We start from the raw sequence: 70222 nt of genomic DNA, 5'->3' as shown, positions 1-70222 counted from the left end.
GAGACCAGTAGCAATAGCAGTGAAATGAAGTCTGATGTCAATGCCCGGACCAGCCGAAGCTGAGGGCAGGTTTGGATTCCCCTCACAACGAACATAGAAGGACTGTTCAGGTAAGTCAACGGTCTTTCTCCTATGTGCTGCTTGGAGAATCCAAGCATGGGACATGCCAAAGCAATGAGAGTCAAGGGCGGGAGCTAGGCTGGTCAGGGGCCCAGGTGGCGAGAGCACCCTCTGTAAGACTCGCCGTCCGAAGGAGGCCTTAGCCGAGGCATACATGTCCATTTTGTAGTGTCTGATAAAGGGTGACGGCGATGACCAGGTTGCTGCCCTGCAAATGTCCTCCACTAATGCCTGCGTTGCCCAGGCTGCTGTGGTAGCCGCACTCCTGGTGGAATGGGGAATGATGCATCTGGGAACCGGCTGGGATTGATTGTCATAGGCAAAGGTGATGCACCCTTTCAACCAGCACCTTCTGTCCCATGGATGATGGCTGAAAGGACACAAACAGTGCCTCCGATCTTCTGAATGCTACAGTGCGTTTTACATTCCGGCGAAGCGCCCTGCGAATGTCAAGGTGATGCCACAGACGTTCCTGTGGATGTGATGGGCGCGAGCAGAAGTCTGGGAGAATGAGCTCCTGTGGCCTGTGAAACCAAGTGTTAATCTTTGGAAGGAACACCGGGTCCAACCGCAAGGATGAAAGATACAGAGGTCCGCGCAGATCGACAGTGCCGCCAATTCCAACACCCTCGTGGCCGATGTATGGCCACCAAGAAAACAGTTTTGAGGGTCAGCAACATGAGACTGATCGTGTGAATGGGCTCAAATGGCACAGCTGTGAGGGCTCTGAGTACCAGGGACAAGTCCCAGGTAGGGTAGCAATGCACTACCGGTGGCCTGAGGTTCGTTGCGCCCTTCAGGAATGAGCGGACCCTTAGGTGCTGTGTCAAAGAACGGCCCTGCCTGGCACCAATCACCGTTGATAAGGTTGCGACTTGGGGGTGGAGAGTGCTGGGTGTCAAGACCCTTATCTAAGCCCATCTGCAAAAATTCCAATACTTGTGGCACAGACGTCTTGATTGGGTCAACGCCGGCTGTCCGACACCATCTGCAGAAGGTCTGCCAGGTGGCCTCGTAGATACAAGTCGTGGATGGGCATCATGCCGCCTGAATCATGTCGATGACCTTATCTGAAAAATGTTGTTGAGTCAAGATAGTCCGCTCACGTGCCACGCAGCTAACAGTAGCAGTTAAGGGTTTGGGTGAATGAGAACCCCCTGGGAGAGGTGGATCTGATCGTCCGGGATTCTCCAAGGTCGTGAGATGGAGAGATGAACGAGGTTCACTGTTCTGCTAGGATTTTCTGAACGACAAGCGGGATGATGGATAGAAGTGTAAAGGTGTAAAGAAGGCCCTCCGGCCAAGGATTGCGGAGCGCGTCGATGCCTTCCGCCCCGGTGTCAGGTACCTGGTGTAAAACCACAGCAGCTGGTAGTTGTGAGGCTATACAAAGAAGTCCATGTCAGGCCGGCCAAACCTGCAAGAGTTCCTGGAATAGAGTAGGATGGAGGCACCACTCCGCCTGGTCTATAGTAGTTCTGCTCAGCCAATCCGCCTGCGTGTTGGTTGCACCCGATAGGTGCTCTGCTCGGATTGACAGCAACCGGTTCTCTGCTCAGTGGTGGAGTCTCTCCGCTTCCATCATCAGGGACTTGGACTGCGTGCATCCCTGGCGGTTGACATGAGCCTTGGAGGCCACGTTGTCGGTGAGAATTAGTACGTGGTTGATCGTCACCAAGTTCCGGAATTCGTGGAGGGCTAGGTGGATGGCCCACAGCTCTAGCCAGTTGATGCTGTTCCTTAATTCCTGGTCCGTCCAGCGACCTTGCGTGACTTGGTCCGAGGCGTGGGCTCCCCATCCAAAAAAGCTCGCATTCGTCGTTACCCCGATGTGGTCTGGCTCCTTGAAGAGGCATGCCCTGAGTAGCTTGGAGGATGTCCACCACCTAAGAGACCATAACACCTTGGGTGGTAACTGGACCCTGATTTGTGAGTGACTGGTATAGGCCCTCTGGAAGGGGAGCAAAAACCATTGGAGCGGGTGAGCATGGAATCACGCCCAGGGAACAATGTCTATGCACAATATCATTTTCCCAAGCAGCTGGGAAAGAATTGCCAGCGGCAAGGATCTCTGCGACATCACGTGACTCACCAGGATGTGTAGGCTTTGTCGCCTCTCCTGAGACAGGACACCTCACAACTCTCCGAGTTGATGACTGTCCCGAAGTGCAAGAGAGACGTAGTTGGCTGCAGGCGACTCTTTGGAAAGTTCAAGATGAAGCCGTGCCGCTACAAGGTGTCCATTGTGCACTGCAGGTCTTGAACTGCCTAGTTCTGGGATCATGATAGGACCAAGATGTTGTCCAGGTAGCAATTGACTCTTATGTGTATTGAACGAAGAGAAGCGGCTATGACTGCCAGCAGCTTCGTGAAGGTCCGTGTTTGGAGAGCCAGGCATCTGAGGTGGTTTCTGCCATTGGTGAGCGAAGGCTGTTAACCGCCCGCCAATAGGTCCCACCAATGTGAGTCACCGGTATCTACGAAAGGACCGGTTGTTGCCTCCACGAAATGGCTACCGGCCCCGAGACTGATTTTGGATCTGCTGGCAGCCTCTATCCCTGGTACAGGAGCTGTCCAGGGTCCAGTCTTGTGTCTGGGTGTAGGGTCTATTATACTGGGGAACATAAGGGTTGCGTTGTAACCAGAATCCCCAGCACGAAAAGGCTGCCTTCTCTTGCCACGTTGCTGTCTCCTGTCCGCGCGTCTGCTGGTTGACAGGAGCACCTTGTGCTTGTCCCTTATCTCAATTAAGATAGGGTCCAACGCAGCACCAGAGGCCCACCCTTGAAAGAAGTCGATGCCAAGCGCCATTTGGAACAAAGGCCATCTGCTAATGGCAGAGCCAAAGGAGGCGGCGGGACACCACATTGGATGCTACAGCTCGAGACACGAACTTGACCATGTTGTGAGCAGCATCAGAAGAGAACTCCAACGCCGCTACCAGTTTGTTGACATCCTGGTGGAGGCGCATATCATCAGGGGCAAACCTGCACTTTAGCTGCCTAAGCCAGACAAATGAAGTCCTATTGAAAAACGAGGCCAGCTTAGCAGCCCGTAAAGCCCAGGCAGCTGCCTGGTGGGTCTTGTGGAAGACCAATTCGGCCTTGCAGTCCTCCGCTTTAAGACCTTCCGAAATTTCGGACGGAATTAAAGCTGGGGAAGTCAAGGCTGCTACTGGTGGATCTACCGGAGGGAACTGAAGGATGCTATCCAGTTCTGGCATGGAAGTATAAAGTTTTCTGTCCCCGTTACTGGGTGAGGGAACAGCAGTTGGTTGCGTCCATTGTTTTTGGACAACGTCAAGAAACAATTTCGGAAAGGGGATGACATCCTGTTCCTGCATCTGTTCCGCAAACAGACGTTCCGTAGAATCAAGCCTCACTGCTGTACTAGACTGAGTGATGGCACCCCCCATGTTGGTAGTGGCCTTTGCCTTGTACAAGAGGGACTTAAATAACACTGGATGAAACAAACCAGAAGAGGTAGGTTTGTCCTGTGCTAGGCCCTCGTCATCCCAAAATTCTATGTCCGCCACTTCTCCCTCCTCGCCTAACACCGAATCCTCACTGTAGACCAAGGGTAGGGGTGATGGGGGGTCCACCTGGCGGGTGGACAGGTCCCTAGGCAAGGTTGCTGGTCTGGACAATTGGGCCCTGCGATGCAATTCTGCATCTACACCCTGTGAGATGGCAGCTGAAATCATTTGATAACACTCAGGGGGAAGGCCGAACTCATGGCCTTCCTCAGTTCCGAGGCCTGCAGCCGTAGGTGCAAAAGTACCCAAGGGCCTTGTGCGCGAGGCGCTTGGGCCGAGGCTGGACTGATTTCAGAAAGGCTGGGGGTGATTGGGTCATCAATTCCCCCTCCTCAGATGCCATTCCCTGGGGGAAAGAGAAATCAGGAGACCAACCGTGGGTGCCTGTCAGGTGCAGGGAAGAAACGGGGGAAGGCCCTTGGGTGACTTGCATGGGAGGTGACCTACTTGTGGCCACAGTGGCCTTGGACGAAGGCCTGAACTTTGCGTTTGGCGGCCCTATCCGGTGCCGCAGACGAGGTGTGAGGTCTCTGACTAGAGGCCCTAGTGGTGGCCCTGCCTGCCCTAGCGCTGGCCTCTGTGGCGTTGGAGGGAAGCGGAAAAACATTAGAAGCCCCAGCACTGCCTCCGGAGATGGACTGAACCCCCATAGGTACAAACGGGGAGAATTGAAAGGCTCAATCTCACAGCTAAATACAGAGCAATTGCGCAGCTATAAATAGTGAAGCTGCCTCTGTCTGCTGAAAGAACTACTGCGTGTGCCAAAAGGAGCAGCGGCGCACCGACCTCCTCGAGCAAAGAGTAAAATCATTGGCGTACCGCCGCAATTCAGGCACGAACTGCCAGACACGCCCCTTCCGGCCGCTCATCAGCGCGCAACCAAACGGCTTCAAAAATGGCGACCGCCAGTACAACCGGCAGAAATTCAAACCAAAGGCTCCAACGGCCGCTGACCCACCAGAGTCCTCCAGCGATCTAGGAATCGCGGCAGCAATGCGATGAAAAACCTCTGTGGGACAGACCATGCTAGCACTAGCGAGTCGTGTCCTCCCCAACCGGTGCAGGAGTGGCAAACCGACTCCCAACCGCGGTAATCAGCGAACGTAGAGTGGCGAACATGCTCTCAACCACAACATGAAGGTAAGGCAAATTGCATTCAAACAAATCTTTCGCGGCGATAATTTCCCCCCTCCGGCCACTAGAGCCTTTGGGAAATTGCTAGACGTGCCAAATGGTCTCAAGGTTGACAGCGAACTGTCGCCTGTCAGATTCAGCCGGGCACAGAATCGCACTTGCTTCCTTCTCAAAACAGTCAAATAAGGCAACGAGGAATCCAGAAGAATGAATTAATTTGTCTAATAGTCCTAGAGCAAATTGTTTTACGTCTCTTTAGGCTGGACTGAATTAAAAAACTGGACTATCCAGTCAGAGGAGGCGTAGTCAACAATTATGTAACTCAGTCTCTAGGCTAATGGACAAAGTTAACTCATGCTTAGATTCCCCAAGCAGCGCACAGGAGAAATACAGGAATAACTATAGTTGTGTATTTTCAGGGGTCGCTCCTCTTCCTTCCATACCTGAGTGACTAGTGCTGTTCTCCTCCTCTGATTCTTCCTCATACTCTGAAGTAGTAGGCTCCAGTGCCTCCGATGAAGTGTCTGATGCTTCCACTTCAAAGTCTGAAGCATAAGCACCAGCATATTTCTGAAGCAACTCCTCCATGGGCAGTTCACCTATGAAGTCCAAAAGAACTTGTCTTAGGGCCAATAGAACCTAAACGAGTTTGATCTCTCTGACCTCATCTGCTTATGTTGAAGTTATCTTCCCTTTATGAAGTGGGAAAGTTTCGAAATGACTTATCAACCGCAACTAGAGGCTATGTTTTAACCCTACCAAATTCTAACCTCAAGACATACAGTACTGTATTGGTGCTTAATCTGGCCCTTGTTCCTTCAACAAATTCTAGGGATTATGGTTCATGGATCCAGCAAACATTCAGAAACACAATTCAGTAATTATTGTTCTGAAGGATCATGGAATCCCTCATAATCCTCATTTGCTTTCCCAGGCTACAATCTCTGTTCGAACCTTCCTTAGCCAGATCATCCAATTCTTTGCTGTGATCCACATTTCCTTCCAGCTTTTCTTCAGCATCTATTGTTTCTTCTTCATCTTCAGCTGAGAGAGAAAGGATTACCTATGTTACTGGATTACAATCCTAACCTCATCCCAATTCTCATTACATTCAGTCAATCAATGACCCACAAAACATGCTTACCTTCTTCTTCATTGGCCGTAAACTCCTCATCTTCTTCATCAGGTTTCCAAGGTTTCTTATTCCTCTGAGTGACAGGTTTGGGTTTTTCCTGCTGAGTAGAAGAGGGGGAAAGACTTCAAGAGACAGACAGCAACAGGAAACTCTCCATTGCACATAGCATATAACAGTAGGACAGAATATTGAAATTTAAAAGAGATCTTTTAAAAAAAACTTTTATTTTAAATCACATATGTAATTGATGCTTCTTGGCAAATATCAATTGTGGAGACCAGTTAAATAGCAATACCACTTAAGAGTTATTTACTGCTTTACAACCCTCTCTAAAGGGTTTACAGAGTCAGCATATTGCCCTCAACAATTTGAGTCCTTATTTTATCAACCTTGGAAGGATGGATGGCTGAGTCAACCTGGAGCTGGTGAGAATCAAACTGCTGGCAGTCAGCAGAATTAGCCGGCAATACTGCATGCTAACCACTGTGCCACCCCAGTGCAGTATGACTTTAAAAACGGAGAGGTTGGATTCTTTTAATCCCAGCCTATAAATACAAAGCGCCCTATCTTCTCTGCTCAAGATTTGACTTGAAGGATACCTTTAGTGTCTCAGAGGTCTGACTTTCCTCATGCTCAGCTTCCTCTTCACTCTCACCCTCTTCTTCATCATCATCATCATTGTCAGAGCTGGAAGCACAAGGAGATTCACTGAAGGAATTTTCTAAGATTTGGGGTGGCAATGTCTGGAGTAGCTCCTCTAAGGGCAGTTCACTTTCCTGCTTTAGCAGCTCAATCTCCCGCAGCTGTGTTTCTGAATCATTCCCTTCCTGTTGTTCCTCAACTTCAATTGTCTCCTCATCATCTGACTCTTCATGGGGTTGGAAATCCCCATCTGCCAGAGAAAAAGGATCAGCTGCAACATCTTTCAAATCACAAAACCAACTTTAGATTTGGGGATTGGGAATGGACACTGAAATCCCACACCCCATCCCTAGGAAGCGAATACACTTTCTAACAAAGCAAATGTCTTTCAGTGGGAAGGTGTGGTTTGAGATAGAAGCCATACTAAGTGGGTCACCAAACTCAAAGAACAGAGACTGACCTTCATCTTCCATAAGCTGAGCAGGGGGAGTTGGACTAGAAGCAGTAGAGCCAGCATGGGAGCCACTGGTCTTGCTGGGAACTGGAAGAGTCTCATTCAGGCTTTGGGTTAGCAAGTCGGAATATTTTTCTGTCTGGCCCACTATAAAATCCAGCTGCAGATCCAGTGCTTTTTTCCGTTTTTCCTCAAGACGTGACTGCTGCTTGAATTGCACAACCTAAAGAAAATTTGTTTGTTTATTTATTAAGTTTATATGCTTCCCATCTCAGAGTTTGAAACAACTTTGAGTGGCTTGAGTTAAGAAATACCAAACTGCATCTTCAGCAGAATATTATTAGGCATAATTGCAGCCATCCTTTCCTCTGCAACCATGAAAAAAACAAAGAGAATTTTGACTTTGTCTCATAGTTCAAAAGCATTTTGCTAATAAGAGATAGGCCTTTGTCCGGAATGTTATAAGGTCCTGTTTGAGCAGGAAGTTAGACTAGAAGGCCGCCAAGGTCCCTTCCAACACTGTTATTCTGTTAATCAGATTGAATCCAATTACCTTAGGACAATAGCTCCAGTGAAAATTTTAAAAGCCTACACCAGTATGGTCTTGAACGCTATCTGAAACTATAAACCTATTGGACAATGGGAACTTGTCCTTCAATTCATCCTGTCTCATATGGAGTTGGTCAGGGGATAAAAATGAGGAGAAATCCCTACATGCACTGCATCAAGTTTTTGAAGGGATGGTGACATATAGCTATATAGGCAAAAGTAACACTTAAAGGACCAGATATTTCATGCATGCATTTAACATTTAACACTTTTGATTAGACACATAAAATAAGAATAAATTCAATATGACATGGAAAATGGTCTGGTATGTACTTGCCTATGTATTTAGGCTATCAAGAAATACACATACTTTTCCTAACTCTGGACAAGGATTTCACACACCTTCTCAACGTTGCTCCAGAACTGCTTGACCTCTTTGGCAATGGAAGAAGCAATGCGGCGCAACTTGGCTTGCTCCTCACGTTTGGCTCGTTCTTCTTTCTGCTTCTGTTCCTCGTGGTGCCTGATCACCATGCGCACAACCTGTATGATACAGAGGAGAAAGACAGCAGATGCAAATGACCAAAATCCACCATGTGGCCATATTTTCTACTTTATCCTGGGCTATATTTTAGGAGATATTAGTTTGCTGGAGGTTTTATTGAGGATAATCATACTGTGCCTTAGCCAGTTGAAATAGCACCAATTACATCACTTAGCTGCTAGATTATACAGAATTCCAGAAATCCCACAGCAGCCATGAAATAGTTAAGCAGCATTTCATTGCTTCTAAAAAGTATAAAGATAGGAATGGACGGATAGATGCAAACCAGCTGAAAAAGTCTGGAGAAGGGACAGTTTAAAGATGCCAGAACCCACCTTCCTGGCAACACCCCTCTTCCAACGACGTTCTTGAGCGAAGTCAGCAGAGAGCCACTGCATTTCCTCACACAGATAATCCCAGTGCACTTTGGGCCGAATTGGCTCAGGCACCTTTGAAAGCCTTTTCAAAGACCAGAATCCTTCCTTCTTCATTTCTGCAATGCGATTCTCAATTTCTGCTTCCTAAAAAAGAGGCTCCAAGTCAGATAGTTTGTTCACATACTTCCTGAAAGGCTCAGGGGCTCTACTATCTTAGATTGCAAGTGCTTATGTCCAACAGAAAGATGATTAAAATGGCCTTGTGTAGGCGTAGCGGTCACCCTTGGCCCAGTGGATAACGGGGCATGCAGAGACACGCTGAACCACACAGGAGAAAACAAACTCCTAAAACGCCATAACATCCTGATAGTGCATAACATAACATTCTGAGATGTGCCCTACCATTGACGTCCAAGATTTGACCATATATAGACTGAGCAGTAGATTAGAAATTGTACTTTTACAGGCTGTTTTTAACCACATGCTATTGCTCCTCCTGCCTTTGTCCTATCTCAATAAAAGAGGCTCTCAGACCCCCAATCTGGGTCGCTCCATCCCGAGAAAGATCGTGTCCTGTCTTTTCTCCACATTGGCCTCATGGACGAACCACGGGAACGTTACACAAGAGCTTACATGTTTTGCCTGCTCAGCAATCTCTGCATGTGTCTTGTCCCACATGCTCGCAGGATCAGGGGAGATATACATCCCTGATGATACCAGGGCTCTGTTCTGCAACTTGGGACCATCAAAACTTAGGTGACTGTCCAAAGAGGAATCGTGAGTGAGATGTGATGGTGAGATGCTCCCACTTGAGGCAGGTGAGCCTGAAGAGGCTGGTGACACTGGATTGCTGCCTGTCATTTTGTCTGATGTAGTCTGAAGCACGCAATGCAATATAGAAGGAAAGAGAAATCAACACCAAGGATTATCACACTGCCTTCAATCATTAAAATATAGTTAACTCCAGAAATAAGTCTAAGTGAAGTCTCAGAGAACTTCCTTTGGTTTGCCACAAAGCTGCTCCCTACAATGTATCCCACATTATTTTAACCATCACTGAAAATCCAGAGATAGTCTGCTAATCCAGAGGGATTTGCACATGGGTGCTTCTCACCTCCAACTCTACCTGTGTGTGCAGCATGTGGTGTTGTCGTGGAGGACTGGTCTGCATTTTAATTCGCTCTTGGTCTTTGCCTCTCGTCCCAATAGTTTCAGTTGCGGTTGTAGTGCCTGCGTCCTGTTCCAGTGCATGCTGCGAACCGGCCTCATTCTGGTCAGCCAGCCACTGGGACGAGCCGTCCAGCTCCTGGGTTCCTTGGCAGCCCAGCCTGCGCTCGGGACTGCCTGACTCAGAATTAGCTGAATAAATTTATGAACAGAAACCAGCATTTAAAAACTGCAGCCAAACTGAAAATTTTTCAAAACTGATGCACATACCAGAGCTTTTTTTTTTAAGTACAATTAACCAGTCAAGACAAAACAAATTGACTGTTGCCAATAGCATTTAATGTAAATGGAAAAAAGTGGAGGAAAAGTTATTGAAAAGGAAATGCACTCTCTCTGTAAGGCCAACTTTATTGTTTGGGGATTATTCTAACATTTTAGAAAGTTTTTCTCCTAAATACACTGTTACTTCTCTTTCAGTTTTTATAGATGCATCTTTAATAAATCTGTTAATTGTTTAATTTGGCTGCCTGTGTAGCTCTCTGAACATTGTTTAAAAATCAATGCTTATTATTATTGTGCTGTTCCATACTATGAAAATTGTAATAATAGTTTTGTTTCATAGCTCACTACTTTCTCATCTCTGTATCTTTGGAAAAAATAGCTGAATATATGTAGTCCTCGACTTTTGACAACTGGAATCAGAACTGCTGTTGCTAAGCAATACATTCGTTAAGTGAACTGCACCTGATTTTACAACTTTTTTGGCCACAGTTTTTAAGCAAATCATGCAGCTGTTAAGCAAATCCAGCTTTTCTCATTGACTTTGCCTATTAGAAGCCTCCTGGGAAGATAGTTTGAAATGACAATCACATGACCTGGTTGTAAGTATGAGGACTGGTCAAATCACTTTTTTCATTATTGCCATTACTTTGAATAGTTGTTAAATGGTCAGTTGAAAACTACCTATATGTTATGATTTGAAATGTAACCCCAATGTAATGTAACGCAAAGAGAATTTTGATACCACACCATCTTTTTCCAATAGAAATTTCCCAAGAAAATGTGTTTCCCCATTATGAGGAAATATGCAGCTCCAAACTTGAGAGTGCTCACAATATGTCAATGTGTGTGTTAGTTAACATTCATCAAATATGTCCTGCCTTTTGACTGCAATAGTTCCTAGTATACTCTCCTGCATATCACAGCAAGCAAAATCTAATACAGATAGCCCTCAATTTATAACTGTAATAGAGCTCTGAATTTCTGTCATGATAGTTGTGAAGCACCCACATGAGCAACTTGATTTCATAACGTTGTTTGCGAGGTTTGTTAAACAAATTCAGTGGTCATAAAGCAATTCCATTGTCTGCAAAGGGCATTTTTTGTCAGAAATTATAAGTACATACTGGTGTCCAGCAAAAATGTTAGAACTAGCAATCACATGACTGTGGGACATTGCAAACATTATAAATGTGGATTCGTTACCAGGCACCCAAACTGCAATTGTGTGTCAATAGGAAGAGGGAGGGTGGCCATCAGAAATTTGAATCTGGGTCATATTTTTGGGGGGGAAGGGGGATGTCATAACTTTGAATGGTCACTAACAGATCAGTTGTAAATTGAGGACTTACCTAGTATGAGATTCAGAAACAAACTGCATCTAACTGTTACTTTTAGGAAGATATGGTAATCAAGTACTTCATTAGTAGTTTATACAAATTCCATATTCACACACACATATATATATAATGTATGTATGTATGTATTAAAAAATCCAGCTGTACCTGTTTCAGCTGAGAATTCCACTTGCTTTTCAGACTGTACTTCCAGGGTTTCGCTTTCCAGGGGAAGACTACTCCTGAAAAGGTCAATCCAGGGCAGAGAATGGCATGTTTTACAAACATTTATTCATTTTGTTTGAGCTTTGCTCTATTTTTTTTTTAATTCTCTTTGAAGCACTAGCAAAAGGCTATCCTGTTTCTCCATGACTGTAATGCAGACAGCACAGGAATAGCTTGACTACAGATTACGATGGAGACGTTTAATGTAAGCACCAGCTACCAAATCCAAGCCTATGAGAAAAGGCAAGAACCTGTTTGAGATGCTACTAAATATTATAGAGACAATTTTCTTCCTTTCTGAAAGATTTTAGCTACCTTCCACTCAACAACCACAAATCCCAGATGATCAAAATCACCAATTTTCTCAAGGTCAATTTTTATCCTCATTTCCTTCCCTTTGTTCCTGACGTTGACAATACTATTACTTACATCATTGTCTTGGCCTTTCATCTTCCTCTATTCTTTTAACAAATATATAAATTCTCTCAACCTGAAGCTTTGCTCTTAAACTGCACTATTCGCTATACACCCTCTGCTTTTCCACTAATTCTTAAACAACCCAACATCCCTAAACAAATTGCATAAATTCTTTCACCAGTTACCTTGAAATTTTCTCACCTTTCTTTGACCTTGCTAACTCCATATCCTGCTTCAGTAGCTCAGCCAGACTTTTTCCGCCCACTTCCAAACCTGGTATTTTCTCATTTGTTACCTGTGCCATTGTTAACACTCTCCTTTCAACTTGCCCCAAAATGGAACTCACCTTATCGGAGTGACTTGCAGGACCATATGAATCCTCAGTTAACTTCCTCCCCTTTACGTGCAAACCAATTGGGCCTTCACCCCACATAGCGAGTCGCATTGCATTGTATCTCCTGATTGCTATTCCCATCACCCCATCCCTCCAATCTTTTAGTTCTTTTTTCCTTGTAAACAAACCAGGACTTTGCCTTTCAGTCATCAGGTTAGGACTTCCTTCTTCATGAACCTTCTGATCTGCAACACCAAGTTGAAAACCTGGTGGCTTTGGCTTCAATATCTCATTTAACCAATGCACTTTGTCAGACTTGCTTGTAAGCTCTAACATCCTTCTTCTCATTCCAACATTTAATGGCTCAAGCCTTTGTGCTGCTGATTTTGTTGCACTCTCACCCATCACCATCAAGTTAATTCTTTTTTTTATTGCTGCCCGAAGTGACCTTGAAATACGCACATGTCCTGGCCTTACGCCTGCAGTCCACCCAGAACTTTGTTGTGCTGCCGTATAACCTCGTGTCAATGGTCTACCAAGCCATGCTGTTGGCAGTTCCTCTAGTTGATGCCATTCTTCTTCATTGCCATTAATCTCTTGTATCTTTTCCTTTCTCACTTCCTGTTTCTGCTTTGGTACCTCTACCTGTTCTATTGCAGGCTTTCCCCCAATCTCCTCTAATTTAGGCAGCTTAATTTTCATCATTCTCTGCTCTGCCTCTGACAAACAAGACATTCTTTCCCGCCCAATTCGGTAACCCATGAAGACCATTGCATCATCTGACCTCTTGCTTACTCCAAAACGTCCCTGTTCAGCTGATCGTGTCTCCCTTTGTTCTAATGCCCTCTTGTACAACTGTAAATGATCTTGTTTTGTTAGTCTCTTTCCGTCAGGTTTCCTTAAACCGGTTACAATTAATCCTGGAGCTACTTGTGCCAACACTCTACGATAGCCTCCTGCTGACCGAATGGTCCTACGCGGTGTTACTTTAATTGGTCCTTGTCTTAGCCCTGCCAAGCCTATAATTATTTTACCTTTCACTTTGTGACTTTGTTCTTCACTACCCAACTTTTCTAATTCTCCAGTGAGCTTTATGCTTGCTTCTAATAATGCTACTTGACCTAAGCTCAAATCTCTTTTTCCCTGGCCAATTCTTACCAATTCTGCAATAAGTTCTCGGCTTAGTTTATCCTCTTGCTTATACGATCTGGATATCCCTGAATATAATCTGGAGTCTACCCCTGGTCTTTCCAATTCTGGACTCCAGATTAAAATCTTTTCTTGGGATGGTAATTTTTCTCCCACAGTATCCATGACAGCAATCTCTGCCTTTTCCTGAGATGGCTTCAGGCTTTCCATCATTTCATTCTGATTAATTGCTAATGCCATCTCTAATTCTCCAGTTTCCACTTTATCAATCATGCCAGCTGAATCCAATTGTTCGCCTTTTTCTACTTGTTCTTTTGGCTTTTGTTCTGGTTGGGTTAAATCTTCAACTTTTTTCTCTTCAATAATCTCTGATTCAGTCTTTTCTTTACTTCTCTTACCCTGAATTTGTGTAGGTATTTCTTCTCGTATTCCACTTATACTCTCTGGTGCTTCTGTTACTTCTACATCTTTCTCTGCAATCAACTCTTCCATAGTCTTTTCCCTTGATTCTACAATTAGTGTCATATCCTCCTTTCCCATCTGTGTTTCACTAATGTCCACCAAATTTTCAACCTCAACTACTGCTACAGCTTCCATGGCAGCTAAATCTTTCTCACCCATTACTTCTTCACTTGTCTCCATCAAATCCTTAGTTTCATCTTCAACTGGTATAATCACAACTTCTTCTGTAGTCACTTTCCCAATTCTCACCTCCTCTGTCTCTACAACTACTGGGAAATATTCCGCTTTAGCTTCAACCACTGTTAATGGTTGCTCTCCCACTGGTTTCCCACTTTCTCCCAGACTTCCCTCAACTAACTTGTCAACCTTTGTTTGATGCAGTGTTGTTGCTTCTTCATCAGCCATTGTTGCATCTCTCTTTCCAATAATCTCTCCAGGTTCCCTGAGATTTTCCAATGCCTGCTCAGGTTTTTCCTGGGTTTCTACTGATGTCTCTGTTTCACGTGCAATTAAACTCTGCTCTACTCCAGCTATTTCCTCATCCTCAGCTTTGATGTATACCTTATTTTGTTCCTCACCTAATTCTACTGATTCTTCAGTCTGTTTCTGATCTACTGATGTTGCATCTGCTGCTACATCTTTTCCCTCTTCAGTTATCTCTAAATTGCCTCCCTGACCCAATCTTGACAAATCATTATCCTCTTTCTGAATCTCTGTGGTTTCAACAATCTCTTTTTCAGTCCCTCCCTCTGAATCCTTCTGGTCTAAAATGAATACTTCAGCCTTCTCCAGGTTGTGTGGATAATCAGCCTTTCCTTCAGTATATGCATGAACTTCTTTCTCCCTCTGATCCTCTGATTTTGCCAAATCAACTTTTTCATCCATTTCTAGAGTTCTACTCTCTTCAACAATCCCGATTTCTTCATGCTCCTTTTCTTCTGATTCTCCTTCTCCTCCCAATTCCTCAGATTCTGCATTACTTTTCAACTCCCTGAGACTTGATTTCTCTCCCATTTTTACTTCCCTGGGCTCTGGTTCTGCCATACCCTCAGTATAATTTCCATCCTCACCTGACACTGCTTCTCCTCCTTGATTTAATTCACCGTCCCCCAAAATTTCCCCATCCTGCCCCTCTAACTCAGCTGCCTTCAGAAGTAATGGTTCTGCCCCCTCCGTGGACTCTTCATTCAGCCTCTCATTTCCAGCATTATCTTCTTTACGTCCCTCCTCGGGCTCCATGTTCGTATGACTCTTCCTGCTTTAGTTACCCAGCTTCTCCCAAGCCTTTCCACTCGAATTGATGACATGCAGTAAATAAGTGTTTCTCCACTCCAGCCGCAAGCTTTATTCAGTTACCACAAGCTACCTCAAACTTCAGTGCTTTTAAACCCATCCACACACTCACACATCCCAAACGCCTCGAGACCTTTGCAATCACTCTGACCCTAAAGATCTCCAAACTTGCACCCACTTTCCTCTCTGACCGGATTCCCTGAACACCCAAGATTTTAATCGCGTTTTCTGAACGTGGCCCGAGAACACTTTTCTTTCTTTCTTTCCCTTTTCTTTCTCTTTCTTCAGCCTAAGTTCGCCGCCGTTCGCTCCCTCCCCCTCCCTCCCTTTAACCCTTTGTCCCCCCTATCCCCGCCCACTTGCCCCCTCCCTCCCTCCCGGCGCCCCAAACCCCTCCCCCCCCACGCGCCCCCGACCCTCCCGAGCCCCGTCCCCTCAAGATTCCCCACCTGCCCCTCCCCCCTCCCACTACGCACAGAGGAAGCTGCAGCCGTTGGTTGGTTGGCCGGCCGTCCGGCCCGATCCGCGGCGCGCGCAAAGAAGACGATCTGCCAGGGGAGGGGCAAGCGAAAGAGAGAACGGCGACGGCTTAAGTAATAATAGGCCGGCATCAGCCGCGGCCGTTGGCTGAAGAAGCGCGTGCGCTCTCTAATTAGCTTCCCGCTCCTTCCGCTAGCGCGCCCTCTAGAGGTAGGGGGGGAAATAACCAGCAGGGAATGCCGGGGGGGCGGGGAAAGTGGGGCGCGCGGACGCTCTTATTAGTTTCCTCACTTTTCCCTCCCGACTCGACGCAGAATCTCGCACTGCTCCACAGAGGTGGGTGTGAGCAAGAGGAGTAGAGACCCGGCCGGTCCGCCATCTTACCTGGGTGGGAGGGGGGAGGAGTGAGGAGGGAGGGGAGGTGCCTCCTGCCCCGCCTCCTCCTGCCGCCACCTCAGCCCCAGCGCCGCCGCCTCGGTCGGATAGAATCTGCCGCCATCCGTGGCTCCTAAGCAGCTCCCGGTCGGCTTTTTCCTGTGCGCGGCCCCGCCGGTATTGCTCGGCACGTCGCTCACCCCTCCCACTCGCCTGTGAATCCCTAACGAGGCCCCGCCGAGGCAGACCCGACCCGCCGTGGCAAAATGGCGGCCGCCACCACCAAGCGCCAGGGCCAACCCCCTCCCTCCTCCCACTGCTCCCTCCGCCCGCCGGCCTCGGCATGGAAATCTCGCGAGAATTCGAGCTACGCGAGGGGGAGACGGAGCGGTACGGGGGTGGGAAAGGATTCAGCCGGAAGTTGATTCATACACAGCGTATTGATGGCGACGAAGACAACGTGGGGAACGCTTTGCGAAAGGCGAAGCTTTCTGTAACGACCATACACCAAAAACAGAGCGCGGGTCGCTCATCCCGCGTAGAAAGGGCAAGGCCATTGTGAGCGAGGGGTATGTTGGGAAATGAAGTCCCTAGGAACTCTGGGAGTTGTAGTCGCTCCTTTCCGTTCGTCCCTCCCTAAGCATGAAAACAGGAACCAGGGCGCCTCTGTTGAGCGGGCTTGCGCGACCATTCAAATTTCCCCCATATCTATGCTTCTGCATATGAGGTTGTTAGGTAAACACGCACCCATGTCGTTTACTGCACGATTGTCAATGGGAAATAAAATCCGATTTACTTTAAAACATATTTGACGGGCAGCTAGCAAATACTTTCCAAGTAGCAAAAGTTTTAGAGCGCCTCTGTTTTGACAGGAATATTAATTTAGTTGTGAAACAGGGTACAAAATATTACAACCCTCAACCTCCAATCAACAAGGAACATGTTTGATTAGGAGCAAAAAATCAGCAATAAAAAGTGGGGCTGGCTATCAGCATGAAGGAGTATAAAACTGCCAATAACTTGAAATAATCCTGACAACAAATTCTCGGTGTGGATTTTATATATGGGTCGTTCTTAACTTGTAACAGTTCATTTAGTGACTGTTCAGTTACAACAACATTGAAAAAAGTGACATGACCATTTTTCACAGTTACCTTTGTAGTATCCTCATGATCATGTGATAAAAATTCAGATGCTTGACAACTGATTCATACTTATTACTATTACTGTGTCTCAAGGTCATGGGGTCCCTTTTTGCCACCTTCTGCCGAGCAAAGTCACAGGGAAGCCACATTCACTTAGTAACTGGATTACCAATTTATCAACTGCAACGATTCATTTAACAACTGTGGCAAGAACAGTTGTAAAGGGGGGACAAAATTCACCTAACAAATATCTCACTTAACAAAAGCAATAGTTGGTTCAGTGGTGGTCGTAAGTCAAGAACTACCTGTATTCGGCAAAAACAGATGCACTTTTTATCAAGAAAATATTATTTTCACATAGATAGAGCATTGTTTTAATATTTTAAGTTGCAACCAAAGGTACATGGTTCATCAAGGGCTTATGTCTAGGTTAAAAAATAGTATTGTGCAGTTAAGCTGTTTCTTTCGATGGTGTTATATAGTTATAATTAAAAAAAGTTATGCTATGCATTGTTATACTGTATTTCGCTGATTTTGAAAACATTTCCAATTTATTAGAATATTATTTTATAAAATAGGTTATACATGGGAGATATGATAGTTTTAGTCATTCAGTTTTGGCTAGATAATTTTTTGTATGTGTCTAACTCACAATGAATATTTTTGCTCTGTTTTTCAGGCCTATATCTGAATTAGAAAAGTGGCGTGTCTACCACTGCTTCATAGATTTCTTGAAGATGACTGCATATGATTCCATTCTTTGGTAACCCATCTTTCTATCCAAAGGATATTTAAATTGCTTAATTCAGCTCCCCTAAGTACATTCCAAGGAGAAAAAAATATTTAATGCAATGTTATTCCAACAGAATGTTTGAGTTTGTGTAAGGTCCTCTCCAATCTTCTCAAGAAAGCAAAAGTCTTGAAACTTTTATTGGAAGATTATGTTGGCAATGGAATTTTCCTGCACAAAATGTTAGACTAAACTATTGCAGATAGAGGCCCTCCTGAAACCCAAAACATCACCAAACCAATCCCAATGTGTGAAGATATTATGTGAAACTCAAGCCGAGAAGGTGATAAACGCAGGTCTCCAAGGCAACGCTGCTGCTTTTCTCCAGAGAGGAGATAAGACAGCTGGCTCAGGCACATTCCTTTACCCCTCCCAAGGTCCCGAAAGTTACCGCAAAGTAAAGCAAGGAAAGAAACAGAAACCCCATACAGAAATCCCCCCCAAGCCTCCCCCTCCCATCAGAATGACAGCCTCCCTATAGGAATCTATGGGGCCTGACAGTTTGGTAGTCCTCAACCTTACAACCATTCATTTAGCAACCGTTCAAAGTTACAGGGGCGCTGAAAAAAAGTGACTTACCACCAGTCCTCACACTTATAGCCATGCAGCATTCCCTGGGGTCACATAATCAAAAGTCAGGTGCTTGGCAATGGGCATGTATTTCCAACAGTTGCAGTGTCCCACTCTGCAATGGCAGATCATGCGATCTTCCCACTCAGCTTCCCATGTGCAAAGACGGATTATCAACGATGGCAGTACAATAATACAATAGCAGAGTTGGAAGGGACCTTGGAGGTCTTCTAGTCCAACCCCGCCTAGGCAGGAAACCCTATACCGTTCCAGACAAATGGCTATCCAACATCTTCTTAAAGACTTGCAGTGTTGGGGCATTCACAACTTCTGTAGGCAAGTTGTTCCACTGATCAATTGTTCTAACTATCAGGAAATTTCTCCTCAGTTCTAAGTTGCTTCTCTCCTTGATTAGTTTCCAACCATTGCTTCTTGTTCTACCTTCAGGTGCCTTGGAAAATAGTTTGACTCCCTTTTCTTTGTGGCAACCCCTGAGATATCGGAACATTGCTATCATGTCTTCCCTAGTCCTTATTTCTATTAAACTAGACATACCCAGTTCCTGCAACCGTTCTTCATGTTTTAGCCTCCAGTCCCCTAATCATCTTTGTTGCTCTTCTCTGCACTCTTTCTAAAGTCTCATCATCTTTTCTACATTGTGACGACCAGAACTGAGTGCAGTATTCCAAGTGTGGCCATACCAAGGCATTCTAAAGTGGTATTAACATTTCACGTGATCTTGATTCTATCCCTCTGTTTATGCAGCCTAGAACTGTGTTGGCTTTTTTGGATATCTGCTGCACACTGCTGACTTAGTGATTCAGTTAAAACTGGGGGGAGGGGGGGTTGTTGTTGTAAAATCAGGTGTGACTCACTTAAGAACAGAAATTCTGGTCGCAGTTGTGATCATAAGTCAAGGACTACCTGAATTTTTATTGTGAACTTGTGCTTTGTGAAAATGTTTTCTATAGATGTACAATAACTGTAACAGTTAAATCCAAAGTCTGCACAATGCAAAAGCTATGGCAGGAAATACAGATGCTACAGGAAAGGACAGCCTAACTGCTTTGCTAGGTACTTCTATCAAAGCATATGCAAAAACAAATTTCTTCAATTTTGAAGTTATCTAATTTTCTTTGAAAAATATTTTAGCATGATTCTGAATATTATCTAAACAGTCTGTTGGATACATGAGTCAGTTTGAAACCACTGGATGTAATCGTGGCTCCAAATGGGACTACCTCATCCATGTACATATTTATTTGAAAACAGATAGCCATCTATCAAATAAAGCAACATTTTCTCTTGCTGAAGCATGTTTTTCTCCATTAAGCCCTACTATTCGAGTTGTTCGCCGCCCCGAGTCCCTCTAGGAGAAGGGCGGCATACAAATAAACTAAATCTAAATCTAAATCTATTCGATTCACTTTCTGAATATATTCTTGACAACAAAAATGTAGTGGTTAAGTCACCAGGATAAAAAGTGGGAGACTTTGAGTTCTAATCCTGCCTTAGCCGTAAAAGCTGGCTGGGTGACCTCACACTCTTAGTCCAAGTGATTTGTGGGGAAAGGAGGAAGAAAATGTGTTGAATATTTGCTACCTTGAGACATTTGTAAAAATTCAGATGGGATATAAATAAATGTAATAAATCCTTAATCCTGTGTTTAATATTATTTAAATTCAAAGGACTATGGTTTTTTAAAGGACATTTTAATGTATTCTTATTCCAATCTCAAAAAGTACAACTATTTTTTGGGTAACTTTTTGGACTTGTAAGAAGCTACACTAAATGAATATTTGTTTTATTTAATGAGAATTTTGTGTAGAGGTTCTTCGTATTGTTTCTGCTTTTTTAAAAATATACTTGAGTTAAATCCACTGATCTCAATGGCACTTTAAAATCGAAATGCACAGGACTATACTTGATATTTTGGATGTTTTGATTTAGAAAGACACAAAATATCATATTGATAACTTCATGATTTTGATCCTATCTTCTTGAAGCTTTTCAATAAATTTATTATAGCTTTTATTTGAACTTGCACAAATTTACCTACTTCATTGATTACAAATTGACAAAATGTTTGGTAAAAATTCATAAGAATTATGAAGATTATAGGAAAATAAGAATTAATTTGCGTGTTAAAATGTATGGTACTTTTTATGTCTACTACTGAAACAATCGGCTCAGAATATTAAACGTTGCAGTTTATTTTAATGTGTTAATCCAAATAATTTTGTACGATAGAAGTCCTTGCATTTGTTTTCCATTTTATTTTTGAAAATACATTGTGTGTGTGTGTGTGTTCTTAAAAATTGAGATTTAGAAAAATTGGAAAAATGGATGCTGTGGTCTCTGACATTTCAGGATTTAAAGATGTGTAGAAGCTTTTGCCACCATTAAATATTTAAGACCTTTTAATTTCTGAATTGGCAGAGATAGAAGGGGGAAATTAGTACTCCCCCATCCCACCTCACCCCATGCTTTATACCTCTATTTTTTCCTGCAATCGTGAGTTAATTAGATTCCATCTAATTCATGGGGTACGGGGACACGGTGGCTCAGTGGCTAAGAAGCTGAGCTTGTCGATCAGAAAAGTCAGCAGTTAGGCAGTTCAAATCCCTAGCGCCAGGTAACGGAGTGAACTCCCATTATTTGTCCCAGCTTCTGCCAACCTAGCAGTCGAAAGCACGTAAAAATGCAAAAAATGCAAGTTTTCTACTTGCGCCTTTGGCATTTATATCATGCGGGCCACATGACCATGGAGATGTCTTCGGACAGCGCTGGCTCTTCAGCTTTGAAAGAGAGATGAGCACTACCCCAACAATAACTAGCACATATGTGTGAGAGAATCTTTATCTTTACTTTATACATGGGATATTGTACAAAAGGGTGCTTTGAATTAATTCCAGTGAGGCTGATTTCTGGATTGCTGCTATGCCGATCTCAGGTGAGGCTATACTATTAAATTGACAACAGAATTTGGAGGGATATGGTGCACATCAATGGTGCAAATACATACCAAATGTATTTGGGGCTAAAGGAGGTCGCAAGATAAGCATTGGCTGCTTTGCCTTACAATTCAATATAACAGTAGGAGAGGTGTGGGAAGTGATTTGCCTTTATAAATGCCTTCCAACATTAGGAATGTTTGTGCTAAGTTTGAAAACTCAGGCACAGCATCTAACTGACCCCGGATCACCACAGAAAAACTAAGGAGGGTTGGACAGCCTTAGAACTTCAGGAAGTTGAAGCTAAACTGAAAAGATTAAAAAATATGGAAGGCAGCAGTAGGGGGGGGGAGGGGAGTCAATATTATTACCGATGAAATTACAGGGGTATGCTCACTGAGTGTGAACTGAATTGAAAAATTCTTTAACTACCAGCAAGGTTCCCTATGGATAAGCGAACTGGATCAAAAGGCATTCTGGGCTTGGCCCGCTCCAATTCATAATTCTAACAAAATGACAAACGATTTAATAAAAGCATTGTGCTCATTGAAAACCAGAGGTGGAGCCCTGGAATTCTGCCCTCCATAATATTCAAGGAAGGTTCAGAGATATCCACAGGTATTTCTTGTATTCCAATAAAGACCCCAAATTTTGGCAAAGTATCTAAATATTTTTATCTAACCCGCTTAGGGCGTCGCCTAGGCAAATATTTATTCTGGATGATTGTATTTCAATCTAAGGCATTTGCCTTTTTGAATTTAGTGATGTGTTATGGCAGGCAACACTCTTACTTTGCAGCCAAGATTTTATTGTGAAACGTGGGCTTATTCTATGGTTTAGTTAGTTACAAAAAAGATGAGAGCGGAGGAAACAAAATGCAACCCCCCATTTTTAATTGCAATTATATGCAGGACCATATGCAGAACTTCATTTATTCTTCAAGATGTCAGCAAAGTTTATAGATTAAGGGCCAAATCTGTGCAGATGGGGAGTACTCTTCAAACAGTGGGCTAAGCCATAACAAAGCAGGTATTGCAGGAAATACTATTTTAAATAACAAACAAGAATAGTATAGACGATTATTCCCCGTTTTTAATAATTCTGCCCCTTTTCCATATTAACAAGTACAATCCAGGTCACCTTTTAGTGATACTTGGGACTGCAGAGAGTGAAGAAACTGCATGTTGAGCAGCTCTACTTTAAAATGGTGGAAAGGAAAATGGGCCCCTATTCTTTTCCCCAAAACACTGCTGATTCTGCCGAGTTTCTACCTTCCACAAACAGCAGCTCTAAATTTACATGATAGCTGTGCTCTGTGAATATTTTCGGGGCCACAGGTTGTTTGCATTAAAGCACTGCATAGATTCTGTATTTAGCTTCATTTATGCTTTTCAGAGACTTCAAAAATTAAAAGTACCCAAGAGAGCAATTTCCCCATCCAAGAATTTCACCTTGTGCTATTCCACACCCTCTCATTTGTCTCTGCTGTCCTGGAAGGTGGTGAGAATTCGTATCCTCCCCTCCCTTCTCCTCAACTAACACACACACAGCAAGGAATCGAGAAACACCAGTTTGGAGTTTAATTAACCAGCCTGGGGAAGAAAAGGGCATTGGACAAGTGTGTTGCACCATCCCATTAATTACAGGAGAAGGGATCAGGAGACTGGGCAGGAGTGAATGAATACAGGTATAGAAAAGAGCAGTACAGTAAAAACAAAGGGAAACAAAAGAGGGCAGGAGGGGGAGAAGGAAGAGAAGTCACTTTTTAAATCACAATCTCAAACCTTTTATAAATGTACAAAAACCTTTTCCCCATCTGCCGAGGGGAGAATATATAAATATTTACACTACCTCATGAGGGAGGTGCCCAGAGAGTCAAGCCCTCCCCCTTCCCCTGAAAGCAGCCTTCTCATCAGTCCATTGAGTCTCTTATTAGCCCAGCAGGAATGCTGGAAGGAGGACAGAAATCCCAACATCTTCAGAGGCCGGAAGAGGAGGCCTTTGCAGAAATCAGGAATGATGACAGGCACCAGCATTCCTGAATTCCTCTCCCAGATGCACCCCCTTATTCAACTCCAGGTCAAAGTCCTTCTGGGTGACAACAGCAGCATATCCCTAACTACGGCTCTAGTGACCAAAAAGCCACCTCCCACCACCACCACTAATTTGGACGGACCTCCTAGACTCCCCTAATCCTCTCCCATCAGTTCCTAGAGAACAGGAAGGCTGTTTGATAGAAGTGTTCGCATTCTAGAGTACCCCCAGAGCACCATTATCTGGAATCCCGGTCCTTGTAGGAAGCTGCCAGTTCTCGGATATCGGGGGCTCGTCGAGGGGAGCAGGGACGAGTGTTGGAAGCTGGGATGAGAGGTGGTGGGGCACTGAGCAGTCCCACAGCTGCCGAGGGTGTGGCTTTTGCCAGCAGTCCGTTTTGGTGACGGGGATAAGCCATGAGGCTGGGGTGCGGTGGGTGAGCCAAACCATACAACCGGGCTCTTTCATAGTCCTCAGCAGCAGCAGCAGCAGCAGCAGCAGCAGCAGCAGGCGATGGGGTCTCCAGGTAGCGGGGCAGCCGCTGTAGCGGGTGCAACTCCAGGCCCCGGTGGTGGTAGGGTTCTCGCCAGGCCTCGAGCGCCGCGTAGGAGGCAGCTGAGGGCGGAGCGGCCACCAAGTAGGGAGAGACACTTCCTCCAGTCCCAGCTTGGGGTCTCTCAAACACAGCCAGGGTCCCAAGGGGGTGGGAGACATGCAGGGTGCTGTGATAGGAAGCACCCGTGCGTAGAGCTCCCTCAAAGCCAGGCATATCCGGCTCTTCCTTGATCTTCACTTCTTTCTTGAGAGGCAACTCTGGGTAAGGGGAGCGGGAGGCATGCCCTGAACTTGCTGGGCTGCCATAGCGATGTTCTCGTTCTGCTTGTAAATGGGGACGGCTTGGAGGCTCCTCGTGGATCAGTGATGGGTTCTTTGAGGTGGGAGTAGCTGGAGAGGAGCGCAGCGAATGGCGGGAGAAGAAGCCAGGATCTCTGAATCACACGCACAGAGACATAAAATGGGAGGGTCAAGAATTCCTGCGCACTGTGTATCTAAATCATCAAAAGGTGACCTTCCCCTCCACCCTTTCAGAAAAGTTATATCCCCGCTCCCTTTTTTTTTTTTTTTTGCCAGACTTAGCACTGAAAAAAGTGTTCAGCCATCTCAAACCCAACAGTAGCAGACAGCTCTTTGGGGCTGGTGGACACATGGAAGTGAAGATACTGTAGCACTGAAAGCCCTTACAAAATGGCTGCAGGGGAGAGGTTTGCCAGTTTACAAAATGGCTGCTGGGGTGGATGTGACTATCGCAAAGTGTTTTGTTTTAAAGATAAATCAATGAGGTTGCTCCTAGTCATCCATCTCTAATCTTCCTACTGGTTCAGTTTCTTTCTTTCTTTTGAAATACTCTTCATATAATTGTTATATATATATTGTATTTATGAAGGCATCGAAAGTCACCTATCTCTGTAATGGTGGATGGGACTCTGCCATTCTTCCGTGTCCCTTCTTTCCTTTGCCTCTTACCTGTCCTTCTCATCCTTGATCACTGGCCCTTCAGGCTTCTCGCTCTCCTTGTCAAGTTGGCTGCTTCCACGCTCTGTTCCGTTACTGCCACCACCTTTGGGCCAGGCTGGGGCAGTAGGGAAGGAAGGAGGTGTACGGTGTAAGCGATTCCATGCCTCATGTGGACTAGGGAAGGCAGGAGCCCCAGGAGTGTCCTTCTGCCCAAAGACTGCACTTGAGTCTGAGAAGGAGAGAAGAAAGATCAGGCAGCCAAACTAAATGCAACGTTGCCCTTATAGTGCAAGCATCAATGACAAGGAGACATGGAAGGAACTGAATTCCTCATTAAAAGAGTGATAGTAGTTATCACACTAGTGTGTAGAGCAATTGGTGCTCAGAAAGGCACATGGTATAGTCTTAAATCAATTCTACTTCTAAATGCCGGTGGATTCATTCAGAGGATGGAGGGGGAGAATGCTCACTCACAAAAGAACTGTCAACACATTGGTAGCTATTACAGGCAGTGCTCGAGTTATGACCACAATTGAGTCCAAAATTTATGTTGCTAAGTGAAAAATTTGTTATATGAGTTTCGCCCCATAATATGGCCTTTTTTTTGCCACATTTGTTAAGTAAATCACTGCAGTTGTTACATCATAAATATGAACCAGTTGTCAAGCAGCTGAATGTAAATCACATGACCAGGGGATGCTGCAAACAGGTCATAAGTGTGGAAAACAGTTGTTAGTTACTTTCTTCACTGCCACTGTAACTTTGGTCACTAAATGAACTGTTGTAAGTTGAGGGCTTCTTGTATATGACAGAGGAAATATCTAGCCACATGCTTAGAGCTATCTGACTTTCCTGCCTGTATGTTTAGACCTGCAGCCATCTTTTCTTTTGGGTCTTTGGCCTGCCACACTTTCTATTATTCTGCTATGCATTTTCTATTGTGGGGAAATGGGAGGGGGGATTTTAAGGAGTGAGATGCTATGTAGCCAAAACAAAATTCCTTCTAGAAAACCAAGGTCATCCTTTGTCTTTGCAACTCTGCACCTGACTGGAATTGGACGGGTGGAACTGCCAGCATGGCAGTGGAGGTTTGGACCATGTGATGGACTTGTGGGTGTGGGGGCAAGTTCTTGAATTTTCAACTGGGTGGGGAAAACCGGGAAGATTTCAGATTGGGGTTTTCCCAGATGTGCCAACTTGGCTCTCTTAATAAATTGAAACTTTGAGCAATACTTTGCCTTGGACTCTGAATTACTTTTGGATGCTATTTGGAACTCTAATATTAACCCGAATCTCCAACCCTCCTTCCGTGTGGGGGATAAAGTTTTCTTGTCTACCAAATACATAAGGTTGCCTAATAAGAAATTAGGGCCAAAATTCCTAGGTCCCTTCCCAATAGTGAAAATAATTAACCCAGTTACAGTTCAGCTCAGTCTACCCAGAATTCTAGGGAAAATTCGCCCAGTCTTTCATTGTAGCTTACTGAAGCCTGTAATGGTCTCTACCTTTTCTAAAGGGTAGAGATTTAAGTGGTGTTTACTATATGCTGTTTGCAACAGAAAAAGTCAACGTCTTACATAAACCTTGCAAAAATTACCAAATGAGCAGGAGAAGAAGAGGGAGATAAATCATGAAATTCAATAAATCGAGCAAACAAATCAAAAACCTGTGATGAAGGACAACAGTAAAAAGCTAAAATGTCTGGAAATGTTCCTCTTGATAATGTGCTGTAGAGGAGACAATCATCAGTTCAATGTTACTTGTCAGCTGTTCACAGAAAGGTGTTTATAATCTGATGCTTTATTATGTTCTTGCTTGACTAGTTAGAAAGAATTATTCAACTTGTGGCATTCTCAGTCTTTCATGTGGCCTCAGAAATCAATGGCAAAATTCCAAGACTCAGCAACAGCCGACTAAGAAATCACAAAACTACAATTTCCTAGCACTTGAGAGAGAAAAAGAAAAATGAAGGATACTCTAATCTCAAAAGAGATTTACCTAAACATTCATGGACACTGTGGCCCTGGAGGTGTTCATACAACATGAGTTGACCAAAATAACTCTACAGCTTGCAAAAGACTAGGAAGAGACTGCTGCAATTTTAATTTTTTTAACTACAGCTGAAACAATCATAGTAATTTCATATGGGTCAGTGTTACTGCGGATGCAATCAAGGGAACTTATTTCTGATTTTCCCACATGCCCACTGCAGAACGGGGGAATAGATGACAACAGAAATGGCAATAGAGCTTATAGTTCTCTAAGACTTCCCAAGAACCTCAGGGGTTGGAACAAATAATTAACCTTCAAATAAGTTAATGAGGGTGTTTGTAGTTCTTGGTTGCTTCCCACTCCCCACCTTTTAGAATACTGGTATGCAAACAAAACTGTTTTTGCTTAGCTATTTTGATAACTCCCAGAAAGCTGCTTTGTGTCCTTTCTCTTAAAAGTACTCACTGAAGGATGGGTTGCCCAGGCCTCCAAATGCCCCGTTGGAGAGGGCGCCCAGAGAGGCAAAGCTAGGAGGCCTACCAAAGGGATCTGGAAAAAAAAGAAATCAGTGGAGGAGTGAGCAATCATGCAGGAGAGCTTCTGGATCCTGTTCTCTGGGTTGTGTTACTCTGGGGCCTTGGGTCTTACCAATGTGGGGGCTGGGGTTGAGGAAAGAGCCATGAGGAGTAGCGGCAGGGCCAAAGGAGGGGGCATTGCCTGGATGGACGACACCTGCAAGAGAGAGGAAGTGAGGATAGGGATAATAAGATTAAAATTAAAAAAAAGGGGGGGGGAGAGAACGATTATACTTCACATCAAAAGAATGATGATTCCCCAAAACAAAACCAAGGTAAAATGTAATTTAAGCACAGTATGTTTTAAGCACCTCGATTAGTTTTCTCTCATAAAACCCTATATTAAAGTAAGGGCTGCTTGTTCTAGACAGAAAACTTGAGGAAAGAATAACATTATGGGTTTGATTATCAAAACACCAAGTGCCACAGAAGCCAGATGGCACAATTAGTAGTAGTGGCAAAAAATGGGCAGGGTGAGCTTCAGGAAGCCTCTGTTATTTGTCAAGGAAAAGCCTTCCATTATTTGCGAAAAGCACACTGACCAGCGGCTGTGAAAAGAGTGCCTGGGCGTGCCAGCTCCTGGCTATGGGGCAGACTGCCAAAGGCTCCGGTCTCAGGCAAGCCAGTGAGGAGGTCATTCCGAAAATCCAACTTATGGGGATCGCCTTGCATCAGCTGTGAGGAAACAGAAGAGCAACAAGTCCTGGTAAGCAACCAGTCAGGCACAGTCAATCCATCTGCCCTCATTCTATATACTTTGGCAGAGATCTCTCCTACTCTGCCTCACAACAGTTTCGTGATTCTGCTCTCCAACCTCTAGCCCAGCACCATAGACCCCAACTTGGATCCAGCATCCAGCAAGGGGGACATCAGAAGAGCAAGGTTTCCTCTCCATTTGGCTGCAGGGACATCCTGTGCCACACCCCGACACCGTACACGGCAAGTGGAGGGGAAAGGTGGCCGAGGCTCACCCTACCTTTATTTTCTCCTGGTGCCGCAGGATCATATATGCCACACGGACGTGCATGGCGCACCACTTCCCCGGCTTCTGCGAGAGAAGGGGGAACCATCAGCTCTGCACATTATGTCCCTGAGGGCCAGGCACGTGTTGCCCTATACCCTGACTTCTTCACTCTCCCCACTCCAGGGTGTATCTCCCCCTCCCACCACTTCTAGTCCTTTCACCTCACATATCCACCATTTTGCAGTGGGATCAAAGGGTATCCCCAATGTTACTCACTCTCAAGGTCGGCCTGAAAGGATCAGTGATCTGCAAGGAGACAGAAAAACCGCATGGAGGTGGGTAATCCTCTCCCCGCTGTCCTTGCCATTCTCCCAAATGAAAAGTAAACTCACCTGGGTGCCTTTCTGGGACATGCTGGGCGGGACAGCACCCAGCCGGGAAGGCAGGTCAGGATTAGTGCTCTGAGGAAGGAAGGAAGAAAGCAAAACAAACCATTAAATATAAGCACGATCAGTTGGTTAGCATTCCCTAGTGTAGACAGTCTTGAAATCGTCCCTCTCCAACTGCAGAGTTCACGAAGCGTTCAGCTCTTCTTTCACTGAAATATTCTAGTTATAAGGTTTGTTGTATTTATATGCAATAAAAATACAATAGTTCCACACCCAGTTGCCAAGGAATTGTAATTCCTTTTCTTACCTACCGAATTATTGGCAGACATGAAATGACACTACTCTATGGAACCATATACAACCCCACAAGTTTTTTTTTTCCAAAACGTGAGTTCTTTCTCAAAGCTTATGGCTGAATTGGCACATCAAAGACTTGCCCTCTCATGCTCAGAACCATTGATCTGCACTCTTTCTGGATCACCATTATTCTCCACAGCCCTAATCACAGCCCACCAAACTCACTGCATGCAGAAAACGCAAGCGCCACAGTCCTCAAACCCGCCCACTCCCTCTGCAACAGGTGAAAAAGCCTCCATTCCCAGAAAGTAAGCAGAAAAGCCAGAAGCTGTCCATTTTAAAGCTTTCCCTCTGCTCAAACTTCCACAAAACCCTACTGTGCCTAGAGGGTTCACCTTAGGTTGGAATGCCCCCTGCAGGGAGCCAAAATTCACAGCAGGAGGCAGGACTGGGGAGATCCCCGACACGGTTGGGGAGTAGGCAGGATAAAACTGGAAGAAGAAGAAGAAGAGAAAGCAATGGAGGCGCCACCGGGAGAACTGAGGCAGGAGAGGGTTCTGCTCCTTTCTCAAGATGCAGTTTGATAAATTTCATTGGGGCCGCTTTAAAAGGCCAGCCCCCCCCTCCTCTAAAATGAATGCACTTACATTATGTCTCAGAAGCCCATCCATTTTCCCAGGGTACTTCTCATACTGCAGAAAGAGAAAAGAAATCAGAAAAGACCCTTGTTTAAATGGGTCAGGCAGGTCCCAGGAGAAGGGAGAGAAAGTAAGAAAATTGTCAGGTCCCCAAACCAGGAAAGATACATGATGATTCTCCCAAGCAAAATTCTTTATAGTTCCCTACCAACAGACAGAATCTTGCCAAACTAAAGCCCTTTATTCTCTACATCAAGCCTATACTCTACTAGGGAGGAACTGTCTTCACCCCCTTTCTCTCACACAAAATATCTGGTCTGAGCTGCCTCTTATTGCTCTGGAATGCGCTCCTCCCTCCTGGCAATCCACCTCTCTACAAGGCATCACAAGAATCGTTTTAAACTAACTTCTAAATTCTGATAGAACAAACTGATCCTTCGAAATGCTGCAAGATCCACGAGCTGTGAAGTCTTGCCTGCCACCTCACTAAGTCTATACTGCACTTACCATGGCTGGGCTGGGTGTGGGCACCATGCCTGACGGAAAAGGAGTGAAGTGCTGGTGGGTGTGCTGGTGGGTGTGCTGGTGCTGGTGGTTGTGTTGGTGGAACTGAAAAGCCAGAGGACGAATGGCAGCAGCTCCCATGTCGGCCCCGCCTTGCGTCGTGAGGAATCGGGAACTCAAGTCTTGGCGGATTAATTCTTGTTCTGAGGAGGCAGAAGAACAACCCATAATTCCCAACTGTTAGGAGAAAAAGGAACCAATGCTGGAAGAGAGAAAAGATCTGACTCATAGCCCCACACACATAACTCTCCATGTATAAAAAGTCCTTGACTTATGACCGGTCGCTTAATGATCAAGTTAGGACAGACCACCTTAGAGCTACATAGCAACCATTTTCAGAATTATATGGCTGCACTCTTGTACCCCAGGATCATGTGATCACTTTTTGGCACATTTTATTTATTTTATTTAAGCATTTATATACTTGCTCATAGCAACTTTACCAGTAGGCAGCTTACAAACAGTAAAAACACAAAATAGAGATAAAGAGATAAAAAGATAAACACACCCACCCACCAGCCCCCAGCAACAGTGCACAATTAAATAAGGCATTTGATGGGCTCAATTACACTGTGAATTGTCCAGGCCTGGTGGTAAAACTACATCTTCAGAGCCTTCCAAAAGACTGCCAAAATCTAATTTCTGCAGGAATGATGTTCCAAAGACACCACGGAGAAGGCCCCCCTCTTTCACTTTTACAGTTGTTTGCAATGTTCCGTGGTGACATGACCATGATTTGCGCACGCACACACACACACACACATTTTGCCATTTTCTGGCATTTCCTTCTGGTTTATGGCTAAAATGGCCACCGGCCGGGGGGGGGGGGGATTCACTTAACAACCCTTGTAAAAAAAACATAATTTCAAATCTAACCACCTGATACCTAGACTTACAACTGCAATGACTTGCAACAGAAATTCCAGGTTCAATTACAATTGTTAGTTGAGGACTATTGTTAACTCTGCCCTACACAGTAGCTCCTAATTTTTCTACAAGTATTCAACTATAGGTAGTCCAGATTTTGTATCTTGCCAGGGTCTTTCTCCCATAATTCATTATCGCATTTTCCAAGGCAGGAATAGTCCTTTTAGTTTACAGGCTCTACATATCCTCTGATAACATTATTCTGTTTTTAATTTCCCTTTGAAAGTAGACCCCTCCCCCAACTTCTTGTTTCCTGTTGCCAGTTTGTATTCAAACTCTTTCTTCAAAATTGGGGGTAGAAATTCCTCTAAGCTTCCTTAAAATAATCCTATGAAACCCACTGCATAGAGTCTTAAAACCAGGTTGTACAACTAGGTTGGTTCCTAAAACAAATCTCAAAGTTGCAATTAAATATTTAATGTAGCAAGAGTGCAATTATTAAATCAAAATGAAATACTATCTTAACTGTATTTAGAGAACGCAAATTGACTGGCATTAAAATTATATCAAAACAAAGTTAGTTTTTGTCCCAATCCTCTCATGCTTATTTCATGAACTCAATCTCCAGCATGCAATTCAAAACCAAATGTAGCTTTGGGTCCCCAAAGTGCTTATACCCCTCTGCTCTAAAATATATGTACAATTCGTCCAAGAATACTTATGAGATTAAATATTCTGCAACAATTCATGTAGTCCAGACGTGGTATCCAGCAAGTTCTGACCAGTTCCGCAGAACCGGTAGTGGAAATTTTGAATAGTTCGGAGAATCAGTACATACCATCTCTGACTGCTCCCGCCCCCATCTATTCTCTGCCTCCCCAGTCCCAGCTGATCAGGAGAAAATGGGGAAATTTGCAGTAACCTTCCCCTGGCAAGGGGAGGGAATGGGGATTTTACAATATCCTTCCCAGACCACGCCCGCCAAGCCAAGCCACACCCACCAAGCTACGCCCATAGAGCTTATAATAAACATTTTTGAATCCCACTACTGATGTAGTCCTCAACTTACAACCACAACTGAGCCCAAAATTTCCATTGCTAGGGAAGATAATTGTTAAGTTTTGCCCCATTTTACAACCCTTCTTGCCTCCTGTTAAGTGCCTCAACTGCAGTTATTAAGTTAGTAACATAGTTGTTAAATGAATCTGGCTTCCACACTGACTTTGCTTCTCAGAAGGTCACATGACCCCGGGGCATTATAGCCATCATATCAACCAATTGTCAAGCACCAGAATTTCGATCCTATGACCATGGGGATGCTGCAATGGCCATGCTAAAAAACAGTCATAAATTACTTCTTTCAATACTGTTCCAACTTTGAACAGTCACTAAACTAATAGTTGTAACTTGAGGACTACCTGTACAGTGTATATTTTTATGTTGATTTTTTTTTAAAACACAGTTTTCACTGAAATGCATGTCCTGTATCCTGAACATAGGCTAGACTCAGGAATGTTCAACCAGCAGCCTGCAAGTCACATGCAGCCCTGGACAGCTGGTATTGCAGCCCCACAAGTTAGTAAACATTTAGCCTTATTATGTTATTTATATACATTAACTTTATTATATACTCTATACGTGTGCCAAGACAATTCCTCTTCACTCCATATGGCTGAGGCAAGCCAAAAGGTTGGACAACCATGGGCCATAAACAGTTCAATCTGTTTTATTCAATCTCCCTTCTTCTCTTCAATTTAGCCCCTGCCAATCTTCCCAAAGTACTTGTCATCACACCCAATTGTTTCCCTCGGTTGAATTCTCTCTTACCAGATATGGCAGCGGCTGCAGCTGGGTGCCCAGCAACTTGAAGCAACGGGGGTGGCGGTGGGAGGCCAGGCGAGGGGGTGAACATGCCTGGGTGGTGGTGGTGGTGGGAAGGGGGCCGAAGGGTGGAGGGAAAGGCGTGGGGGGGCAGGGCCAGCGAGGGGGTGGAAGGCCGGTGAGGGAGTTGAGAAGAAGAGGGGGAGCAGGGCGGGAGGATGGGCTTGGGGTGAGCTGCACCGCGGCTGCACCTGAAAAAGGGAGAAAAAATAAATACAGGCCTAGGTCAGGCGGAGACAATAATGATGGAAATACAGAGACATTCAAGAAAGCCATTCATTAGGCTCTGAAAGTTTTCAGTTTCCATCTCAGTTCAGTGATGGACTCAACTAGGGTATCTTGGATTAGAAGCTTTATCCAGCATACAGGGAACAATGATGGCAGGTCTCATGGAATTGTTTATCAGCACAAATCAGGATACTATCTATTCCGAATAAACTTTTTTTAAAAAACCCTCTTTCTAAAGAAAGAGAAAAACATAGAGAGAAAGAAAGAAAATGCAGTCCAAATACATGATAGCAATAGCCCTTAGACTTATGTACCACTTCACAGTGCTTTACAGCCCTTTCTAAGCGGTTTATAGAGTCAGCCTATCTCCCTGCCCCCTGGACAATCAATTTGGGTCTTCATTTTAGTGACCTCAGAAGGATGGAAGGCTGAGTCAACCTTGAGCCTGGTGAGATTTGAACTGATGGATTCACTTCAACTGTGGACCAGAAAACCTCAGTCCAATCTCATCCTTCTCATAACTTCATTGTAAGGAGCAAGTCAGGCCATTCTCTTCCTTTTAAGTAATTAACTCACCTTCAATGTAGCTATAACAATATACAACTATCTACAGGGCTGCGTTAAGGGTATACAAAGAGCTCTCAAAATGTTCAAGTTATTAATAAGACATAAAGAAGGGGAGGGAAATGTCTCAAAGGGGACAGAAGCAGCAGCAGTTAAAGGAAATAAAAACTATGAAAGAGTAGAGGAAACGAAGAACAAAAAGACAGAAGACTAACACGGAGACAGAAGAAAAGCTTGAAAGAGACGGATAAATAAAGAGAGTGGGGGGAAAAACCCAATACCCAGAGAGAGCTCTGTAGCCAGAGGGCATCAGGACTCACCCTCCAGTGCTGAGGTCGAGCCCTACAGAGTACGGGGCCTGTGTCTGGCTGGCAAAAGGTGGCACCTTCATGTGCAGTTGGCTCTGGGCAAGGCTGTGGGTAACTGCTCCACCCTGAGGCATGGGAGGCAGCTGGCCTTTGGGCTGGGGCGTCCCACGAACAGTGTTAGGTGTCTGAGCCCGAGTCTTGACAGGAGGTGGGGCAGGAGGAGTTGGCGGCAAGGCCTGAGCCAGAATAGGGGCAGTAGCTGCCTGAGAAGGGGGTTCCTTAGGCAGGAAAGGCACTAGCAGGGAGTCCCGGTCAGCCTCATAGTTACGCTCCTGGCTCCGTTCCAGGCCAGAGACTTTAGAGATCACAGAGAGTTTGGCTTCACAGCTCCCGTTTAATGCACCAATGGGTCCCGAGGCTGCCAGAAAAAATCCAAAGAAAACAGGGATCAGGCTATTGGTAAAGGCCCAACAGATCATGGTGGATTTAAAAACTTTTGGGGTAGTGCCCCATTTCACCGGGTGGACACACCTGCCAGCTAAAAATGCTGATGTACACAACGAGCCACAATAACTAAGAGTTGGGGGGTAAGTTTCCATTGACATTGCATGTTTTTAAAAATTCCATGAAAACAGCAGAAGCACAATGAATCAAAAATGCTTCCAGCAACAGAGGTGGCAACTCTCGTCATAGAACCCAGCAAGAATATCATCATTTGATACTTTGCACCCCTGATGAGAAGCAGGACACTTTGGCAGTTCCATAAAATGTTCTGAGGGACACTTTTGCAATGGCTTTCAAGCAAAGTACTCCTTTAGCTATCAGCATGAGCGCATTATGAAGTACTTTGCTTTGAAAGTTCAAGCAAACAATCCTTCGTTTATGGGGGTACCACAGAGCCCTGTGTCTTAATTGGGGAGTTTAACACCTCGCTTAGCAAAAGCCATATTTCTATGCATGCGGTGAAGCCATTTCTGCCATCAAAGTTACCCAATGAAGCACATCGGCCTCCCCGATCCTGGCCAAGCTTTTTGGAGTCACACAGTCTAAAAGGTTCCAGTCTACAAGGTTCTTTGCTGCGTTGAAACAGTGGTGATCTGCACAGGACTATTTAATACTACTATTTTTATGAAGGCAAACTCTTCTGAAACTCAGAACCGCTTGCTTCTCTCTTCCCTCTTTTTGACAGAATCCCATATAAGTATATTCTGTCTTCGGTTCAGTTGTTGCTCCGAATCCAAAGATCTGGTTAGCTCCCAGCCTGATGATGTTCAGGAGCCCATTAAAGCTTTTAAACTTTGGGACAGAGTGCAGGATGAAATCCTGTTGGATGGATTTTGAAGGACTATTCAGGGTTTTTTGCCTTTTTTTTCCTTTTTAACTGTAAGCTGCCCAAAAACATTACAAGTTGGACAACCTATGCATTGTATAAATAGATAACAGACAGAAGACCTAACATAGGCTCTGAAAAGAGTCAGTTTTTTTTTCCAATTCCTTGTGGATGAGAAGATAATGTTATTATAAATCTGGTTAGAATTATGTTCTAAACTGAGCGGAGAAAACTCTTAAAAACAACAACAAAGCATACAAGCCCAGTTTCTTGGAGATTGAAACAAAGGTCATTCAGCTGGCATGATAAATAACCAGATAGGTTGGGAATTCATGAAGCTGCCAAAACCACATAGATGGAAGGGGCTACTTTTGCCACTGTAGCTCTTTCTCTCTCAACAGTTCTCCACCATCTAAGGCAGAGGAAGATTTTCCACCCTGCTTTGCTAATTGATTCTTTAGATCAGATGGACCAAGTACTTGGTTATAGGCAAAACAGAACTACAGCGCACCAATGTCCCCACAGAACCAAAAATCGTGCTCATTCAAGTCACACTAAGAAATGCAACAATGTTTTCTTTAGTGCACAGAAACACAAGCAGACAACCCCCCACCCCACCCCGCTATTTGTCTACACCCAACCTTTGCTGGTTGAGACAGTGAATGACTGTTCGAGGTCATCAATGGAGGCCTGCAGAAAGACAAGAAACACAGGGGGTTCATTATACTCCACAAATATTTTTTAAGAAATACTTTTTTAAAAAATCCCCTATTTCTAAATTTATTTGGCAACGGCAGAAAAGCTACCCAAGAGCTTTTCAAGGAGCCAGGTACTTTTCCTTTGGAAGTAGAAACATGGTAAGCATTTTTCCCCACTACAAGGAAGGATGGATTCCTGAGTATCTTTAATGTAGGATTGTCTGCTTTCCATGACAGATAATTGGGCTAGGAATGGTTGTTAACTAAGTCAAACTATTCTTAATTCATCACAATTCTCTTTTTAGCATTTCAAAACAAAAAAAAGTGTTTTGGACCCAGGCCACCAGCGACATCTATCTCTTGGTAACCAGAAGTGGAATATAATATGGCAATATTTCTTCCAGAACAATACCCATTGGAGAACTGTTACAAGTAGTCCTTGACTTACTATCAGTCATTTAGTGATCATTCAAAATTACAGCAGCACTGGAAAAAAAGTAACTTATGATCGTTGCAGCATCACAGATCCGGACACATCATCAACATTTATTTAGATGCTTGGCAACTGGCATATATTTATGACAGTTGCCGTGTCCCAGAGTCCTATGATCCCCCTTTGTGACCTTCTGAAAAGCAAAATCAATGGGGAAGCCAGATTCACTTAGCAACCATGTTACTAACCCACAAGAGCATTGATTCCCTCAACACCAATGGCAAGAAAGGGCGTAAAATGGTGCAAAACTCACTTAACCATTGTCTCGCTTAGTGAGGGAAATTTGAGGCTAAACTGGGTCGTAAGTTGAGGACTACCTGCACTATACACTACTACTGATCTGCATTCCCTTGGTATTAACTTCCATGTGCTGATTAAAGCCCTTGTTTTTTTATTTTTTACAATTTTCCCAATGGCTTATTCCCAATGGGATTACTGTATTTTTCGGAGTATAAAACGCACCAGAGTATAAGACGCACCAAGGTTTTGAATTTTTTTTTAAAAAGTGTTTGCACTCTGCAAACCTCCCAAAAACGGCACAAAAACAGGCTCGTTTTTTTCTTCCAAAAATAAGGGGCATGAATAGCCTTTAGGAGGCTTGTAAAGTAGTCCTGGGGGGATGCCCCCCAAAATGAGCAAAAAACACACTTTTTTTGCGAAAACAGGCCCGCTTTATGTCAAAAAAAGGACATGGATAGCCTTTAGGAAGCTTATAGAGTGCTCCTGGGGGCTGAGAGGCAAACGTGAGCAAAAGACAGCCCGTTTTTCACTCATTTCTGCCCTCCCCAGCCCCCAGGAGCACTCTGCATGGCTCTTAAAGGCTATGCATGGCCATTTTGGTGAAGGCGGAGGGGTTTTGGGGGGCATAAAATGCTGTATTCAATGTATAAGACATAGCCAGATTTTTAGCCTCTTTTTTTTAGGGAAAAAGGTGCATCTTATATTCCAAAAAATATGGTAGGTGAGAGAAGACAAATATTTATTTACTACTGTTGTATATGAGTGTGTGTGTACATATGCATGCATGGATAATTGTTTCCAGGCTCTTGCTCTCTTGTTATTCAGCCTAAGACCACTAAAACACATTTTTAGGGGGGGGGGGTACTTCATACATGGTACTGTTTACCATTCAACTTACAGTAAAGACAGCCACAAACCTTTTTTGGTAACATTTGCAACAGGCTACAAAAAGTGTGGTATTTCTGCTAACCTACATTTTCTTTTTTTTTTTAAATCTGACCAATTACAAAGGTATAATCTTTGAAGTATTCACACACTAAAGGTTTGTGCAGAATGAAACCATGGAAAACAGTTTACCTACAAAGAAATAACCTTAATATCTTTTCATAAAATAGAATTTCTAGCAACTTTGCCCCTATGTCATTTCTAGAAAAGCAGGCAACAAGAACTGGGAACATATCATAAATTAGGCCCAGAAATGATAGTTGCCTACCTGCTCCTCTGGGTCGCTTTCTGTATCACACTGTCAAAGAATAATGGAGAAAAAGAAGCAGATGTAAAAAGGAGCAACATAATGGAAAATATCCATCTTTGGAATTTTGCTGTTTTTATTTATATATTTATATTTTTATATATGATACATACATACACACACATACATTCACACACAAACAGGAACAGGGTGAGGGGCCCTGATTACATTTATACTTTATTACACTTTGTATACTTTTATACTTTGCTTTGTCCCCTATGTATCCTGTATCTTGTAGCCTATTGAGTTATAATCTTTAGCCTGGCGCCTAGGCACTCTGGCAATTTTTCAAATTTTGGGAAATATAAGGGGAGGGAGGGCCATGTGGGTTGTATCGCTGGAAAGCAGGCAGAGGATGACCTTGAGAAAGTTCCCTTATCGTTTTCTCAGAGCAGCCAGTACAATAACATCTTCACACCTGCGGATTGGCTGAATCCACCGTGGACTGTTTGGGGGAGGTTTCTAATTCCTTTTATTCTCTGTATGACCTGAGGAATACTTCCACTCCTATTCAGTAAAAGGTTCCTTTTGAAATGCCAAGTTTTGAGAGTCTTTACTTTCTTGAATAAGGAGGAGAGGCTGGGCCTTACTCTGTCTGTCAATGTCCACTACTAACTCTATACTCTACATTGTGACAGCAAGCTAGATCTTACTGTATCCAATACAAAATATATTTTGAAGAGTATTAAGAGCACAAAAATGTTCTTAAAAATTGTAGAACACAGGAAAAATAATGTGCTATTATTGTACACTGAATCCAGGAAAATAGTCAGGATATTCCAAGGGACTCTAATATGCATTGGAATCTATCATTAAAAAAATCAAAGCATGCACACCGGCATCATTGCAAGAATTAATCACAACTAAGGGAGTGAATGAGTATTTTAACACCTTCTAGCTGTCCTATACACAATCCATCACCTGCTGTAGTATATTCATTAAGAAAAGCTGAGTTCTCTACTCTTCTGGGGAAATCATTTGTAACTCAATTAAAGCCTGCTTGAGTCTGAAGGAAAGAATTCCACTGGTGGAATGCTTAGGCAATTAAAATTCAGTCTTGCAGAATTGTGTTTTGAAAGAGTTGAGGAAAGACCATTCACACATTGCCCACTTACTATATATCCAGTTTCCAGGTAAGATTGGAGAGAAGGCTGAAGTTGATTTTGAAAAGAGAGAAGAGAGAGAAATTGATTAAACTCACAATAGTGAGACTTACAACTCCAGGAGCAAATAGGCCAGAACTTTAGATACCAAACTTTGTTTTGCTGAGAGGCTAATGAAGTTAGAATTAAACTGAAAATAAGGCCATGACTACTTTCAAAATGTGATCCGTATTTCTAAAATAGGTCAGTCTTGATTTGTAGTTGGCTGTAAACATTATTCAGGTCAATAGAGCATGTTTGGAAAACAATTGCTCCACTTTTTGCTCTATTTTGCTGGGAATATGACGACAGACAGATATCTGATTGTGATAAGACTATTCCTGTATAAACAATTTAGCAGATTCAGTTACAAAGCCGTAAACACTGCAGTTGTGACTCTCTCAATAGTAATAACAACAACAAATCTCCCATGAAGGGAAACAGAATTGTGTGTACTTGAGAAACATAGTCTGAGGACCCAGAAAACTCCTTCAAAAATGGCCCACAAAAACTGCAATTGCCAATAAGGAAATTGTTATTAAAACATGTAGAACAATTGTTAATAATTTAAATTAAAATATTTAAAACTAAATATGAATTAAAGTTAATTTTCTGTCTACCAACATTTAAAGAATGTATCTGGCATGCCATTCCAACAGCAAATGCAGCCTCTGGCTGAAAAATATGTCCATCCTACTATAAGTACAATGGACCCTTATGTCTTTTATTATATAGGTTTCAGGAAGCTATCCTTTAAGAGTTATTTAATTATGTATTTTCTTGGTTTTGCTCTTCAGTTTTCCTCTGTAAAGCAAAGTTATAAAAGCATTTTTAATTCTTACATACCTCTCTCTGATTTGTCCTTTATTTTTTCTAAGAAAATATCTAAGCACTCTTAAATATAGGTGAGCTTTGTTCTTACTCTATTGCTGTTGGTTTTATTTCAACTACATAATGAAAAAAAATCTGAGATTTCAACACATCATACCATGATTCAACTAGCTGTTTTGGACATATTAATAAACAAAAAGTATGCAAAGGAACAGAAAATTCAAGAAGACTACAGGCTGAGTTGTCCTGAATTGCGTTTTTGTCTTACTTCCAATAAAAGCTTAGCAAATTTTATGCATGTATATTAAGACAGAGGGGATTAATGACACAGTTATGTAAATATTACAACTGTATAATATTCCCCTCACTGAGTCTACTTATCAACCCTGGAGACATCTTTGAGCGTCTTTGTCTTCAAGGTTGCCACAGCAAGGCTGGCTGGAGGTTGTGGGAAAGGGAGGTGGGAGTAGAGATATCTGAGGGGGATACGTAACCAAAATAACACTCTTTCTTCTGGGAACCAAGGACATTCTAATCAGCACCTGGAGGGAGGTGGATGGGAGGCATCCGGGATGGAGAAAGAGATATCTAATTAAGTGGGGCATGTAATTGTTATGTGTGATTGGGGGGGGCGCTTTGGATTTTGAACTGGGTGGGGAAAACCCGGGGGTGGATTTGGGTTTTCACCAGCTGTGCCAATATGACATGCCTAATAAATCTATACTTTGAAGAACCATCTGGCCTTGGAGCTTTGATTTCCTATGGGCTGTTACTTGGAACCTTGACAGTAGGTTTTGTTGTTCATGCGCCTGCTCTGATTCTATATAGAGCAGAATGAGTTTCCTCCTGTCAATGTTGCATTTTTGTGCTTTTCCCCTATTGAATATTAATGCATACATCCCTTGTGTGGCAAATTATAATAAATGTGCAAGTCACTGTTTACCCCCAATAGAACACCATTTTGGGTACAAACCTGCACTGGCTCTATGCAAGCACGGCCAACCTGAGGTTCCTTTGCTTAGATACAGGCATGCATGCATGCATTACTCCCCCTAAGTACTGGCAAGGCCCCTTGCTTCACCTGCAGCTACTCTTTTTAATTCTATTATTTTAAAAAACAAATGGAAAGCTGAAAAACACAGTATCAGCTACCAAAGGTATTTTTATTTTCAAATATGCATCTGGATCCACATCGGCACTTCGTATACTCAGAAATAATATTGAGGGATTTTCAAATATAGATTAATAAAGCCTGGGGTCATAATACACTGAATTTAACTTGAGAAGGTGTGGGTAATTGATGTTGCAACACCAGGAGTGATAGCAAAATACAAAGAATTGAAGGAAATCACTATCAAGATCTGGAAAATCAAAATGGAAAGATTATGGTCCCATATCAGCACATTATGTGCCATACAAAAAAATATATGTGGATTGACAAGTTACCATCTGACAATTGCAGAAGGACACGCTGCTTGGATCCGTACATATACTACTCTGATATGATATCCTAGGAAGAACGTGAGGCGTCTGTAGGCCAATACCAGCTAAAGAATTAACATTGACTTAACATTGTTATGAATAGAAAATAATATTACAAACTTGTGTGTTTTAACATATTTAATACTTTGGAAATTGAAACTTCTAAGCTGCTCAGAAAATTATAGTGGTTATTATAGCCTGATTTGTGACAGGCTATAATAACCACAATGGCAATGTTATGAACAGGCAAAGCTTCATTCCCATGACAGCTGCTGTTAACTACTGCCTCAGAAGACTACAGGCCTTCTGTTGCCTCTGTCTATTTGCTCCTCAAGATCTTCCAAATACCCTGAAGTAGTGTTTCCCAAAGCTTTTCTTTCCCACTCATCTAGCCCAGTAAAGATGGCAAATTGGAACCTTCAAAAAACACCCTTTCAATGCAGTGAGTGATACTGGCCCGTTGGCCATTCTGCAATTTTCCACGTGACAGTATTGAGAAACTGAGGTGCTTCCCAGCAGCAGATTTCTAGAAGTCTCTGTAAGCTTAATCCAGCTGCAAGTTTCCCCAGTTCAACTGAGCTCTTTTCAAACTTCTTTATTGCACACACCTTCCTGCTTGTTTCCTCCCCTTCGCCCCACTCCCCGAGCCAAGACCTTACCTCTTTGTGCAGTCTCTTGCTTCGTTTCCTCAGTGCTCTCTCCCCTCTACAGCCCTGGCTGCGATTCTTTACTGAGCCTTGGTCTTCATCTTCAGGCTCAGAATTATTTCCCTCACCCCGTTTCCTCTTTCCCGAATGTTTCAGCCGAAGCTCCAATCGCTCTGGAGTCTTCAAGGTTGCATCCTTCTGCAGGAGTGACAAGGTGGGTATTATAATGGCTGCAGACATTCTACCCTCTGAATAAAAGCTGTGATATCGCAGCTGCTGCTGTGGGATATAGAAATGTGCATTTAAATATAAAAACTAGAAAGCACCTTACAAAACGTGATACAAAACTGGAACAAAATTGAAATATCTAGCTTAGCTACTTAACTATCAATACTAACAATTATTTATCTTAGATCCAGAAATAACATTTAATTTTTTTGCACTGCATTGCAGATACTGAACAAATGAATTATCCTAACATCTTATTTTTAAAAATGGAATCACAATTATTCATATAATAATATTCTAAATATTATAAAAACACTCTCACACTGAAAACCAATAAGAAGTAGTTGTTAAAAGGCAAGAGCGAGGACACCTGGTTTAAATCCATATAGCTTTTAGGTCCATAGACTAAACTGCGGATTGCTTTTCTTTCAAGTCTAACATTCTAGGAGGGTAAAACAGAAGCAAAAAGGGAAATAAGGTATGTACACTGCCCTAATGTCCTTTAAAAAAGGACAGATGCATGCAGAATTTTTTTTAATCTGGTCAATTATGTCCCAAATTCCACAATTAAACAATGTAGGGCAAGGAGTTGGCTTGCCAATAACCATTTAACAGACTCATAAGGCAACATTGCAACAAATGCTGTCCTAAACCACACTGCTCTGGGTGAAATAGTCATTTTTGTGAAAGACCTCTTTGGTTCAAGAAAGAAACCAAAAGTTTGAAGGATGACAGAGAAGGACAAAAGCTCTGGAAAAAATTCAATCAGAAGCAATGATATATTTCTGGATGGCAAGGTATTGCATTAAAGGTTACTGCATACTTTTCGAATGGTATGCTTGACTGTGTGTGTGGTGTAGTAATGTTTCTTGGCAATGTACTGCACTGCTCCAGAGTTTCGTAAAGACACCTGGATTCACACCTTACTCCTCACCTAGTCCTGCCTAGCCAGAAATACTGGCGAATCCAGTCTGAAACTGGCCTACATGCTCAGCCTTGAACATTCCTGAGTAAAACAGGAATGCTTTCTCTCTGCTTCAGCAGGTAAAACAGCTGGGCCTTACATATTGTCCAATAACTGCACTGCTTATTGAAATCCTCTGATTAACCACGCCCAAGAAATATGTCGTTGACAGAAACAGATCGCAGCCCTAGAAAAATGCCTGGGAGGGATAAGTTGAAACTTACATCTAAAAATACATCTCTTCCAACAAGTATAATAAACAGGCAGTTCCTCATACCCAATCAAGGAGGAAACAATCTCATCTAAAAAAAAATTTCAGGTTTTATGTTTATAATACACTTTTGTGTCCTGTGGCACAGACTATGCCCACTATACAAATTCAGAAAGAACATTAAGATACACCCTTACTGTGAGCTGCACCTTGTCAAGAATATTAACAAGCATTTTGCAAGCAAGTAAGTGGTTCTGATATTGTGCCAAGTGTACATAGTCAGTCAAGACCATCTTACAACTTTTATTATGGAAACTTGTCTGACTGCACCTGAATTGTCTAGATGCTATTTTGGCCAAGAAAATATATGCTTATTCCATCTCACCTCAAGAATCTTATTGTTTCTCTGCTTAAGCAGAAACATAGTAAATACCTTTGGTCACATAACAAAGGATGTAGAAACCACAGACCATAAATATCCATGTTTTCTTTTTATACCTTCCCCTGATCCTCTGGGTATAGAAAAACAATTTCAGATTTTTGAATCACAGCTGAATATTTATTTTGCCTTGCTCTTCACTGACAATCTTTTTTGAGAAGTATAAGTATACTCCTACTTAGCAACAATTCAGTTTCGTCTGGTATCCCTTATTAAAAATTGAGGTCATCCTAAGTTTCCTTTAATTAGAAGATCCATGGTAGCAACATAAGAATTAAAAATTACTTGCTATTAAGAAAAAAGAAATCTTCATTTCCAAAATGACCCACCCTCACAAACATCATTCTGCAAAATTTTATAATTATTTGTTATCTGCACAGCTCCACACAAACAGGTGGCATCCCAATTTACTCTCTTTTGCATATCATATCTCAGGGGAGGCCCAAAGACAAGGGCAAGAACCAATCTATTGTTTTAGCCTTATAATGCATGAAAGGACATGACCCTCTACTGGAATAGGCTGTGGACCACCTCACCTCAAGTGCCTCTAAACTGACAAAGCTCGCAATGGCAAAGCCATCAATGAGGTCCTCTTCTTCCTCTTCCTCCTCCTCGTCCTCATGACTGCAAGATGATCCAGAAACTCTCTTCCGCCGTCGGAGGGGCCGTCGCCGTCGCCGCTGCTGCTGTAGGGGACGTCCTTTTCTAGGAGCCATAGGTGCAGGTGGAGAGGGGCCTTCACTGTCTGATGCTGAAGATGAGGAAGACAAGCCCCGATGGGAAGGGTCTCCAAGACGGCTTCCTCTACGGCGTGCACAGCGACTCTCACGGTCCCGCCGTGAGCAACGTCGCCGTCTCCGTGCTCGGCTACTGCTGCCTCCTCCCCCACTCCAACATGGGGTAGGAGCTGCTGTTGTTCCTTCCATTATGCTCCCTTCTGAAGTACAGAAAATAAATTGTGTTGTGTCCAATGGCTGTTGCAGGCACGTGAAAAAGAAGGAAGACACCCTTCACCCCTCACCAGCCAGAAGCATTGCAGCTGTCCCTGCTGGCTTTCTGCTCTTCTGTGGAAGCCAGGAAGAAACGTGCCACGCTTGTGAAAAAAGAGGTTCTCCTTTATATTGCTTGAGAGAGGGGGGGGGAGAGAGAGAGAGAGAGAGAGAGAGAGAGAGAGAGAGAGAGAGAGAAAGTAAATTTTTGTATTTCTTTACAAGAAGTCCTTGGTTTCTACAGCTGAATTGGTAGCAACTTTTTCTCGATTTACATGTAAAAAACCCATTCAAAATCCAAAAAGTTCCTTTTTGCTCTGGAAAGTAAACCCTTTTGTTCAGGTTTAATTCTCTCTTGAGGAAAATACAAATGGCAAACTTCTGCTTTTTTGACTTCCCCCTCAAGGCCAGACTAGTCAATGAAAAAAATAATACTTTTTGAAAGAAAATTCTAAGATCAAAATGATCTAATAACCCTTTAATAGGAAATTATAGTCTGTGCCAGCAAACAGAACTCTCTTTTTAAGGTATAACTTCACCTTTGGGTCCAGAAGAAAAAGAAGAAAATCAAACACAAAAACAATAACAACAATCACCTTGCTTTAATCGGAATTTTACATCCCTCCAAATCAGTCACAAAGAGATGGGGATCCTTTGAAACCAGCAAAAGTGACAATCCCTTGGCATCAACTTGTGGTGCTTGCCAGTTCCGCTGCTTCTCCCTTTGGAAGCTTCTGATTTAAGTGCCTGTATTTATTTAAAGAGATACAGTGTTTATGTTTACGGTGTTTCTAAAAAGCATCACCATTCTTAGCCTCAGGGCTTCTGCCTGGAAGGAAGTGTCATAACATTTACCCAGAGGGGGCAAATAAGCGCTTCAGGAGCCTCCCCTTTAAGACTGCAGATGCGGATTTCCTGCCAACAATGGCAAATGGCTCCCTCTCCTCGAGAGCATTGGCTTCCACCCTGGCTTTGAGAGCTCCCAGAGTTATTCCCCTGGAGGCATTTTCCTTTCGAAGCCACATTCCCTTTTGAAAACCTTACGGTTTCTTTCTTTTTTTTTTTTTGGTTATTAAGAATCTTCCGGATTCCTCCTAAAAGGTATGACCTTGCCCTTTAAGAGTCCAGGCTTGAGAATCTGCTTCCTCTCATTCCATCCCCTTTAAGAACGTCCGATTAAGTGTCCGCCATACGTTTCCTGTCGAAGCAGCACGGCCTCGCCTTTAAGCACCTTGTTTATTATTATAGTTATTATTATTTTTAAAGTCCTCCTCGTCAAACAGCCACTTTTTTTGTTTTGTTTCCACCATCGGCATTTAAAGGACCTCCAAGCGCTTCCTCCGCTCACTCCGCGCTTCCCTTTGGGCATCCAGCGTCCAAAGTCCTCCGGCGGCCCCTTTAAAAGCCGCCCCCCCTCTCTTAAGTCACAATGAGGCCCGGAGACAAACTTCCCCTTTAAGAGGGCCGAGTTCCCTTTAAATCCATTGACAGGAGCTGGAGGCTTGAGGGGGTTTCTTGTCCTCCGGCGGAAAAGCGTCCCCTCTTCTCGCTGTCCTATCCCCCCAACCGCACCCCCGGGCTGTACCTTTAAGAGCGCCGGCTGTTGAGGGTAAGTTTCGAGTCGCGGCCGCCCGTCTTGCCACCTCTCGGGGCGTCCCGCGGACCTCTACGCCTGACGGGCAGCGAGGCCGGCTTCCTCCGCTCGTCTGGCCGGAGAGGAGCGGTGAGTAAGGATGGGGGAGGGGCGGCGGCGGTCTGTAGGGGCAGCGACGAGGAAGGAGAGCAGCTGCCTTGGTCGCGTTGCACCCCCTTCCCCCCGTGGGTGGGGAAGGGGGGAAAGTCCTGTCGCCCTTTTTTTCCCCTCGCTTCGTCTCAGCTGCTGCCCTCCGGACTCCTTCTCTCCCTAGCTGTCTCTGCCGGATCTCCTTCCTCTCTGCGCACGGCACGCAACTCCTCCCACAGCGTCATATCCTTCCGCCAGCCGAGCGGATGGATGGAAGCGACGGAATCCCTCCGCCGGAAGAGAGCGGGGAGGGGGTGGGGGATTGTTCCTCCTATTAAATTCCCATGTCATAAACAGAGGGCGGAGGAGGGATGTCGCTCCCTCAACGTCTTTCAACCCCCGCCGCTGTCACTTCCGTCCTGTGGGAGTGACGTCACATCCCTGACGTCGGAGAACGTAAGGCGGGGGCTTCCTCTCCGCCATTGCGTGAATGACGTCATAGCGCCTCACAGTGGGATCGCGCCTCTTTTGAGGGGGAAGGCCCATGGACGCCTTGCGTAGTGGCCAGCCCAGTTGACGTCATTAAACGACCATGTGATGAACCCATTTTCCAACAATGGAGTGATTCCATTGATTCTTCCTAATCAGCTGAATCCATTCCACTGATTCAGGATTCACCTTCAGGGGCTGTTTTTTTTTTCAAACTTGGCCTCTTGAAGGTGGGTGGACTGCAATTCCCAGAATTCCCCAACTGGCTGGAGGCTTCTGGGAGTTGTAGTCTACTCTTTTAAAAATGGAACTGAGGTTGCTCCCTGTTGTGCCACCAGACAGCTAAAACAGGGATCTGAAAAGCTTGCTTACTGAGTCAGGCACAATATTTTACATTATTAATTTTTCACAGCAGTTCATTGGTGTGAAAGGAAATTACTTTCCAGCTAATGTGTGCAAGGCAGTATATGCTGAAATTTCTCTGCCTGTGCTGTTAGCATCTTCAGAAAAGATCTTAAATGGAACTTGGCAACAAGTGCCCTTTCCTTAGATAGTCCCAGTTCCATGCAAAAGCTTAAGCACCTTTAATCCCTAAGTGAAAGAAACTGACATAACCTCTGTGATGTAAAGTATAGCTCAACAGTTCTGACATTCACACTCAGTTGTTTACAGATTCTAAATAAAACAGGGAAATGTAGTAATGCAGAAATCTGGACATCTCTCCAGTTCATTTTCCAGTTTTTTCCCCTTTTGCTTGTTAATAAAGCCCCAAAAGTGATTGACTATAGAGTACAGTTAGTCACATGAAGACAATTTTCACGAATGCTACAATTCTTTTCATCTCTCAGATTGTGCTAGTTTGGGTTATTTTCAACAAACAGCTAAGAAGTTGTTAAGATTGAAAACAAAACTTCTGATATTTAAACTTGAAAGGGAGGGGAAGGCTATGAAATGCAATAATTCCTGCCAGCAATTTTAAATGTGAGTAACAAATGGAAGTTATATGGAATAATTGAAGTCAAGGCAAGGTTTGGAACTTTCACCCACATCTCTTCTGCTTGAAATGATCAGATCTGAGCAATAGAACTCACAGGTTACTTGAGCCCCTGTGGTTGACACTGGAAGAATATCCACCAGTCCAATATTCAGTGTTGCTTGTTCTAGCCTTCACAATTTTAATACGTAGCCTTCAACTCCCAGAATTTTGGAAGCGGAAGTCTATAATTCTTAAGATTGTTAAAATTGAAAAACACTGACTTGTTCAACAATCTGTGTATTGTATTGTATTTGGTTTATTTGTATGCCGCCCTTCTCCAGGAGGGACTCAGGGCGGCGAACAACTCAGGGGGGAAAGGGAACATAAACACAATACACATAATTAAAATACACGAAAATCACACAGCCATACCAGTCGAGAGGGGAGGGGAACTCATCAACCCCAGGCCTGCCGGCACAGCCAGGTTTTGACGGCTTTCTGGAAGGCCTGGAGAGAGGTGAGGGTCCAGATCTCCGTGGGGAGTTCATTCCAAAGGGCCGGAGCTGCTACAGAGAAGGCTCTCCCCCGGGTAGTAGCCAGATGGCATTGGCTGGTGGACGGAACCCGGAGGCCGACCCTGTGAGATCTAACGGGTCTTTGGGAGGTAATTGGCAACAGGCGGTCTCTCAAGTACCCAGGTCCAATACCATGAAAGGCTTTATAAGTTACGACTAGCACTTTGAAGCGTAGCCGGAGACCGATCGGTAGCCAGTGCAGCTAGCGGAGGATAGGTGTAATGTGGGTGTACCGAGGTGCACCCACAATCGCTCGCGCGGCTGCATTCTGGACAAGTTGAAGTCTCCAAATACTCTTCAAAGGCTGCCCCATGTAGAGCTCATTGCAGTAGTCCAGTCTTGAGGTCACGAGGGCGTGAGTGACTGTTGCGAGTGCCTCCCGGTTCAGGTAGGGACGCAACTGGTGCACCAGGCGAACCTGGGCAAATGCCCCCCTGGTCACAGCCGACAGGTGATGTTCTAAAGTCAGCTGTGGGTCCAGGAGGACTCCCAAGTTGCGCGCCCTGTCTGAAGGGAGTAAATTTTCACCCCCACCCCAGCCTGAGTGGTGGAATACTGGCCAAATTCTTGGGAACAATTGTCAGAAGAAAACCATATCTGTGCCCTCCTAAGAACTGTTGTCAGGGACAGAAATTTTAAACATATTTTCTAAAAAATAAATCCCTGATCAAGAATGCATTTTAATAACATTTTAATGACCTTAATTACTCATGGAAAATCATGTCCTTACATAACCCTATAGTTTCACAGAACAGAGTTTAATAAACCCCGACTGAAAGTATGTAAAAGAAAAAATGTAATAAACCTGAAATAGTTTGGAACACTGTACTTTGAACTGATGGAACAAGAATGGAACTGTTCAGCCACAGCCACATAAAATACGTTTCGAGTAGCAAAGAATGAAAAAATATCATCTGTATTGTTAAAGGGTGAGTTGCTCTGTTATGGTTTTGGAGCATGCGGCTTCTTGTGTAGATGCAAGGAAAAATAGGTTCCCCAAATACCAACATATCCCACAGTGAAAAAATTGAAACTGAAATTGAAACCACACAGCTTGAAGTTGTTGAGGTTGAGAAACACTGATCTAAAGAGCAACACAGGTACCTGGGAAAAATTAACTCTTGCAGATAAAGTAGCCCAGAATTACGAAGAGAATGGAAAAGCCATTTGTACTTCTTAACAGATTGACCTCCTTCCATAGGAACGGGAAGGAATGTAGCTTGAAGCTGGATCCAGGAACATGCAATGAAATCACAGACATGCATCCCTTCAGACTGAGGACATCCAAAAGGAACCATTGTTAAATCTGGGGAAATATCACTTGACAATACGTTTGCTGTTTTTCTGTTATTGCAAGTGGTATAGAGCATAGGGCACTATTTAAGTCTATTGCATAATTTATTGTACAATACATTTTGATAATACTTGTAAACAGAGCAACAGGGAAGGCAACCAAATTTATTTAGGGGATTTTTTTTTCCAATAGGAAAAAAAAAAAGATCCCTTGCTACTAGTTGAAAGCTGCGGCACCAAGCATGAAACAAGTGATTAAGAGTACTAGTTAGTTTTCACTATTTGTTTCTTGAAATCAAAGCTTCAGGGAAAGTCAATCACAAGGACTTGGCCCTGTGGCATCAAATGAAGAAGATCCATCATGGCATCTTCAGTTTGCTAGACCTGGAGGGAACACTGGCCTTGAAATGTACCTATGAGCTGTCTCAAAGGTGCTTTTTTGAAAAGCAACTGGATTGTTTTTTCCCTTGAAGAAGAGGTTTTGCTTCTCATCCAAGAAGCTTCATCAGTTCTGGCTGGATGGTGCAGGGTGGGAAAAAAAAGTTTTCCTGTTCCCTTTTGAAAAAGCACCTTTGAGGCAACCATGAGCAGCTGGATGACTGAGAGTCTCCATAAGCATTTACCTCCGAGCTGTTTTCGGCATTCTTGTAAACAAGATCAGGAGAGCAATAACTGAAAAAGAAAGAGTATTTCCAAAGCAGAAATGTTTATTAGAAATATAGATTAATACAAAAATACAATCAACCCACCCCCACCCCATCCCACCCGCCATGCCTAACAGAAATATAACCCCAGTAAGTCTATTCATACTGAGCAGGATTCACAGCCATTCATATTTTAACAATTCTTTCTGAGCTGCTTGATACGTCTGCCCTTCCATTCCCCCCCCCACCTCCGCTCCATTTATGCCTGTTTTGCTCTTTCTCTCCTATCATTCCTTTGTGATCAATGGGTTTTCTGGTTTAGTCAAGATAGCAGCCACAGAAGAGGAGTAACTTGATCTCCACCTAGTTGGATACATCCCTCAAAGTCCTAAATCTGGACCAGACGATTCACATCCTCTTCTTAATTCAGGCACTGAGAGTCTGATTGTGCATTGGAAGCAGAGTGCAAGGAACGGACAACACCAGTGACATCCAGCCCCACATTCGTAAGAACACTGTCTATGGTTTGGAGGACAACCTAGGATCCCTGGATCATGAAACATCTGTCACTGGAGATCAAGAGGTTGAGATGACGAGGAGAATAAAGAAGCCTGGGGAGTGCTCAGGATCACTTGGTGCTTGGAGAAAAATATTAGACAATTCACGAGTAGTTTGAGAAATAGCTGCTCTGGGGAAAGGGAAAAAGATGGGAAGGAAAGGGCTCCTATAGACATTTTTCTGTAGTTGGAGCTCAACACTCTTCCTCCTCCGAGAGGTCATGCAGTTCAGCTAGTTTTTGCTGTAGCAACTCCTCCACTTTAGCGGACTGGGACTGGGCAGGTTTTCCCTTTGCCCTAAGTCCCTTCCGGAGATGGGGTTTGCGTTGCTTACGGGGAAGGCCCACCTCCTGGAACTGAATTGCCCTCTTCAGCTTGCGTTGGCTGGTGAAGACAAGGGTTCCCTTGCGTTCCAGTGGTACCTCAAATATGGTCTCAAATGATCTGCAAGGAGAAAAAGGAGACTCGACACCAAATTTAAAAAGGAGAAGCTGTCTCTGAGGTTCCTTAACAGGGAGGTCAGCCTTAGGCTCGTAGCTATCAAACCGGCTAAAAGGAGGACAGATCTAACTCCTCTTCACTCCCAATATTTAGCATCGGGGGCAAACGATGCCAGCGTTCAGGCAATCATTAAGTGCAGAGCATATTCTGGATGTAAGCAAGGCATGGAACTGTGTTGTCATCAGACAATTTTAGCCATCTTCTTAATGGATGCCCAAAAGGTCAAGCGTGAAAAGAGGAAAGGGTATAAAATGCGAACCCAAGAAAAATGTAAAACACCTCTATAGCAAAATATCTACGGTTCCTTTTTGAATGCAGAGCCTTTTGTATTCACTGCTTGCTTGTTAAAGAACTGCTTGACCCACCCCCAGGATGAGAAAATTCTAAAAGGGGGAACAGGTGATTTATTATAGTACAGTGGTTCTCCATATTCTCTTCACCATGGACTCCCTTTGTGGCCACGGACCACCAAGACCACCTTGGACCATGGGCCCGGACCACCAAGACGTAATTTATAGTTATTTTTTTACTGCGAGCACACTGGCCCACATTAAAAATGAAATGAAAAATGAATTCTGATGCCTGCGCTTCAAGAGAGTGTATATCTACCCAAATGCATATACAACACACACATACACATGCTATATACAAACATAAATACTTACCTGCACCACCAGATTTAAATAACATTAATTCATGCCTTTACAGATCCCTGGGACGATATTGCGTTCCCCCAGGGGTCTGCAGACCAGAGTGGGGAGTGTTATAGAGAATACCACATAAATTCTGCATGACAGCAGTAAATGGGAAGCATGAGATGAGCCTAGACTGAAATAGTCGTTCAATGATGAATTCCGTAAGCCCTCTGTGGTCCATCAGTTAGATGGGTGTGGTGCCCTGGTGCACTTTGAATCCAACGCAATCAACGTTAACTTACCTGTTGCTTCCTCAACAGGTAGCATATGCTAAGGCAGTTTTCTCAAACTCAGCAATTTTTCAAGATGCGTGGATTTCAACTCCCAGAATTTCCCCAGCCAGCATTCTGGAATTAAAGAAATGTGGGCTTCAATCACGCTGGCTGAGGGATTTCTGGGTATTCAAAGTCCACACATCTTAAAATTGCTGAGGTTGAGAAACACTGTGCTAAAGCAACAAATCAGTCCACTACAGTGATTCTCAACCTGGAGTTCATGGATCCCTGGGGGGGACAGCGATATTACCGCAGGGGATGCGGGAAGGCTTGAAGAAATATTATGATTTAAATCTTGAGTTATGTCTTGGGGGTCTGTGGCCACAAAATGTATTTTAAGGGACTTCGTGGTGAAGAAAGGGTGGAGAACCACTACTCTAGTACTTTTATATGCATTAGCTTTCTTCCAGAGAGTGCCGTCCAAATAATTTGTCTCAACCTTCCTAGCCAATACAGGCAGGAAATCTTCAGGTAGAAACTATAGCATTTCTTTTTCAAGTGTGCTGACTCTACTTGGCTGAGTCCTAGATTAAACACAAACTCTGTATTGTGGTTTGCTTAACTATGGTCTGCAGAACTCATAATTGGTTTTACAAAGCTGCTGAGCCATAAACCAGAGTGTACAGATGGTCAGGTCCCACCACCTTGTGACTCCACTATGTATCAGTCTGGCCAACCTGGACCAAGCCCTATACAACAACCATTAGCAGGGCCTTCTCACCTCTTCTCTGTAGGTGTATGATAGTTCTTGTTTGTGTAGATCTCCTCCAGACTGAACACCTTCTTGTTCAGCCTGAGAAAAGAGAGAAAGGGAACATATTACCTTGGAATAACTTGGCCAGTAGGGGAAAATATCTGTGAGATGGGGAAATTGTTCTGCAGAATAATAAAGCATTTTCTCTGCAGTGCATAGGGTAACATTCTGCTCATTTTTTCAGGCAAGCTTCTTAGCCTGCCATTCCATTAGATTTTGACAGAACTATCCACTGGGTCATATTGTCCACAGCATCTTTGGAAAATGTTCCAGGCGCAAGGTTCCAGAATGCCCTTCTCTTTAATCCCTGTTCTCCAAAGAAGTTGATCTCTGACCCACTATCAGAAGGTACAAATCCTAGATTTGTTCCAATGCAATTGAAAAGCAAATGACCCAGCACTTTAACCCTGGAAAAGGTCTAGTCCTTTCTGCTTACCCACTGCCCCTTTTCTAGCTTAGAATCATGGGAGAATCTGGATCCTAGGTTCTCTGGCCACTATTGGGTAATCTGGAAGCCCATTCCCACCCTCCTGCAGAAGCATTTTCATTTGGGGCTCCCAATTTGTTTAAGGCATGCTCTCACCTGACTGGACGGGGAAGCCCCATGGGGGTGAGATTGGCTTGATGCCTGGCTGGGGTCTTGCGGATTCTTATGCAGGACACTTTTTCTAATGTGTTCTCTTGGGACCCCTGCAGGTTTTAGGGAAATTAAGTGGGGATAAGCATGGACATGACGGGAAAGGCAAGCCCTATAGAGAGGTAGGGTTTGTCTTAATCCAACCCCACCCCTCACTCGCAACACTTCCTCTATTACGGCCCTACATCAAACAGTGACTGACCTTCGTTTCATCTTCTGAAAGCATCAACGGCTCTGATGCAACCATATCTAGGCCAACCGCAGGTACCTTTTGCCCACCATCTGGGGAGAGGGAGGCCTTCCTGAAAGGGCAAAGGAAACAAGTCACGTACAGATCAAAGAGACCCCACATGTTCTCCATGTTGGAGAACATCTGCTCATTGGTTCAGAGGGGACAGAAAAGGAAAAGAACTTAAATTCAGTCTCTGCCCAATTCTTTTCCTCCTAAATTTCCAGATGTGTCACGATTGCAAACATCCGCATTCTCCGCATGTACAACCAGGAGGTCTGTAATCCAACACTTCTTGTAGGAAAAAGAAAGCGAGCTGACTGAACAGGAAGACCTACTAAATATGCAGCACAACACAGGAGTTGGAGGGTTCACCGACAAAAGGGTGAACGACAAAAGGGCGAATGACAAAAGCGCGCCCGACTAAACCGCGGTGACAAAATCACGAGTTCTAAAGCGCGCCAACAAATGAGCGCTGAAGCACAGCGACAACAGCGCGGTGACGGAAGCGCGCTCTAAACCTAAACCTAAACCTAACCTTAAATCTAACCCTAACCCTAACCCTAAACCTTACCTCAACTTAAATCACGCTTCTGTCACCGCGCTGTTGTCGCCACGTTGATGACATCGCAGTTTTAGCACCACGGTTTTGTCGGTGCGCTTTTGTCGTGCGCGCATTTGTCGGGTCACAGAGTTGGAGGAAAGGTGGGGGGGGGAAAGTGATGCCTCCCCCTTTGCAGATTCCAGAACTAGTTAAGAATTGGACACACAATGGTGCCTTACGGAGAAATAGATATCAGGGGAACATGGCCTGATGTAACCATAATCTAAAAAAAAAAAAAACTTTCAAATACTCTTGCTCAAAGTCTTAAGCAGCAGACAATGGCCACCAACATACTCTTGGATTACAGTAGTCCTCCATGAACGACCAAAATGGAGACCAAAATTTCTGTTGCTAAGTGAGACAGTTGTTAAAACAAGTTTTGCCTCATTTTACAACCTTTCTTGCCAAACGTGTTAATGGCATGGCTGTTAAGTGAATCTGGCTTCCCTGTTGACTTTGCTTGTCGGAAGGTCACCTAAGGTGATCACATGACCCCAGGACACTGCAACCGTCATAAATATGAAACATCTGGATTTTGATCACATGACCACGGGGATGGTGCAATGGCCGTAACTGTGAAAAATGGTCAGAAGTCACTTCTTTCAATGCCGTCGTAACTTCGCTCACTAAATGAACTGTTGTAAGTCGAAGACTACAACACCCCCTTTATTCCAGATTCATTCTGGCTGGGAATAGGAGTCCAAGAACATGTGATCAAAATCTCCCAAAGTAAAAAAAATGGGCTGTACCCATCCCCCGGGGCCTCAGCCCACTACCGGGCAGTGGCCTGTTTAGAACTTGGCCACAGAAGCAGCAGACGAGCAGCTCCTTTTGTGCAAGCAGCAGGGGCGTACGCCCACCACTTGTACAAATGAACCCTCGTGGGCTCACCTGCCACTTGCGCATAACCATTCCCTCATCAAGCTGGAAAGGTTGAGGACTGCTCTTGTAACAGATCCAGCCTTTCGGACAGGGAGGGATCAAAAATCTGTTCCTTTCTCACCCTTCCTTTCCTTTCAGCCAGGAAATGAAGCCTATGCCTGTGCCTTCAGGATCATCCTCACATTGCTGGGTGCGGAGCTGACGTTCTTTGAGGGGGAACAACATACCTCTTTGGGGAACAGGGAAGGGAAAGTTATTACCTGGGATGTGCCGGGTCAGGTTCATGACAGCAGGATGGTGTCAGGGAAGAGTAGGAGGAAGGATCACAGTAGGTGGTATGAACCAAGGGTCGTGGCAAGAGGCGGGCAGGGGGGCTGCTGAAGGGGTACACTTCCTTACGCAGGCAGGGCAGCGTGGGACGGTCCAGTTCTCGAGATACTTCCAGACTGCAAACTGTGTGTCGGCGTTGCCGCAGCTGCAACAATGGAGAAAGCACCGAAGAGACACTTTGCCAAGAGCAGGCTCTAGGAAAATCAGGGCAGGAGTAGCTACGTCCAAGGTGGGGCTGTGGAGCCGGCTCCCCTTGGCTCAAGCGCCACTGGCGGATGGGGGGCCTCCCGCTCACCACCAGGCGGTCAGCTTCTTCTCTCTCTTCTTCGTGGCAAGAGCTCCTCTTGCGGGGACGTGGTTCAGAAATGGCAATTTTCACCTCGATATTGACTCCCGGGCGAGGGGTGGCCGACGGAGTTGTTGCCGCTTCGTCCCCATTTGCTGGAGGACATGGTGATGGGGACGGAGATCTTTCAATGGGCGGCAGGGATGGTTTGGACGGGCTGAAGAAGATCTCGGCAAAGGCTTCCAGTTTCGAACGCATGCTTTGGAAGACTGGGGCCAAGCCCCAGGGCCTGAAACGCGGGACCATGGACGGACGCAAGAGGGTCGAAACCGAGGTAGAACTGGATGTTTCAGAGGACGGACCTGATGGAAGGAGAAAGATATGGCTGTTACACACGAGGTATCTTGAGGGCCATTGACACGAGATGTTAAAACACAGCTATGCGATGATTTATTTATAACCAGTTTCAAGCATCTGAATGTAAATCGGATAACCATGGGGAATGCTGCCATGGTCATAAGTGTGAAAAATGGTCATAAGTCACTTTTTTCAGTGCCATTGTAATTTTGAATGGCCACTAGGCAAACTGTTGTCAGATGAGGGCTACCTGTACTTCTTAACTGCCATCTACCTCAGAGGCGGGGGGGGGGGGGCTGATGATCTCAAAGCAACAGAGGGAGAGTTCAAAATATTTCTCTGGCTGGCATCTTTCGAAGAATGTTGGTCAGGAAAAAAACTTTACTTTGGACTTAAGGAAGAGGGAAGTCCTGTCTTAGCATGTGGCAGAAGTTGGCTGATTTAGGCTGATTCAGAAGTTAACCAATATCAGCTCAGAGGAGAGACTCCTGACCCCCAGAACATGCCAGAGAAGTTACTAGATTTGGAAGTTTAAGAAAATCTGCCAGGAGGTAGTGGTAAGCTTTTATTTCGTATTACTTACTTGCTAAATTTGTATATGCAACTATATGCATCTTGCCACATTGTGGTTCTGGGCAGTTTCCAATGTCACAAAACACCATCAAAAACAATTAGTTCATTAAAAATATTAATAATTAAATTTAAAGCATTAAAATTAACAAAAACATTAGGCAAAAAGGAGCCAATACCCATCGGGGTCTCAAATCAGGTGGCAGAGCCAGGTCTTCAGCCCCTTCCAGAAGGCCGAGAAAGTGGTGGCGGATCCCACCTTGAGGGCACGGTGTTCCAAAGGGAGGAAGCCACAGCAGGAAATGCTCTGCTCCTGACCCCCCCCCCCACCAACCAAAATTCCTCAGCCGAAGCGGTCAACAGTATGCCCCTTCTGCACGGGAGGCAGGCCAATCCCATAGAGATGAGAGACCTCCTCAAGTAGCCTGGATCCATGACCAGGACATAATGTTTTTGCCAAAAAAAACTGCCTGGATCATCAACACGAAGTGTCCGACTGTCACCAAATTGTCAATTTGCTTTGAAAGAAACAGTGCTTTGCTGTACAAGTAATCCTTGACTTACAACAGTTCGCTTAGTGGCCCTTTGGAAGTTACATTAGCACTGAAAAAGCGTGACATATGACTGTTGTTCACACTTACAATGGTTGCAGCATCCCCATGGTCATGTGATCAAAATTCAGATGTTTGGCAACTGACTCATATTTATGACAGTTGCAGTGTCCGGACTGATCCCCTTTTGTGACCTTCTGACGAGCAAAGTCAATGGAGGAAGCCAGATTCACTTAACAACAGTGTTACGAACTTAACAACTGCAATAATTCATTTAACAACAATGGCAAGAAAGGTCGTAAAATGGGGCAAAGTTCACTTAATCGAAATCTTGTTTAGCAAGAGAAATTTTGGGTCCAATTGTGGTCGTAAGTCAAGGACTATCAGTACATGACATCCTTTCCAAAGAGACACAGTGGTGCAAGCGATGAAAAGGCCCAAAGTCAAAAGTACTCTAGGGCATCATCTTTTTCTCTTCCTCATCTTTCTCTTCTTTTCCTTCCTTTTTTCACTGTTCCTCTTTTCTTGGCCTCTTTCTCATGCACAGCAATATTGCTAAATATTTGCAAGGATATAGTAATTCGCCTTCATTTTCTTCAACACTTGTGTCTGTAATGCTAGCATGTGTCAAGATTAATAATTGAAGGGAAAAGGAGGCATTCTCATCACAGGTCAAGATAGAAAAAAATTTCTCTTCCCTTTACATTATTGTTTCTTAACCATGGCGGGCTGGGGAATTCTGGAAATAGGAGTCCACACATTTTAAGTCACCAAGGTTAAGAAATATTATTTCTTATAGTATTATAAAATTTTTAAATCTGGCAATCTTATGTCAAAAATGGCTAAGATGGTATGAATACTTTTGAAACATTGAATTATGTGACATGGATTTCAAGAAGACAAAATTAGTTGTTCAGTGAAGTCTCATTCTAACATTAGCAAAAGGTTTCTCACTCTCAAGCAAATATAAAAACTTGCTAGAGCCTTTTCTTTTTTCAAATTTGTTTTTTATTTGTTTATCCCTTCGCTTTGTACTTTTTTTTATGTATGAAGTATCAAATACGTAGCCATTATAATTCTACATTCCTTATTTGGAGAAATCATCAAAATTTAGAGTGAATTCCACTGCCTAATACATCGGTCCAGAATCCTTGGCGATGTAAATCCCCATCTTTTCTAAATAAGTTCAGGAACAGTGTTACATGACATGAATTCCTCCTTGCCTTTGCCATTCCCTCAAACAGCTTACTTTAGCATTATTTCTTTGAGGATCCTGTCCCTAAAGTGCAACCTTTGGCCACAGACAGGTTGATCACTTTTGCTATCAGTGTTTAGGTATAAACGTTTTTTGCATACTACCAAACTCCTTTATTTAATTCAGCATGCCACCAACCTGTGTGATGCTCCTGGTCATGTAGATCTGAAGACACTGGCGTTTTTATGCTTGATGGCAGATAAGGCAATTCTCGATGATCACTCCTGAGCAAGAGCATAAAGAATGGAAAGTGATGGGCAAACGTTTTAGCTCTTCTGTCTGATGATGTCCCGGAACAGCCTTCTCCAGCCGGGCATCAGTTAGAAATTTACCCAGCACTGGCATTAAAGGATAAAAAATGTTAAGCCCTCCCCAATCCAGAGATTCCAAATAAAGTAGACTTCCATTCGGGAAACTGTCCTACCAGCATGGCATTCAGCAATCACAGTACCTGGAAGGCTAACACACCTGGGGAGTGGCCCATTAAGGAAGATTACTCTCAAGATCTGTTTGCAGCACAACCATAATCCTGGTGAAGGGAAAAGGATGGCTTAGTCATTCCTCCATCCTAATGTGGAAACACTCACCTGCAGGGAGGTGGGAAGTTCTCCAGAAGCTCCTGGCCAACACCAGCGTCCTGCTGGCGAGAAAAGAGGTCTGAACTAAAATGGGACCACCTTCCCTCTGACCCCAACCTGCAAAAGGTTTGCCCATGTGCAAATGATTTCCCGCAGCAAACTCACCTGGGCTTGGGTCAGCTGACAATCCTCCAAAGTGGGAATTGGCCGATGAGCCTCCTCTTCTGGAGTGGCCCGTGTTCCCTCTCTCCCATTTATAAGAGGGACTCCATTCTGCAGGCGCTGCCTCTTGGCTTGCAAGCGCTCTGACTCACGGCAGCGAGGGGGAGAGAGTCTATGTTCCCCCAACTTCTGGCACATGGGAGCCAACTGTTCCTGAGGTTCTTTACAGGGACGAGAACCCAGCTTAGGCAGAAGGGATCTGAAGGAGCAAGACAGACAGGTAGGCTGCTGACATCCACAAACTACACTCTCAACTTTTTTCTCCTGAATCCTTGCTCACCTGCACACAGTGCTATCCTGTCTGTTTCTTGACCAGGAAACTTTGGTCTCATTCCCAAATGAGGACTGGAGGAGTTTTTTGGAAGGAAGCAAGGCAGGCCTTTGTAAAAGGGAGCATCTTTGTGGAACCTCCTGGACAGAGGGAGAGACAACCTAACTTTCAAACATCTGTAAACATCAGATAAGAAGCCTCTTTTCCTCATCCCACGGGCTAGCGTTGGCAGCTTGAATCTGCGGGGGAAGACGAGCTGAGTCAACAGAGACTCGGGGGGGGGGGGGCACTCCGTTGGCTTGGAAGGAAACAGAGGAAGGGCAGAACCAGTCCAGCCAGAGCTGTTCAGGACTAGAACAGCTCATAAGAGCGACAGGAACAGGAGAGACAGAGCTCAGGAGATGAACAAGGACCACCATCCCCTGACCCGAAAGCACAAAGAGAAGAGAGAAGGAGAGAACAACGTAGATTGAGCCAGTTACGAGGGAGGAGAGTGCCCCACCCCCCTTCAGAAGGCACACCAGGGGAGTGAGTTTAAGTTTAAGTTTAATAAATTTATATGCCGCCCAATCCCGAAGGACTCCGGGCGGCTTACATAAAAGACAATTTAAGAAGTACTAAAAGTTTAAAAAGTAGAAGACAGAATAGGTTAAAACACAGCACGCACTCAACCGTAATGGGGCTGGGCCTCATTCAAGAGGTCAACAGCCCCAGGCCTGCCGGAAAAGCCAGGTCTTAATAGACTTTTTGAAGGCCGCGAGAGTGGGGAGGATACGGATCTCTGGGGGTAGATCGTTCCATAGGGTGAGTGAGACTTAAGGAGCATTTGTCTGGAACAAACACTGAATTCATGAAGTGGTGAGTGCTGACATTTGAACCGCCTTGGATTCCTTGCATTCCGTATGGCTTTTTGGACTAATTACCTGGATTCTTTGCTTCCTGAACTCCTTGCTTTGCCCTGCTGGATTTACTGCTGTGCAGCTATAAAATGCACAGCGCTGGACTGGATTTCTTATCTTGGTTACTGTGTGCTAACCTTGTTTACTGGACTAGAGGCTGTTGAAGGTACTTGTGACAGCTTTGCTCCAAGACTTGTAGTAAGTGTGAGGAAGTTTGGGGGCTCAGGTGGAACAATAAAGGGAAGTTAGACCTGCTCTCTGGCTGTGTTGCTTTCATGCCAAACCCTGGATCACCACACAGAAAAAACTACAGATCATATGATTAACTCTCCTGTTTCAGTTATACAAAACATTGTACTTGAATGATTTCCTGCACTCGGAGAAACTCTTGGCTGTGAAGGGAATCAAATCTACCCATTTGTTCTGTGCAAGAGTCTAAATTTCAGAACACACGTTTTGTGAAGAGTTTTAGAGGCAAGAATTGTAATAAGTTTCTTTTTTCCTATCTCATTCTGCCCTATCATCATAGATCAGCTCTTAGAAATGTTAGTAATTCAACCCAAAAATGCATGCCATAGTATAACATCATTATCCACAAATGGTTAGAAACAGAAAAAATAACTTGCAAGTTTGAAAAGAATTCTATACGTAAAAAAGCTTGGTAAATCAAAACTTATCTGCTTAATAACAAACAAATAAAAAATTAGGCATCAGACCTGTAATTTAAGAACACCCAGTCTCAATTAGTAATGAGGGAATTGCCATCTGCCTACACAAAGCCTGGGAGATACATCATCCATTCAGTTTGGTAGCCTATCCCGCAAATCCCTTTAACATTCACTCCAGGTTTTACAGCATCCTTACTGGCACTTGGGTTGTGGAAAAGTCTTCCAGATCAATAGCCAACACCTTTCGCTGTTTCTTCTCTATGGGAGATGCCACATCCCACAGGGTCTCTCCCATCCCACCGCAAGGATCCCTGCCCTCATCTGCCTTTGGCGGGGAGCCTTGTTGGAGCCGCTGCCTCTTCTTGGGTGACCACTTTTCATCCTCACTTAAGAGGAGTGAGTTTCTGCCTCTGTCCAGGGGCTCCCGAAGACGTGAAGGGGTCCCCTCCTCCTCAGCTGTAGGCCTGCAAAAGGATACAGAGAGAGATTCTCAAAACAACAGCCTGATTCCTCCTCCTCCTCCCCTTCTCCCCACGTTGAATTCCCAGAATAAAAAATATGGCAATCTCTAACCTGAATATGATTTTTCGTCGCCTGGTTGTCATCTCAGAAGTGGGCAATCGTGAACAACCCCCATTAGAGGTGCATTCCATGGCTGGACTCAGACCCAACACCTTTTGGAGGTCAGGAATTGGGAAGCTGCCCTATTTCTCCTCCAGAACCTCATTTCTCACCTCTCTGTGGTGGAAGAGAAATCAAATGAATAAATGTTTACTTATTTCATTTTTTTAAAAAAACACTTGAATATGTACATAAAGATTCTCCTCTGTATCTTGAAATAATTAGCAATGAGAAAAACTACATTTCATTTTAAAATATCTCCAGATCAAGGTAAGAATAATGGCAGAGTTAATGGCTGGGAAATGCAACATTTTTAAAAAGATCAATTTTGTATGGTGAAAAAATTACAAATTTGAGGAGTGGTGTGCCCCAAAGGGATTCTGCTCAGTTAATTGCAGTGAACTGAGTATTTTTGAGGGAAATATAAAACAATTTACAGAAGTCTAAAAAGAAAGGAAAACACTGGCAAAAAGTGATCACATTACAAAACTAAATAACTTTAGTAATGTCAAAATACTGAGGAACTTGAAATAGTTCCTTAATATCAGTGGTGTGTTTCAAAATTTTTTCGAACCTACTCTGTGGGTGTGGCCTCCTTTGTGGGAGTGGCTTGCCAGCCATGTGACCTCGTGGGAGTGGCTTGCCGGCCATGTGTTTTCTTTCTCTCTCTGTATTTCTGTCTCTGTCTCTTTCTCTCTTTCCTTCCTTTTGTCTCTCTGTCCCTTTTTCTTTTTTCTTTCACCTCTCTCTCACTTTTTCTTTTTTTCTTTATTTATTTCTTTCTTTCCCTTTCTCTCGCTGTGTGAGTCTGTCTGTCTGTCTGTCTGTCTGTCTGTCTGTCTGTCTGTCTGTGTGTGTGTGTGTGTATGTAGTGGGTTTCAAAAATTTGATGAACCGGTTCTACCAAACTGGTGCAAACTGGTAGGAACCCACCTCTGCTTAATATGCTACTAATTGAAGACATGTTCATAAGGCATCCAAACTACCATAACAGAGCCTTTTTAGGAAGGATTTAATTAAGGAAATAATTAAAACTGGTTTTCAATCGGCAGGTTTTAAGACTTGTGGACTTCAATTCCCAGAAGATTTCCCATTAGATCCCACAGACTAGGCCTCCTCCGAATTCCATCGGTAGGCCAATGTCGGCTGGCAACCACCCGGAGGAGGGCCTTCTCTGTGCCTGCTCCGGCCCTTTGGAACGATCTCCCTGTGGAGATTCGTACCCTCACCACCCTTCAGGCTTTCCGTAAAGCCGTCAAGACCTGGCTGTTCCAGCAGGCCTGGGGCTGCTGAGTCCCATTCCCTACTCGAATGGGTATGCGTGTTGAGACCTTTTAGACGGTTTTGTATTGTTGTTGTTTTTGTGTGTGTGTGGTTTTCCTTTTTGTATTGTCCTCCCCCCCCCCTGGTTTTGTTAGCCGCCCTGAGTCCCTCGGGAATAGGGCGGCATACAAGTCGAATAAAAACTTCAAACCTTCAGAATTCTGCAAGTTAAAGTCCACACATCTCAAATTTGCCAATGTTGAGAAATAAAGAATTAAACTCTTTTTGCCTCTTAGGGCTGTCATTCCCCACCTTCTTCAGTTTGGAATTTTAATCAGGCTTAATTTTTAAAAAAATCATTTTTAATCATTCCATCTTGAAATCAAAATGCATTTATTTAAAAGTTTTTCCACCGTCCACCAGTGTCTATTGTCATAAACTATTAATAGAGCTGAGCATCCTAAAAAAAAGAGGAATTCATTTTTATTGACAAATTGCCTATTTCTACACAAAGCTGCACTTCAATGGAAGTTATTTCCTGTTTTTTAACAGCAGGTCAAGTGTGTAGTGGGGTGTGCTTTTCTAAGAAGGATGGCAAACCGTGCTCTCACCTTTGAAAGGTTTGCTATTTTAAATAGTTATTCTTCTAAGCCAGTGTTCTCTACCTTGGTAACTTTTAGATGCGTGGTCTTAGACTCTCAGAATTCCTCAGTCAGTATGATTGGCTAGGGAATTCTAGGAACTGGAACCCACACATCTTAGGAGTTGCTAAGGTTGAAGAAAAAATGTTCTAAATTGTGCTGCACAATACACAGAGGTAAGTGAGGAAATGGGATTATGCCTCAGAGAAGCTAATTATGAATCATTAGCAATCATCTAAATCAGTGTTTTTCAACCTTGGCAACTTGAAGATGTCCGGACTTCAACTCCCAGAATTCCCCAGCCAGCATTCGCTGGCTGGGGAATTCTGGGAGTTGAAGTCCGGACATCTTCAAGTTGCCAAGGTTGAAAAACACTGATCTAAATCATATGCTAAGACCCATTCCTTCTCCCACAGCAGGATAAAAAAAACTGAGATAGAAAAAGTTTTCCCAGCATGTCAGAAGATTCCTCTGTACAGTGTGTGTGTGTGTGTGTGTGTGTGTGTGTGTGTGTGTGTGTGTGTATATTTTAAGACAGTTTTGGACTCTTGGTGACTGGCTGGACTAGTGTCAGCAGTATTTTGGGCAAGGTTTTTGAAAGTGGTTTGGCACTGCCCACTTTCTAGGGCGGAGAGAGTGAGTGACTAGGCCAAAAATATCCAGCTGGCTTTGTGCCAGAATAGAATAGAATGGAATGGAATTAGGAATAGGAGTAGGAATAGAATTCTTTATTGGCCAAGTGTGATTGAACACACAAGGAATTTGTCTTTGGTGCATAAGCTCTCAGTGTACATAAAAACACAAGATGCATTCATCAAGAATCATAAGGTGCAGTACTTAATGATAATCATAAGGTACAAATAAGCAATCAGGAAACAATCAATATAAATCGTAAGGATACAAGGAACAAAGTTACTATCATGCAGTCATAAATGGGAGGAGATGGGTGATAGCAATGATGAGAAGACTAATAGTAATGCAGCATTATGGAATAGTCTGACAGCGGTGAGGGAATTATTTGTTTAGCAGAGTGATAGCGTTCGGGGGGAAAAACTATTCTTTTGTCTAGTTTTCTTGGTGTGCAGTGCTCTATAGCATCGTTTTGAGGGTAGGCTAGACTTGAATCACCTGTTTTCTAGCCTGATGACTTATAGTTTATTGCTTTAGCTACTACATCAAGCTGACTGCCCTATATAGTGGATACTAGCATTGTACTATATTAAAGCAATCAAACCAGGACAGAAATCATATCCTCCCCCCATCACTCCACATCTTTTAACAATAGCAATACATGACAGACTAACATTTGCAGCTCAATTTGAGTTATTACATGACAAAATCCAAAACTGGACGTTAATTGTATCACCACCACTCAAAAAACACAAAATAGTACAGCAGCTTTCATGTTCCTTAGACTTCCAAGGCAAGGTTTCTTTCACCTCAGCCTATTCCCACCAAGCTGGCAGATGACAAATTCCTATGAAATGAAAAGTTTTCATACTCTTTCCTAGTTTGGCCTTAATTTTTAAAAAAAACTAAAAAAATAGTTGGCCTTAATTAAAAAAAACTTAGAACAATAGACTTTCCCCCCCCTTACATGCAGAAACACAACCTTGATTTTCCCACTCTTTTTCTTAACTTAACTGTAAACTTGCACCTTTCGCTTCTTCCCATTATAGATAAAAAGGGGGTTTGGAAAAGTTGTGTGTTTGTAGGAGAAACAGCAAAGGCCAAATTAGAGGACAGGATGAAAATCAAGATAACTCATGTCAATGAGTCCTTCCAGGCTAAAATTCGAGGCCAAAAGAGTGCCAGTCTTGCTACAATGTTATAATTTAAAGAAATGTCCATCCTGATTTTTTTTGCTACAGAGTTTCCATTTAGCAAGGAAGCAGCCAGTCCAAAGTTTCTCCCATCCCATTCTTCCACTAACGGATTCCCCCCACCCCCAATCTTAACTTTCTGAATCACTTGGCTGGGATAACACATCCAGAATCCCTCAGTTGTGTTTGTGTGACTCTTGGCACCAGTTTTTACCAACCATTTTCACCCCAAGTCTGTAAGGAGCGTGCATAAGTGCACCAACCGTCCCTGTCCTAATATTCCCTTTTCTTCGTATCCATTTCATGTATCCAAAATCATGTTCATACTTATATATGTTATCTAATACGTTTGACTAAATAAATAAATAAAGCTTATCAAGCAAGAAGAGGGGGGAGACAGAAGGAGGCATAGTAACTCAGAGCTAGGCTTGAAGCAGCTTGAAAAAGACGGGGCTGGGGCGCAGGCAAAGCCCCGACGTTCGTTTTTGCAGCCTTTGCGCACCCCATCCTACGCAAGAAGTTGTCAGAAGGGACGCGCACACATAATCTCGTAGGTCCCTCCACCCGGGCACCCCGCACCTACCCACCCTCCTTCGCCCGGCATACAAGCCATGCTTGACGGTCGCCCAGGAAGCGAGCCGAGGATGCCCGGCTGCCAGTGAAACAGCAGGAGGAGCTGCCCTCGGTTCCCACCAAGGACTCCTCTCGGGTCATCCGCCAGGCAGACCCACCCCACCCTCCATACTCCACGGGGGAATATCTCACCTCCAACCCCCGCAGGGAAGTGGTAGCAGTCGCGTCGCTAAACAGAGGACGGGGGTCGGTGGGGGGGAGGAGGAAACACGACCCCATCCCTCAGGTTACCCCTTTTTCCTTTCCCCCCTCTGCTCTTTTCTCATCAGCTCATGGGCCCGGCCGGATCCTGCTCCGGATCCCGGCCGTCCAATAGCGGCCGGCTTTATTTTCTGCCGCAGCCAATGACTTCCTGTTTCTTTACTCAAGTGGCGGCTCAGGAATCGCCATCATTACTTAGGGCAGGAACGGCGATCCTCTGTCGTCAAGGCCTTTATGTGGCGCCGAAGAGCGCGGTCGGGAAGGGCGGGTCCGTTTTTGGTACTGGGGATTCAGGAGGCGTGTCTTTAGAGATAGAATGGGTAGTTTTAAAATCTAGTAAAGTCTTTAAAGAACCCATTTCAATTTAGTTGCACCACCCTCTTCCGAAACTGATTTCCCGGCTACCAGTGAAAATATGACTATCTCGCACTCATCTTTTTTAAGGGGCGCGCACTTCGGTGGCGTCACCGGCAGCGCCTCGTTCGGCTCCAGAGGCCTCTGTTTTTTTATTATTATTCACAGGATGAACCTTGTGAGTTCCGGGCCAATGGCCGAAACGGGGAAAAAATAAAACGACGTTGTAACTGCCCTCTCGGTTCGGGTCAACGTAGTGTTGAAGTCAATAGGCCCACCATTTTGAGTGTGGGCAAGAAAACAGGCTATCAAAATAAGGTACTCCATCAAAAATCGGTAGCCATTTTGGAATAAGGCAGATTCAGATGGCACCGTTTAGGGCGCCGCCATTTGAGGGGAGGCCAGAAAGTGAAGATTTAAAGGGCCAGTGCTTTCCAAACCTCTTTACTCTTTGGAAAGGCGTTTTCGTTTCCGTTGCTATTTGTGACCCAGATGACTATGTACGGAAGTGAAAGCTTGATTTCAAAGAAGATTTTAAGCGCTGGAGCCGATGGACGAAAACGAAGGGGTGCGGGGGAGGAGTTGGATCTTAATCATATATTATTGAAAGGGAATAGTAATAAGGATACAAACTTGTTGGTTTTAATAGAAACATTTGTTTTCTGTAACACACATATATTATGCCTTGTATTTGTAATGAGTAGCAATCTATGGGCATAGAATTTATCCCGGAATGGAGCTGTAAAGAGCTGTAAAATTGACACCTTTGATATGTCTGCCTTCTGCCTAAGAACTCTCACTTTTGATCTGTGCCCTTCACAACAGGGGGCCAAATGGCCAATCCTGGGAACAGAGGAAAGAGATAATGCTGATAAGGCAGGTGAGGAGTACTTGAATATTGTATTATAGTGCTCGAATATAAACATGAAGAAGGGCTGCAGGATTTGGGCTTGGCTATGCTAAAGAAAAGAAGAATTAGGGATGTAATTGTAATGTACAATGTAGGGACATTGTAAGGTCCCAAAATGTAGTTGAGTCATCAGAATGCCAAAGAAGAGACCCAAGAAGAGGCTGGGGGGGGGGGGGAAACAGTTTTTATTTGCACAAAGAAGAGGTGGGTGTACCATTACACAACATACAAATAAATCACATGCAGTAAAGATATAAAGGGGAAGATATGGTGTCCTTTTATACCTTCAGAGACATCTGCTTAGTACCCCATTCCGGGCCCCCTTGTTCAGACCTTCCTTTGGCAGTGCAGCAAGGGGGGGGGGAGCTGAGCGCTTAGCAACACAGGTATTTGCCTGATGTAACCCTGCCAGGCCATGACATACCCTGCACCAGGCACTGAGTTGTACACAAAAACAAGATAACAGGAGTTAGATCACTGGTAGAAGCAAATGGCAGCAGCAATTCTAATTCTTACAGAAGCTAAATAGCAAATTATTATGTCCCAGTAATTCTAGTACAGTAGTAGAATAATAGTATTCTATCATGATAGCATTATTCCAGTATTAGAGGGGTTGCCACAAAGAGGAGGGGGTCTAATTATTCTTCAAAGCACCTAAAGGCAGGACAAGAAACACTAGTTGTAAACTAATCAAAGAGAGAAGTGACCCGGAATTAAGGAGAAACTTCCTAACATTGAGGACAATTAACCAGTGGAACAGCTTGCTTTCAGAAATTGTGGGTGCTCCATCACTGGAGGTTTTTAAGAAGAAACTAGCCATCCACTTATCTGAAATAGTATAGGTTCTGCTTCTGAGCAGGGGGCTGGACTAGAAGACCCCCAAGGTCCCTTCCAGCTCTATTCAAACTTCTTCAGGTTTCTGTACAGGTAGTTCTTGACTTACATCTGAGACCAAAATTTCTATTGCTAAGCAAAACAGTTAAGTGAATTTTGCCCTAGTTAGTAACACAGTTAAGTGAATCTGGTTTCCTCACTGACTGTCAGAAGATCACAAAAGGTGATCGCATGACCCCAGACATTACAATTGTTATAAATATATGCCAATTGACAAACATCTTAATTTTGATCATGCAACTATGTGGATGCTTGCAACAGTTGTAATTATGAAGAAATGGTTATAGGTCATTTTTTGCAATGCTGTTGCAACTTTGAACAGTCAGTAAACAAAGTGTTACAAGTCAAGGACTACCAGTAATTTCAGCTACAGACTTTTAGCTCTGCAATTTGGGATGAACACCCTTCAAATGGTGTAGGAGTATGAACAGGTTTCCCGAAAAATTTCAGACTACAGGAACCAGGAGCACTATTCAGGTGACCCTGCGGACACAGATAAACATCCAAATGCTTCAATGACCCTTAGAAAGGGTGCAGATGACCAGCTGTCTACAAAGAATATAAATCCTTCCATTCCCCACCATCTAGTCAGAGCTGAAGAAGCTTCTTGGATGAGAAGCGAAATGTCTTCAAAGGAAAAACAAGACAATCCAGTTGCTTCCTGAAAAAGCACCTTTGAGATAACCATGACCTGGATGACTGAGAATTGCTACAGATTCCCAGGAAGGTAGTATATGTTTCTGAACCACACTTTGCCCTGGGATGTGAGCCTCCTGGAATTCTATTGTTGGCTGCGGAATTCTGGGAGTTGAAGTCCACACATCTTAAAAGT

The 70222-nt window shown here is 44.0% G+C and overlaps 4 protein-coding genes across 22 annotated transcripts in view; all 4 read right to left on the bottom strand.

The window, feature by feature from the left end:
* SRCAP (Snf2 related CREBBP activator protein) overlaps positions 1–16277 on the bottom strand; it is a 38520-nt gene extending 22243 nt beyond the window's left edge. For 3 of the 9 annotated variants that reach the window (XM_087714061.1, XM_087714065.1, XM_087714066.1), the window contains exons 1-10: positions 11442–11583; positions 9605–9849; positions 9124–9366; positions 8449–8634; positions 7972–8112; positions 7027–7243; positions 6524–6816; positions 5934–6024; positions 5744–5833; positions 5233–5388 (exon numbers count right to left, since the gene is read on the bottom strand). In XM_087714061.1, the coding sequence (XP_087570187.1) occupies positions 5233–5388; positions 5744–5833; positions 5934–6024; positions 6524–6816; positions 7027–7243; positions 7972–8112; positions 8449–8634; positions 9124–9366; positions 9605–9661 (1474 nt within the window). In that variant the 5' untranslated portion in view covers positions 9662–9849; positions 11442–11583. Of the gene's footprint in view, positions 1–5232; positions 5389–5743; positions 5834–5933; positions 6025–6523; positions 6817–7026; positions 7244–7971; positions 8113–8448; positions 8635–9123; positions 9367–9604; positions 9850–11441; positions 11584–15629; positions 15690–15924; positions 15986–16017 lie in introns of those variants that run through there. The other 6 variants (XM_087714063.1, XM_087714067.1, XM_087714064.1 and 3 more) reach the window with 6 other exon arrangements.
* On the bottom strand, positions 11630–15468 carry LOC106545003 (uncharacterized). The gene has a single exon (XM_087714068.1). The coding sequence runs from the start codon at positions 15097–15099 to the stop codon at positions 12097–12099; it is 3003 nt and encodes a 1000-aa protein (XP_087570194.1). The 5' UTR covers positions 15100–15468; the 3' UTR covers positions 11630–12096.
* Positions 16278–23024: 6747 nt separating the features above from the next.
* FBRS (fibrosin) lies at positions 23025–47294 on the bottom strand. 7 transcript variants are annotated; one of them, XM_087714051.1, is made up of 20 exons: positions 46815–47293; positions 45826–45976; positions 44777–45364; positions 42411–42677; positions 39412–39447; positions 38258–38287; positions 36255–36303; positions 34296–34701; positions 33130–33374; positions 30379–30578; positions 29881–29925; positions 29629–29724; positions 28940–29008; positions 28824–28853; positions 28560–28631; positions 28126–28258; positions 27657–27740; positions 27474–27557; positions 25026–25245; positions 23025–24490 (listed from the first exon to the last, which is right to left on the bottom strand). In XM_087714051.1, exons 3-20 carry the CDS (start codon positions 45164–45166, stop codon positions 23740–23742), a joined length of 3207 nt encoding a protein of 1068 aa, XP_087570177.1. In that variant the 5' UTR covers positions 45167–45364; positions 45826–45976; positions 46815–47293; the 3' UTR covers positions 23025–23739. The 7 variants fall into 7 exon arrangements, with proteins under 7 accessions (XP_087570177.1, XP_087570180.1, XP_087570182.1 ...); XM_087714054.1 differs by having other exon boundaries at positions 42411–42674; XM_087714056.1 differs by having other exon boundaries at positions 42411–42596; positions 46815–47291.
* Positions 47295–51420: 4126 nt separating this feature from the next.
* On the bottom strand, positions 51421–67476 carry PRR14 (proline rich 14). 5 transcript variants are annotated; one of them, XM_014067318.2, is made up of 13 exons: positions 67164–67424; positions 62624–62788; positions 62247–62514; positions 60493–60623; positions 60156–60411; positions 60000–60052; positions 59551–59636; positions 56689–57041; positions 56324–56538; positions 54551–54650; positions 54295–54401; positions 53679–53750; positions 51421–51930 (listed from the first exon to the last, which is right to left on the bottom strand). In XM_014067318.2, the coding sequence occupies exons 2-13, from the start codon at positions 62701–62703 to the stop codon at positions 51681–51683; spliced, it is 1971 nt and encodes a 656-aa protein (XP_013922793.2). In that variant the 5' UTR covers positions 62704–62788; positions 67164–67424; the 3' UTR covers positions 51421–51680. The 5 variants fall into 5 exon arrangements, with proteins under 5 accessions (XP_013922793.2, XP_013922792.2, XP_087570174.1 ...); XM_014067317.2 differs by having other exon boundaries at positions 56324–57041; XM_087714048.1 differs by having other exon boundaries at positions 56324–57041; positions 60000–60049; positions 67164–67423.
* Between the last annotated feature and the right edge of the window lie 2746 nt (positions 67477–70222).

The sequence above is a fragment of the Thamnophis sirtalis genome, unplaced genomic scaffold, assembly GCF_051295495.1.
Source record: "Thamnophis sirtalis isolate CommonGarterSnake01/CBP01778 unplaced genomic scaffold, rThaSir2_p1.2 scaffold_4, whole genome shotgun sequence".
Lineage (NCBI taxonomy): Eukaryota > Metazoa > Chordata > Lepidosauria > Squamata > Natricidae > Thamnophis > Thamnophis sirtalis.
This window is presented reverse-complemented; position numbering and strand designations above follow the sequence as displayed.

Bases quoted from the DNA above. Each gene is read 5' to 3' on its own strand.
- LOC106545003 (XM_087714068.1), bottom strand. From the start codon at position 15,099: ATGGAGCCCGAGGAGGGACGTAAAGAAGATAATGCTGGAAATGAGAGG.
- PRR14 (XM_014067317.2), bottom strand. From the start codon at position 62,703: ATGGAATGCACCTCTAATGGGGGTTGTTCACGATTGCCCACTTCTGAG. The intron at 60,053-60,155 runs GTGAGTTTGCTG...TTTTCTCGCCAG, and splicing joins GTCAGCTGACCCAAGCCCAG to CAGGACGCTGGTGTTGGCCA. The intron at 51,931-53,678 runs GTGAGAAGGCCC...TTCTCCTTGCAG, and splicing joins CATACACCTACAGAGAAGAG to ATCATTTGAGACCATATTTG.
- FBRS (XM_087714051.1), bottom strand. From the start codon at position 45,166: ATGGAAGGAACAACAGCAGCTCCTACCCCATGTTGGAGTGGGGGAGGA. The intron at 28,854-28,939 runs GTGAGTTTACTT...GTCTCCTTGCAG, and splicing joins TGTCCCAGAAAGGCACCCAG to ATCACTGATCCTTTCAGGCC. The intron at 25,246-27,473 runs GTGAGTACTTTT...TCTCCTTCTCAG, and splicing joins CCTGGGCAACCCATCCTTCA to ACTCAAGTGCAGTCTTTGGG.